Genomic DNA, 72,089 nt, shown 5'->3' with positions numbered 1-72,089 from the left:
CAAGCGGTTTCATTACCTGAACAATAGGTTAGAATGGCTGTTGAGGTGGAGAATCGGTGTTGCTGGTGGAGAGATTTAAGAAGAAAGTGATACTGCCGAGTGCAGACGAAGAGGCTAAGTCTAGGGTTTTCTATTTTGGAAACAAACTACCCCTCTTTTTACTTTGTCCTTATTTCTTTTGTTTTGTTTTGTTTTTTTTTTGTCTTTTTTTTTTGTTTTTTTTTTAATTTTTTGATGAAAATATGGGCACTAAGTAACGAAATGATAGGTGCAAAAAGAATAAATTAATAGTGCCTATTATCTACAACGGATGCAAGGGTGGGCAATAATTTTCTTGCAAAACTAATTTGAAGAACCAACTACGCATATAAGGCTGAACGTGGGCTTCGAAGTAGTTTTTTAGTGCAGTTGTGGGGCAGGACTAAAAAATTAGAATTTGGTCTTCTATTACTATCACATAAAGTCTGGGAACATATAACTATTTTAGTGAAATAGTCACAAATAGTTCCCCACACATATACACCTTCTTTAGAAAAAAAAAAACTATTTGTGACAGTTTCGAAAATGCACGTCACCAAAAACTTTTCAAAACAGTCACAAAAATCCTTTTCTACCATTTGTGACCATTTTGAACATAACAGTCACAAATAACATTTTAAAACAGTCACAAAAAGTCTTTTTTCTACTAGTGAGAAGAGGCGAGGAGTGTAAGAAGGAGTACCTGAATGCCTCCTTACTATGCTTATGAATAGTATCTTGTATACGCGATCTCAGTGTATTTAACAAGTTAGAAACACTGAATAACTTGAAGAAATGGAAGTTTGTACTAACTTGTGAAGATCGGGATGTTCAAAAGAGGGCGCTGGGTGCGCTCAAAAATTGCCTGTGAAGGGCGCAGGTCGCGCTCGTGCCTGAGGCGATGTCCAGTGAGTTGAGCACGGGGGGCACTCAGAATTTTCCTATGAAGGGTGCAGGTCACGCTCGTGCTTGAGGTAATGTCCAGTGAACTGAGTGCAGGGGGCGCTCAAAATTTGCCTGACACGGGCGTAGGTCGCGCTCTTGCCTTTGGCAATGTCCAATAAGTTTAACGTGCTCCAAAAAATTTGAAAATTTGATAGTAGTTTGTTAAGACGTCTATCAAGTAGCCTGTAAAATATCAAATCAATCGGAGCTATGAAAGTCCTTCTACTGCCCTTCAAAGTTTGTAAAATAGTTTTCGGACACAATACAAACAATCAAATGGTTAACCAATCAAAATAGAGCCAAAAATCTCCAAAAGTTTACTGGAGACTACTGACAGATCCTACTTGTTCCTATAAACCTTTTAGAGCAATTGGAGTTCTACAAACCCTCCTTATCGACTTGTGTTCTAGAAATTAAGTGTTTGAAAAACTGCAGAAACACACTAAAAACAATCCACTAGTTAGGTGGTCAAAACAAATCAAAAACTCGTCAAATGTTTATTGCAAACTCATGACTTATGATAGATACTCTTCTAAAAATTTTAAAATTTTTGGAACTGACTAAGTAACCATACTCGTCTGTTTTTCAAGAACTTACGGTTTGAAAACTGAAATCTAGCACTATAAAGATCGTATTAGTTCACTAGGTAAAACAACTAGGAAAAATCTAAAAAAATTACAGTAAATCAATAACACATTAAGGATTACGCCTGTAAATTTTCTGAATTTTTTGAAATTTACAAATACCTTTACTGCAGTATTTTCCTCTGTGAATCCGCAGCCCATATGCCTAAAATAGTGAACAGTACCGAAAATACAAGAAATAAGAATGAAAAATTAAAAGGGTGGGTGGGTTGAGAATGGGGGATTGCCCCTTGGATTCAAGCAATTGAATTCTCTTTCCTGAAAGAGTTTAAGATGGCAGCGGCGCCATTTGATATATGCAAATTTACGTGTACTAAATATCTATGCGTAAACACAAATAATCAATCACATAAATAAGTGCTTAGATCAATATTCCTACTCTCAATTCGTCATACAATATAGAGAGTCAGGATTCGTTCCACTCATAAACCATCAAGACATAAATAGAATTCAACTAATCAAATAAAAGGATTAATGATGAGAGTAATAATTTGAATAAGAAATTAACTATTATGATGACACTACGAATTTATACTAAATTAACTAACAATATAATGATGTGAATCAAAGATAGAGAATGTTAGAGAGAGAATTAAATCTGCTTTTCAATTCCTAGCAGTGTTAGAATATATTGTTAAGAAACCCTAATCTTTATATTCTCACTAAAAGGTTAAATATAAATCTTAGACTTTTATGATCCCTAATTCAATTATACCATCTCTAGTCATAATCAAATTAGCATGAGAGGAAGGTTTGTTTTCCATTCTCATGGCAAAACTCACAATCCTCTAGTTTAGATTTTTCTCTTCTTATCTCTAAGTCAAGAAAAATCCAAACTTTAAACCTTAATTAACAAATATATTTTAGTTGTTATGGGCCGGGGTTTTTGTTTTAGATTTTGGGCTTTAGTATTTAGTTATCTTTTGGGTTTTTGTCTTCGGTTTTGGTTAGTTGGGTCTGAACCATGGCTATAACCATGAACCATGAGTCTCTTTACTACAACTAGGATTGTTGATTGTTGACCAATGACTTTGGCTGTTGACCGTCGACTTTGATTGTTGACTGTTGATCGTTGACTTTGACTGTTGACTGTTGACTTTTTGATTGTTGACTTTTTAGACTTGTGGCATATTGAACTTAGTGGACAAATCCAATAATAGAATGTTGTTAAAACTTGTATAAACATGTTTGTCATTGTCTAATAAAGATTTGACATGGTTTTATGCAATTATATATATTGGCACTGATGGACTTTGACTTTGACTATGTGGCTGATAAGAACTACGAAGGCTTGATTCCAATCTTGAAAGATTTGGATAAGTAGGCAGCTTTGAGCAAAAGTGCCACCACTATATTATATATTTGTTTTTGTGATAAACGGTATGTGGAACTTGATTGTGCTCTTCCAGAGTGTTGCTTCTCAATTATGAGTGTATTTTAATTCATGAGGCATTTAATTAATGCATTACTCATAATTGAGAATTTTGATATATATGGTTTATATATTTGATATTGAGGCGAGTTGAATGACTATTGTGTTTTGAATCTTTAGTAATGATTCTATTGCTTGAGACAATATTTATTTTATAATGAAAGTATTATAATAAATGAGAACTCTTGAGTGTTAAAATCAAGTGTAAAAGTGTTTGTGAAAATTTACTGTGTCGTCCACATCTTTAGATCTCTCCACGTTTTTTTGATGAAAAGAAAAGAAATGAAATGTTTATGACTAATGCTGTCATGTGAAAAGCCGCCTTCGAGAGGAACTAAGGCATTTACCTTGCGGGTAGGCTGTATTCCTTGAGTGTACGGGAATATAGGTCTGGGTATTCCTTGAATGTGGCGGGAATGACCCAAAGTATTCATTGAATGTGCTATGAATGACTTGTTAGTATTATGATGGGTATTCCTTGAATGTGCTATGAATGACGTGAGATTTTATGCCCAAAGAGGCTATGATTATGTGTATGGAAAGCCTAGAGATGGCTGTGACTCACAAGTTACGAGTTTACAAGATGGAAATATGTTTCCTGGAGGCGATATCCCCAATTGGGACATATGTCTTGTAGTGGTACTTCGGTGTGAGTGAGGCACACGGGTATGTGTGATTTGGCAAATGTGTGAAGTGCAAATTGTGGAGTAGGAACTAAAGGTTGGGCAGTGTCTATTAATAAATGAGTCAACGAGATAATTAATAAGCAAAGTAAAATATTGATTTTACGTATGAGTGGGTTGTTGCATATGAATATTTATGTACTATGATGTACATGATTTCTTAAAAGAAATATATACGTGGTTTGTGTGAGTTGATACTCACGAGGGATGAATGTACTCCCTAGTTGTGATTCTCTTCGTTCTCATAAGTAGATGAGTGGTTTTAAAGTAAAATATTGGCTTTATGTATGAGCGAGTTGTTGGATATGATTGGTTGTGTATTATGATATGATAGATATGGTGGTGTGACATGAATGTTAATAGTGGCGATATATATTATGCCAGATTATGTATACCCATGATGGTTGCAGTACGTGAGATTGAAATAAATGTATACATTAAATGTTTATGTTTGGGAAACCTGACTTTGTTTTGTAGGAGGTAGGACTTATTAACATCTTATGCAGGGATGTTAACCTACCTTAACACGTAAGCGGTTATAGGTAAGATTTTAATTAAATTAATTTATTAGATATTGGGATTGAAATCTTACTTGGGAAGAAACTACATGCCGTTTTGAGAAAACATAACTAACTTGTCTTCCAAAGTGAAATGACTGAAATAGTATATTTCTTTATTCGAAACATATGAACGTATTGCTATTTTATATTTAGTCTTACTCATACAAGCAAATTCAATTTGCTGACCCATGTTTGCTTTGTTTTTCAACGTGGGTGTGTTCTTGGAAACATAGATGGTTGACTGTAGTGGATGACGACGTTTGATTTGGATTCACTTTTGGAGCCTTAATGGTTTAAGTTTTATGAAGTGGAAAGTTTTGATTTGAAATAGATGTAATAGAGCTGGTTAGTAAATTTTTATTAGTAAATGAAGGGTTGTTCTTTCGGTTTTAATTTGATCTCATTTTTCTATATCATGTTTGGTAATTGTAAGTATTATCCTCTGTTCTCAAGCATATAACACGTGTCCACAATCCAGGTCGTATCTTCATAGCTCGTACATCACCAGCTCGTACCACACCACCATGGCGTAACAACGACCCAGACTCAGGTCGTCCCAAATATCAGTTACATCCATATATGGAAGCAAAAGATCTAGTGCGATCCTGGAGCTCAGTCAACGCACCAATCAAGGAGACATTTACTTTGTAACATTAGGAGTAATGATGAATCATTAAGATAGCACAAAATATGGATTTACACTTGACAACGGCTTGGAGCAAATAAGCTAGGAAGGTCTGCTCAAACATCTATAAGTAGAGAGAGATTAACTACGTAAGCCTTTATTCAAGGTTTACCCAAGGAACTTGATACGTAGGCAACTCTTATTCCAAGAAAGAGTGCAGCCATTCCCTACCAACCACAACATCAGGTCATAGACCCCAACATATATAAACCTCTACATTGGCGCCGTCTGCCAGTTTGTTCCCTTAAGAAAACACACATACTATTTTCTCAAGCCCACGAAGTTGGTAAAAAAACCACCATGGATGCACAACTACAAGCTCTAGTAGATCAAGTCAAGTTCCTCCATGAGTCATTCAACACACTCCAGCAAGAGAACCAAACTTTGCGCAAGCGAACCACTTCCAACACCAACAACGTGACTCCAGACGCCATCGACAACAATGCAGTCATAGCCCTCACCACAACCACCAATTAACAATTGGAGGACTTCGCCCAGAGGTTGGAGAAGTCAAGCGAAAAGGCCAGCGCAGCCCAAATTGTACAAAAGATGCTCCAGTCGTACAAGGTGTCACCATTCACCACTGAAGTCAGGGACAAGCAGCCTCCCTCAAATTTTATCCAACCAAATTTTCCATTGTACGATGGTAGCTCATGTCTAGGCCAGCACATAATTCACTTCAGCCAGATTCTTGCGCTCTACAACGCTCCAGACTATGACTACTTAATGTACAAACCCTTACCAACAAGCTTGAAGAACAGAGCATTGATAAGCACCCAAAACTGTAATACTAAACCCCATAGAGACATAGCATTTTGGTTAATTATGTGTTTAATAATCATGAAATAATTATATTTTCAAACTTTTGCAGGTTTTCGCAGTTAATGTAAATATGATAATAAAACATGCATCAAAGTACGGGAATACTGTGCATACTTGAAGTCTTCCCACTCAACCCCAGTGAAGCCCAACAGAGCCTGACTAGAGCCAAAGTTTCCAAAGGGACAAAACTAGTGCAGAACGGGTCCACGAGTAAAGAAGCAATAAACTTCTGTAGCTCACATCTTTCAAACCTAGACGCCGATTTTGGCAAGTAAACTGCCAGAGCAACCAAGGCAACGAGCTCTCTGCAAAAATAGAAAGTTGTAAAAATGCCAAAATTCGAGCCGCCACTGGACACAGCATGTGGACCAACTCTGCGGGCCCCACAAGGCATGATGAATCACCAGGGAAAGGTGGCAAGTTAGGGGCACACCTTGGTGACACCTTGCTAAGAGAATCAAAACAAAACATTAAATGAAGGTTTTGTTTTGTATGAAAAGAAAGTTTTGGAAGTTTTTGACAAGAAAAGGACAAACAAATGAAAAAAAGTTTTGTTTGAAAGAAATGACAAAATCATAGTAAAGAGGGGGCTTCACGATAGGGGGATATATATATATTTGGTGATATGAGGGAAGTGGGGTTATACTTTAGGATATATTTCCTGCTTTCATTTTTGTTACGTGTTTTTGTATTTCCTTTTAGTAGCTTATTTCATTCCAAGCTTAGTAGCAAGTAATGTAAGTACTCACTTTAATAAAACTCAATTTTTCTTTAAGTTAAATTCCTTTTCTTTATTTACTTATTTACTGTATATAGAAAGTTCAATCAATCTATCAATGACCATGAGCTAAAATCCTCCCAAGGGGAGGGTTAATGATGCTCATGTAAGGATTAGGTTGACAATTTAATGTTCCAGAATTACTACTTAGGAATTAGGTTTAGATTATGCATCTGGCCCAAAATGATTGAGACTGGACAAGTTTGGAGTGTTGATGCTCCATAACAGTCTCGCGCGAGACTCCGTTTACACTTAGTCCAGTCTCGTGTGAGACTCTATGGTGACAGTTAGCTCTCTGGTTTGTCCAGCTGATGTAGAATCAAACTAGGAGCTGAAATGATATTCCAGAGATAAAATGTTAGTTCAACTCCTTATGCTAGTGAGATTAGCTCAGAGATGAGTGCATCTCATCTCACTACGGATCGTTACTCGATGCCATTCCGGGTTTGTCTATGAACTCAAGATATGATACTGTAACTTTGGAAATCGATTTTACATGAGTATGGCTAACCCTTTTTCCTGTATCTTTATCCCTGTTTATTTTACGTAGAAATCAATCGTTGTAATTTTATGATACTTGCATTCCAAGTTTTAATTAAGCAAATAAACTAAAATCCTACTCAGTAAAAGCTGTAAATCCGGTTGTGAACCTTGCCGAGCCCTAAGGTATGGACGATCCCTTACTCGAACTATCCTACCAACCCACGTGAGTAAAGATTTTTTTTTTTTTAACTTGACTAATCGAACGTTTACGAACTTTAGACTTCGGACTTAAAGGACAAAAAACCTGAAATTACATTTTATCAAATGGCGCCGCTGCATGCCTAAGGACTTCAGACATTAAACATAACAATTGGAATACATCTTTGGACAACCCCCCGTCTCCTACCCCCTAATCTTTTTGATTTTCATTTGTTTTGCGATACTAACGTGTTACGTACCTGCTTCTACCAACTTTTCTTTTTCTACTAACAGATATATCTGAACCAGATCTTGATTATCATCATTAGCACAGTCTAAGAATTTCGTAGGAAGTTGAAGTACTGCATTGATCTTACAGTCTCGGACGAGACTTTCCAGGGTAGCGCGCGAGACTGACCTGCAGTGTTAGCACTCAAGTTTTCAAGCCCAAGTCACTTTCCTTCTCAGTGCTATTTTGGACTCTCTGGAATTGTTTATCCAACTTCCAGTACCTTCACAAGATCAGGTGTTACTTCGATCATTTAATTCTAATAGGTGAAGTTGCGGGATGCCAGGTTTCACATTCTTAAACTCCTCAAACTTTATCGAGGAAATTATGTCGTTGATTGTTATAACCTGTTTTCCCTCGCATATTTGTATGTTGGCATGAGAACTCTTTGCATGTATAGAATTTTTCCTAAGTAAGTGTGGTTCGTAATTACATATTGATGTTAACACAGTTAATATGATTCGAATATATTTGGATGTCTGCGTTATTTCAAACCACCTTCTTAGATTATTTTTGTATGTGTATGTTACATCCATTCACGTACGTGGAATTACTTTGCATGAGTTCGTTCTCGACATTCCTCTAACTCGCATCTAGTTGCACCCATCAGTAGCTATATATTATTGCATGCATAGGACGCGCGTGTTTCTATTCACGTATAAGTAATATAGAGTTGCATGTATAGACCTCCTGTGTAAAACTAGCATGTGTTAATTGCATGCTTAGTAATCTATTTTGGCATCTCTCGTCTTTAATTGCATGTTTCGTAAACCCTTCTCCATAATACATTAATTACGTAAACTTAAAACAAAAAAACAAAAAAAAAAAATCCTAATAATAAAAATTTCAACATAATCATATTAATAATAATTGCATAATACACAATCATCATCCTATTCCATCAGTGTCTAGAAACCGTGAAAGATTGAGGTTACCTAATTAAGGAACGTGCTAGCACGAAAAACCTCCCTCAATTCTCTCATGTGACCTGGCTGCTAGACTATTCACATATTATCCTAGCTTACCTGCTCACGGCAGCAACAACTCAGGAAAACGTGGTTCACCTCTCTCTTTCTGTAATAACTAATCCTCATGTCATAATTCGTTCATTATGAGCCTATAATTAAAATTTGTGCTTGCATGAGACTACGGTCTGGTACTAATAAGGAATTAGAACTTACATATCGTTGTCGAAAATATGATAAACAACTGCATAAGTTATCCCCTAGACAGAGTTCTTCCTCCATAAATCAACCTCGTCAAGTATCTCAGTTGCCATTACCTCCCATAGTTATGGCCCAGGAAAATCCCACAGTAGAAAAGCCCCTTTCGGACTTCTATACTGCCTTACAGGAAGAACCTGCTTCCTACATTAAACTCGATGAGATTGCAGGTGATTATCGCATTTTGCCAAACGTTTTCGATTTGTTACCTGTTTACTATGCTTTATACCATGAAAAACCATACAATCACCTTTGTACGATCCAGCAAGTGGCCACCACTTTCCACCATCCGACCGTTACTAACAAACAAGTCTTGCTTAAGTTGCTTCCCTTTACCTTAGCTGATAAAGTTTCCGTTTGGCTCGCGGGCGAAGCGCCGCAATCCCTTGACACATGGGCCAAGCTCGTACAAGCATTCACAATAAAGTTCTATATGCAGAAGAAAACTACTGAGATGCTTCAAAAGATTCAATTCTTTCGCTAGCATCCCTATGAATCCTTTACGGAAGCATGGAGCAGATTTACTGATCTGCTTCTCAAATGTCCCCATTATCAACTCGACACCGCTGTCTTAGTCTGATCATTCTTTAATGGTCTCTCTGACCATCAAAATGAAATATTAGATATCATGAACGGCGGTTGTTTCATGGACAAAGGCTCTAGTGAAGCATACACTTTTCTTGAGAAATAGGCTTCACGAAACACCCATTAGGGTAACACTGATTCTTCCAGATCTTCTAAAGACACTCCTACCAAAGTTATGTCTATGTTCGAGGTCAAACCTGATCCGGAATTAAAAACTATTATCGAGTCCCTAACTAAAAAGGTCGATGCTCTTTCGGTTCAAGTAAATGATCAAAAATCAAACAAGTCATGGCTGCCAACGCTTCCCCATGTTTTATTTGCTTAAGTCTTGAGCATTCTGATTTTTATTGTCCTTTGGCATACGAGTGCCCTCCCCAACCATCTGAAGAGGCTTGTACTTTCAACATCCCTAATGCACTTTGGCGACAACATTCGAATTTGGCTTGGCGTCCTCCTGCCCAACAGCCAGCTCCTCCGGGTTTCAACAACCCTCCTGTACGACCACCCACGAACTACAATTCCTACTGTCAAGGAAATCCTCCACAATTCCAGCAAGGGCAAAGTCAGTTTCTCAACACTGCCAATATAGGGTACCAAAACAACTGAAGTCTTGTTCCCACTAATCAAAATTATGGCTACCAAAATCAACCCGTAAACAATAACAATGAACTTGTTCATGCTGCTCCACTGGGATAATCCACTGTCGATAAAACAGCTTAAACTTTTTTGACTTACATGAATCAACAATCTCAAATCCTAGCATCTATCCAACAGTCTCTTCAGCTATTAGAACAAGATAAAAGTCAAAAGGGCGTGTTTCCTGGCCAAGCAGTTCTAAACCCTAAGCCTACAAACACTACCTTTGAACTCAACAATGCACCAAGATATAGTAATCCCAGCCAGGGTGAGGTAAATGCCATCACCACTCTTCGTTCTGGCCGAACTGTCAACAATCACATAAGTATGCCAGACATTCAACCGATGGAAGCTGCGGCTGGCGTCCTTCCAACTCCTACCTCACAACCTATAGCGAACGAAGTTGTTCTTTCCAAATCTACAACCACGAACATGGAGAAAGATGCCACTGATCCATATGTGTGATTCTACCCAAAAGCTCCGTTCCCTGCCCATTTAGCAAAGAACAAACTTGACGAGCATTTCGATGAGATTTGAGAAACCTTTAAAAATTTGACCATAAACCTACCTTTTCCCGATGCACTTAAGCATTTACCCAAGCATGCCAAGTTCTTAAAGGACATGTGCACCAACAAACGACGAATGAATGTTCCTCAACAAGAGTTCCTCACTGAGCAATTTCCCTCTATTACTGCTACCAATGGTGTGGTTAAATACAAGGACCCAGGTCAACCAACTGTACCATGCACGTTGGGCAACAAGTATACTGCTACCGCACTTTTAGACCTAGGCACGAGTGTTAACTTATTTCCCTAGTACTTATTCAAGCAGTTAGGTCTTCATAAATTAAAACCTACCAGGATGACCTTACAACTCGCGGATCGCTCCATCAAGTACCCAAAGGGCATAGTAGAAAACGTCCTAGTCAAGGTCCAAGATTTTTACTACCCCATTGATTTTTTCATTATAGATACTGAAGTTGCCTGTGACTCCATTCCTATCATTTTAGGACGTCTATTTCTTGCAACTGCTAACGCTCTCATCAATTGTCGGGATGGTTCAATGACAATGTCTTTTCGGAACCTTTCTATAGAAATAAATGTGTTCAACTTAATGAAACAACTTCTCGATCTTGACATTGAGGGTGAGATTAGCATGGTTGATAATCTGGCACAGGAATATTTCACAAACTCTTTTCCCCAAGACGAGGTACACCAATTTATTTCTTTTGATAATCTTAAGTTTGATGATGACTCATACATTAAGGATGTTCACACATTATTAGAGTCAGTACCACTATTTGACCCTACTACTTCATTACCAACCGATTTTGAAGAACCTGACTCGCTCTTTTCCATTGAAGAGGCGGCCCCTCACGAATCCTTGATCCCCAATCCTCTAACTTCAGATTTAAAACCTCTACCCTCTAATTTGAAGTACGTGCATCTCGATCCCAATGGTAGTCATCCTATAATAATTTCTTCCCACTTGACTACCGATGAAGAAGCATGTTTAATTCATGTCATTCGTGAACACCGCTCTGCTATCGGATGGTCCTTAGATGATATCAAATGAATACACCCTAGTGTATGCACACATCGCATACATCTAGATGACTACACAAAGACATCGCGAGAACCGCAATGTCGCCTTAACCCTGATAAACATAAAAAGATGAAGTTTACCTACGAAAAGAACGTTGAAACTCAAAACGTAAGTAAACTAAAACTTATTACGAGCCTAAAGCTATCAAGTTTTCTACTCTCAATTCTATCGAAATAGAGTGGAGTAACAAGTTCGTTCCACTCCTAGTTCTCTAGCATGGAATGTTTTCTAGTCTAATGAGTCGGTCTTAAGTCTAATGAGAGGTTTACGAGAGGAATTCTATACTATGAGGTGGATTCGATTAACAAGTTACGAATAACGAAATGAGAGGCAGCTAAGGGTTTTAATCTAGGTAAAGAATTAAAGGGAATTGAATCCACCTTAACTCGACTTAATCCTACTAACAAAGACTCGTCGTGATCCAAATTGAATGCTTAGCATATCAAAATAGTAATTCTAATCCCTAATTATACATGGCATTTCTACCAATTCATAACTAGCATGTGGCTGATTAAACCCATTCTCATCTTTGAATTAATCGTTTCTAGAGTGGAATAATTATCACGACAATTTCTAAGTTTAACAAAGATCAAGCGTCATCAAGGCTTCTTCAACCCCTCTAATGGAGGTTTAGCCTTGATTCATACCACTATCATTTCCCATTAATTTAAAACTAAACATCATACCAAAAATTCTAACTTGGCTAATTTAAGTAACAATACTTCAATCTAATTTAACAATTCAGAAATGATACTCAACAAGAATTAAAATTAGATCTATAAATTGAAATGAAAAAATCGAAATTAACAAACTAGCTATTTTATTTATCAAACTAATTAAGAACAATAATTCTAAGAGTTTAATCTAAAACAAGAATTGAATTTAAACTAAACTTAATTTTATTTAATGAAAACTAGATTAGAAATATCTATTGTTTTAGGTCTAACTAGCTACCATTAACAAAGAGCTAAGCTTTTGTTTTTATATGTTCAGATCCAAAAATCGTGCATGGGCTTGGAGCCATGTTTTGGGCCAGAGAATCAAGCCCAAAACCCAATTCTTTCAGTCCAAAAAGGCCTCTTCAGCTGCAGTTGGATTCAACAGACTTTTCGTCCACTTCTGCTCCTCTAATTGGGTCAAGACTTAGACCATTGGAAATCGCTTTCCGAGCCGGTCGTTTTAACATAAGGTAGGCCCAATGCTGAGGTCTGAGTCCAAAGATACGGCCTTCGGAAGTTCTGCTGACTTTGAGTGCTGTTTCTGCCCGCGTCGACTTTTCAGCTTTTGACCGGGCTTTAGAATGGCTTTGTCTTCTTGAATCTTGGCCTTTAATCATAGAACTCCTTAGCAACCGACCTTTGCTCCTTTATCTTGCTAAAGTGGCACATTTCTGCACATAATGGACTTTGAAGCCTGAAATGCATAAAAACATGTAATCAGTATTAACTCTTAATTATTACTCACATAATTGGTCTAAAAGTATGACTGTTGCAGGGTTAAAACTACAGTTTTGGGCTCTTATCAAACCACCCCCAAAAAGCATTTTGCTTGTCCTCAAGCAAAGATGAGAAATTAGAATAAGTGACCAAAAATGGAGTTCTATCTACTCTTGTTTTGCTGAGTGCGATTGCATTGACCATATGCAATAAGGCCTTAAACCACTAGGAATTCCCTAGTGGACGAGTTATAGCCTCGTGAGAGTTTTCCAGGGAAGGTACTCACAAACTTCATCTATACTACAACGACTAAGAAATAAAACTATTGTTTCCTCATTCATGTCTCAACTATCTATACATCTCACTAGCAATTGAATAAGAATAACCAAGTTAAAAACCTAAGCTAATATATGCATAATAATCAATCATCTATGATACAAATATATATACTATGAGTAATACTATGAAATGCCTAGCAGGTTCGTTTTTGAAAACTCGGAATAGCGTCCTTAAGTAGGTCCTCACATAAATGTCAAGACGAAAACCACTCTAATTTTTCCGCTCAAGTTCCGCTACTCTAGTGTGCAGTGGGCACACTTTACCTTACAATCTCAATGACAACAAGGAAGTCGGAGTCGATCAAACACATCTGCCACTTACTATCACACTAACCTATTCCTAATTGAGCTAGAGGTCTTTATTAGGTGTTGCGGGGATTAGGAGATGGTTTAAGAAGGAAGGAAATGGATATTCAAAAGGACAAGTCTGAGATAATAGAGTCTTCATATTATGTAACTTAGAGAAAACCTTGTTATTTTCTTTTGCTTCTATACTTTGTTTCCATCCTTAGCCATATTTTTCTTTTTATTTTATTTGGCTTTTGACTCCCTTTTATTCTATTTTTGGAGTTTTTATTTATTTCTATTTTTTTTTTTTTTTTACTTTTCCTTGGATGGAAACTTCTTTTCTTTTTTCGGAAGCAACTAACTAATTTTTGTTTACACAGGTTTTTCTCTTCTTATTTTTTCACTCATTTTATTCTCAGGATTATTCTAGATTGGGTAAGTTGAATTTTTTATTTTGTTTTGTTTTTATAACAGGGTAAAGGAATTGTGGTTTATGGAAGGCTAAAGAAAGGCTCAGAGGGGCGACTAGCGGAAAATAATTCATAGGTTTGAATTTCTCGCTATATCAATCCAAAGAGAGCCTAAATTCTCGCTTAGGATATGGCATAGTGATCAAGCAAGTGGACGTGTGATTTCTCTATCCGGATTTTACTTCTCCCTTGTGTCATTTCTCAAATGTTTCGCTTCATATAAGGCTTTAGGCTATATTCTCACAGGATTTGTAGAATAAGTACTCTAGCCTAGATTTGAAGCTTCTTGCTAACAATCATAGATACTCATGTAATATATTTATAGATAGATGTAAAGATTATTACCTACATATTAACCTAAGTTTCTAACAATTATTACGATGCAAAAGCTACATTGAGACTTCTAGATTGTTAAGAGCATAGAGAAAGAAAACAATACCAATATTCCTAAGTGTATAGCATAAACTTATTTATTTATATTTTTGAAATTTTTAACTTGAAAACAAATGCATGTTATACATATCTATATCCTAACAGATGCCTTAATTACACGCGTGTTTCTATGCCCCCAAACAAGAAGCATGCTTTGTCCTCAAAGCATTTAAATAAATAGGGTAGAAAAATACCATGAAAAACGCGTGAAATTGGAACATCGCAAAACAAGGTTAGAACATACTAATATAGGAAATAAATATACTGACGCAACTCTATAAGAGTTCCACCCATTATGGGGTTAACAGAATTAAATTGCTTGGGACATAAGCAGACACTAACTGAAACTAAAACTTACTTTATCTCCCGCTTAAGCATCCTCCTCCTCATTAAAGAGATGAGGTTCCTTCGCATCCTGCCAGTCCATTATAACTTGCCAAGCTTGCTGCCATTTATCATCTACTATTGCTAACCTGTTAAGTGTTATTATGTTTGATGGGATGTACGGGGCGACTAAATGAGGATGCACCTGCCATCCCGGCCAAGTCATTATTCGCAATGAGCGAACCACCCAATTGGTGGGTCTCATGACTTCAACCCTTTTCCAATCTGTGAATTGTGCACAGAATACAGGTAAACAACTATGCATGATGTGGCTTACCAAAACAGGCATAAGAAGATACTTATGCCTCATGTTTTGGGCTCTTTTAAGACTAGCAACTAAAACTCGGGGAATGTCATATCGGCGACGTCCCTCAGCTAAAGCGAGGAAAATGTCACCAACAGTACTGTTTGCAGAAATGAACTGTCATTCCCCCAAAATATTCATCAGGATGAATAACATGGTGGTGCCTACATTTAGGGACAGGCTACCAAGGGCAATGCTATATCGCCCCTGGTCATTACTCGAAATACGCCTCCCCCATAATACTCATGGAAATATGTATAATCATAAAGGTATGCATTATCGGTCATATATGCCCATGTGTGAATAGGATTAGGTATTGGTAATCCTGAAACTAAAGCGACCACATTTTTATTGAATTCTAGTGTCGTGTCATCGACTACGACGGAGAATTTTTGTTCTCCATCCTGATTATAATAGAATCTAACGTGGTCATAGAAATCCAGCGAGTAGTCTTTGAATATGAATCGTCATCACTTACCAGTAGATGGCGCCATCCCAACTGCAGGATCCTGTGTCGGAACCAATGTCCATAGGTCTCGGATCCCAACACGTCTTCGAAAGACTGTTCAGGTATGACTATAGGAGATGTTATCTCAACTACTCTTTTGAGCGACTCAAAATCCCGAAGCGACCCTCTAAAATTGGAAATTTTCGTTTGTGCGAGGAGGGGTAGCGGGCGCGCTCCACTTGAAGCGAAGTCGCTCGGTGTTTTTGAGTTACAGTGTTTAGGCGAAGTCGCTCAACCGCCAGCACGCACGGGTCGCTCCGAAAGTAAAATTTACGGAAGTGTATAGGGGCAGGTATTTTCGTAAATCTTGAAGCGAAGTTTAAGAGGAAAAAGAAGGAAAAGCTTGGAGTGAAAGGTGAGGGATGATGGTGGGGTGTAGTGTTGTTTGTGAGTGTAGAATGAAGGGAATTTAAATAGGTTATGAGCTTCCAAAACGAATCGGCAAGTTGCCAAATTGTTTTAAGGCAATTTCCAGAAATACAAAAATTCCAAACCCGAAAACGGAAACAAACCATATTCTTGATTTTCTAACAACCCTGGTATCTTTTATACTGGATTTAGATAGTAACTTCTAAACTCTCCTAGGTTTCATGCTACCACCACACATATTCATAGATATGCGATGTCGCCAAATTCTCAACCTTTACTCCAAGACAACCTTACAGAAGATAATCATATAACGAACTATGCTCGCTATAAATATTACCACCCCCAAACAATTCGGGAAGGTGGGATTAATGATAAAAACACGTACAATTCGAAAATAACCATTTATATTAAAAATTTAAATCCAAACAACATAAAATAAACACATTAATATTTAAATTTAACAACTGAATTAAAATCCAACTAATAAAACAATAAAAACAATGAAATAACAGCGAACATAAACTGCTGGTGAACATCTAGCCATGTGATGAAGATGGACCCTGAGATGGAGATTGGTCCTGGGATGAAGAATGGCTTGAGCCATCTGTCCTTCGGCGACGACGCTCATGCCTCTCAGACTCGGCTAAAACAGAATCCTCCACGGGTGGCATGCGTCATAGCATCTCTATTTAAAACAAGCGCTGTGCTTCCATCTCAGTCCCGAAGATCGTGATAATCTTGGGCACGGTGATCTTTGGTGGATAGTCTCCAAGTTAGACAAGATATCGCCCCGACCCCTTTCAAGCATTTCAAGTCTCGTCCCGAAGGTTCGCTTTTGCTTATTTGAACTACAATCTGTCTATCTCGGATATCTTCACAAATACCATAAACTAACGCTAAGCCAGTTTGCAACACTTGCATGTGTTCTAAATTAGAACTACAACTATCTAATGTATCGTCATCCAAACATGTCATATCCTCCCTTTCATCCTCCGACTCAACCATATTTCCTTCAGACAACGGCCAAGTCTCTTGGATGCAATCCGTATAGATACTTGCATTAGAATGCAATTTGATCTTAATAGGAGCAGATTTTGTGATGGCTCTAAATGAGAGCATGATCTTAGTGATCAATACGGGAAGAGGCGCCATGCTCTTTCCCACTCCTCTAATCACATTAAAAATTAAATCGAGGATGCAAAAATTATACTTATTCGTTTGCAAAATCCGAGAGAACGTGCGGACATTGCAGACCGATATCGCCGACTTTGTCTTTCAGGGGCGTTCTACCAATCCATTGAGACCCAATTGATTGGTTCTTGGTTGACCGGCTTAACGAATGAGAACTCGTATTGTATTCACCCTCCACGACAGTATCTTTCATCAAAGCAGGAACTCCAGTATACTGGGATTCCTGAATGGTTGTTTCTAGGTTGCTTTCAAGCGTAATTCCTAATTTCGACCAACAAGCTGCGTTACTTCCCTCCTCATTCCTGCTACCTTAATGAAAATCCTATCCCCCTCCAATTCTCGCTTCTTATAAAACTGTTCTACCAAATCGTAGTGATAGAACTCCTCAGTCGAGTACCACAATCCATTCCAATTTCTCCTAATCATCTCCGCGTCGTAAAATGGCGCGAAGCGGTCGGCCGCAAACGCATGCTCCAGCACAATTCTTCGTCGTAGCGCCATTGAAGTTTTTGAAATAACCAATGGTTTTGTAGACGGTGGAGAAAGAGAGTTTGATGTAAAACAACTAAAAACAACGGTGGTGGCGATGGTGGGTACGGTGGCAGGTTGAAGCTTGAATTGGTGGCTGTTTCCGGAGTTTTAAAATTGTTGGGGTTGGTGGTAGTAATGGTTTGGAGAAGATTTCAGTTTGGTTTAACTGCTTGGCGTGGGTGTAGTTAGGTTTTCTTTCCTCTTTTTTTTTTTTTTTTTTTTTTAGGTTGAAAACTTGTTAATGGCGGTGGTGGGATTAGAACGCGATAATCGTTTGCGGGAAACAAAAGGGCGCTGCTAGTCTTGTATGAAGTTTGGGCCCAAGCCCAATTTGAATTCCGAACTTTTTTTATATTTCGCGCAATTTCAAATTCAATTTGCCGCTTCGTTACTGGTTCGATTTTGGCGAATGAGTTATGGAAATGATCAATAGAGAATTTCCAATCCAATGATCCATAAAACACTCAATTCCAACCATGGGTGACATATAAGAAGGTGGAAAAATGCCTCGAAGTGCGTGTGTGACGTAAGTTATGCGAACGAAAGAAATCTAAGTTTTAGATAACGTCAACCCAAATGAACTACAACTAATGGGCCTAAGCAACACAAATGGAAAGTTCGAGCAATCCGGACGGAAAGACCGACTGCCCACCCCCAAACAAATTTTTAAACACAAAATTTGTTTTAACGTGAGTCGTTTAAAGTCAGATTCCCAAGACTTGTTGGATTGCTATTTCTACGATTTAGATTTTTTTTTTATTTTATATATATATATATATATATATTTATTTATTTATTTTTATTACTTTATTATAAGAAAAACGAAAAACAATAAATACATAATTCACCACCCCATAGAGGAACATGACTCAAAAACCGAGAAAACATGCAAAAGTGGAAAACGTGAATTATGTTAACCATGGACTTAGGATCCGGTACTTACAGCCACACACTCCATAGGGAGGGCCTGGTTGCCTGAATGGTGCACTTACTCTACATATGGAAGTGAATGGTGCACTTACTCCATATGGAAGTGAAAGGAAGTACACCAAATGACAAAGGTCAATCCTCATAGACAGGGTCCTGTAAAAGGACTTCCTCTACATCAGGGGACATAAGTTCGTGAAAATGTTTTAACCATTGACCATTAACTTGAAAGGTATTGTTGTCCTTGGGATTTACCAAGGTGATTGCCCCGTAAGGGGTGACTTCAGTAACCAGAAAAGGACCAGACCAACGGGTTTTTAGTTTCCTTGGGAAAATATGTAGACAGGAGTTGTAAAGCAAAACCTTTTGACCAACCACAAACTCTTTGCGCAAGATTTGCTTATCATGAACACGTTTCATATTAGCTTTATAATCCTTCGCAAGATCGTAAGAATCGCTACGGATTTCTTCAAGCTCATTCAATTGCAACTTGCGTTTGACACCCGCCTCATCAATATTGAAGTTAAGGCTTTTTATAGCCCACAGAGCACGGTGCTCTAATTCAACGGGCAAATGACATGGTTTTCCAAATACAAGTCTAAAGGGAGACATACCTATAGGAGTTTTGAAAGCCGGCCCCTATCTTCGCCATAAGGCATCCGATAGGCAACGCTCGACCGGTCTTTTCTATCAAGGTTTACGGTTGTTTCTAAAATCTTTTGATTTCCTATTAGAAACTTCTACTTGTTCGCTAGTTTGTAGATGATAAGGAGTTGCTACTTTGTGTGTAACTCCATACTTTTCACTAGGGATGCAACAACTCATTTGCAAAAATGTGTTCCACCATCACTAATGATGGCTTTAGGAATGCCAAACCGAACAGAAAATATATTCTTTAATAAAAAATACAACCGCTGTCTTATGGTCATTGCTACGGCAAGCGGGGCCTCTATCCATTTAGACACGTAGTCCACGGCAACTAGAATATAAATGAAACCGTGGGAAGCGAGGGAAGGGACCCATGAAATCAATGCCCCAAACGCGTCAAAAATTTCTACTATCAAGATTGGATTTAATGGCTTCATATTATGCCGTGATTCACCCAAGTTGTTGGCAACGAATACACGTCTTGCAATGCACTTGGGCTTCCTTAAAAAGGGTAGGACAATAAAATCCACATTGAAGAACTTTAGCGGCTGTTTTCATTCCACTAAAATGGCCACCACACTCTTTGTCATGGCGAGAACGATAGAACTTCATTATATTCCCTTTGGGGGAATGCGGCGAATAATCGATCCCATAATACTTAAAAAGGTAGGGCTCATCCCGGTAGTATAACTTAACTCGCCAAGAACTTCTTACGTTCATTTCTTGACCAATTATAAGGCATAACATCCGCTAAATAATTTACAATGTCGCGATACCATGTCTTTGAAAAAATAGCATATCTGATGCTCATCGGGGAAAGGAGTCGGTATGGACTCGGAATCACTATTATCATCGTTTGTAAGCCTAGATAAGTGGTCGGCAACTACGTTTTCGACCCCTCTTTTGTCCTTTATTTCTAATATGAAGTTTTGTAGGAGAAGGATCCATTGGATTAATCTCTGCTTAGCATCCTTCTTTGCAAGAAGGTACTTAAGGGCTGCATGGTCCGTGTAAACTAAAGTTTTAGAACCAACCAAATAAGGGCTGAAACTTATCTAAAGCATAAAATGACAGCTAAAATTCTTTTTCAGTAGTTGAATAATTCCATTGAGCATCGTTTAAGGTTTTACTAGCATAATAAATAACAGTGGACTTATTATCTAGTTTCTGTCCCAAGACAGCACCAACTGCATAATCACTAGCATCACACATGAGTTCGAAAGGTTTAGACCAATCGGGAGGCTGTATAATTGGTGCAGAGGTTAGGGTGGCTTTTAAAGTTTCAAAAGCTTGCTTACAGTTAAAATTAAAATCAAAGATTGCATCCTTCAAAAGCAGATTAGTTAAAGGCCTAGCTATTTTCGAGAAATTTTTAATAAATCGCCTATAAAAGCCTGCATGGCCTAGAAAGGCTCTAATATCACAGATAGTCCGTGGTTTAGGTAGAGTCGCTATCTTATCTAGTTTGGCCTTATCTACTTCGATGCCATCGCTAGATACAATGTGACCTAGTACTATTCCCTTTTTCACCATGAAATGACACTTTTCCCGGTTTAAAAGCGAGGCTCTTTTCTTCACACCGTGTCAAAACCTTAGACAAAGTTAGACAAGCGATCTGTGAAGGAGTCTCCATAGATAGAAAAATCATCCATGAAAACTTTCTTAAAAGCTTCTACCATGTCATTAAATATATGAAGTATACACCATTTGGAAGGTACGGGAGCATTACAAAGGCCAAAAGGCATTCGTTTATAGGCATATGTTCCAAAGGGACATGTGAAGGTAGTCTTTTCTTGGTCATCAATATCAATAATAATCTGAAAATAGCACGAGTAGCCATCCGGAAAACAATAAAAAGCATGACCAGCTAGGCGTTCGAGCATCGATCTATAAAGGTAGCGGAAAGTGATCCTTTCGTGTCATAGCATTTAAAGCGTCATGTAATCAATCTGATTCTCCATTTCATAGGACCTTGTGTGACAACATAGTCACCCTTTTCGATTCACGTACCATGGTAACTCCGATTTCTTAGGAACTACATGAATGGGGGCTTACCCATTATTTATCGAGATTGGGTATATGATACCCGCGAAAGTAATCGTAAGATTTCCTCCCTAACCACCTCTTTCATGGCGGGGGTTCAGACTACCTGAGGTTAGCGAGAAGTCTTGGCGTTATCCTCCAAATGGATCGCGATGAGTGCAAACATTAGGGTCAATTCCTTAATGTCGGCTAGGGGACCAACCAATCGCGGACCGATGTTCCTAATCACCCGGATTAAAGCGTGTCTCTTCATCATCTTAGTTAAGCGAGAAGATATAATTATCGGATGACTACCATCCGGATCAAGTTGAATATATTTTAACTCTGGGGGAAGAGGTTTAAGCACTGGGGTGGAAGGAAAATCAATAGATGTTTCATCAGGGTCCCCATTTTGCATAATGAATACTTGCTTAGGTAGCAAGTCTTCATACTCAGTATATGGAGCAACCAAAGGGTCTACAATTGGTGTGGACTCAAGGATGGTGTTGACTTCCTCTAAGTAGGAGTCATTTACAAAATCTGAAGTTCCAAAAGAAAGGAATTTATACATATTGTTTTCGGGAAAAGTATTGTTAAAATAATCTTGAGCTAAGCTCTCAATCATGCTAACCTCCCCATCTATAGATGATTCTGGTAACTGTTTCATCATTTTAAAAACATTTACTTCAACAGAAAGATGGCCAAAAGATAAGGACATCTTACCATCACGACAATTTATAAAGCGTTTGCGGTTGCAAGAAGAAGGGGCCCTAAGATGATCGATGCAGTGCGTTAGCGACTTACGTATCGAGGATAACAAAATCAGCAGGATAGTAGCCCCTCAACCTTAACAAGCACGTTTTCCACTACACCCTTAGGATACTTAATTGACCTGTCCGCTAACTGCAACATTATTCTTGTAGGTTGCATTTCCTGTAGACCTATTTCTTTATACAAATAATACGGGAGTAAGTTAACACTCACCCCCAGGTCTAATAAAGCGGTCGTCGTGTGGGAATCTCCTAAGGTGCCTTTTACATGGGGGGCGATTGTGGTCCTTGTACTTAACAATTCCATTATTTTCGGATAAAGTTGGGAACCGCCGATTAGGTTAGAAAGGCGTCTTTAGGTATGTTGGTCTTCGCCTAGTAGTGCACAACTCTTTAAGAAACTTAGCGTGGTTAGGTAACTTTTAATAGCCGAGAAAAGGAAGATTTATTGTTAGATTTTTGAAAATGTTCCTAATCTCCTCAAAGTTTGTATCCCTGGTTAGCATGGCTAATTTTTGAGGGAACGGTGGTTTCGCTCTATATTTCGCGTATGGCTCGACTTGATGTGTAACCTTGGCTTTCTGTTTCTTAGTTTGTTGTTTAACTGGTACCTCTATAGTGGTAGGCTCTTCAGTTTCTATTTCGGTATCTAGTTCGATATCCGGTGTAGGGAGTACTGATGGGGTAACTATAGGCATAGTTACTTTGTTATCAACCACTCTTCCAGAACGGAGAGTGGTGATGGCATTTAGGTCACCTATGATTGTAGTTTCCGTACTAGTATTACCGTTTACCTCAAAGGCTGTGTTTGCTATTTTAAGGTTTGGTACTGCTTATCCTGGAAACAAGCCTTTTGGTTGGGCTTTCTCTTGGGCTAATTGTTGTATGCCCTGATTTATGGATTGTAAGATCTGTTGGTTTGATTGAATCATTGTTTGGAAAAGTTGTTTGGTAACATGTATAAAGGCGTCGATACGATCCGGTTGTGTAGGTGTAGTAGTCACAGGTGGTGCGACTGGAACTATCTCACGTTGATTATTTATGGGTGGGTTGTGATAGTTACTATTGTTAACCGGAACGATACCTCTATTGGTATTATAACTATTATAATTACCCTGACCTTGTGCTAGACCTTGTCGTGGTTGCGCTTGGTTGTTATAATTATTATAATTCCCCTGACCTTGTCCTTGTCTAGGTGGAGCTTGGTTATAGTTGTTTGCTTGCCTAACATTTTGGTTATTAAACCCTGGAGGTGTAACTTGTTGATTGTTTCGCCAACTAAAGTTGGGATGTTGTCTCCATGGGGCATTAGGAATAGGATAGCTATTAATGGAGCAAACATTATCTTGCTCTAATTGTTGTTGTTCATAAAGAGGACAATAGAGTCGAGGGCTTTCGGGACTCAAAAGCGAAATTACATGGGTTTGAGTTTACATTCATGACGGGATAGGCTTTTGTTGAACAGAAATAGCCTCAACCTTTTTAGTTAGAGATTGATTAAATTTTAAGTTCTAGATCGGGTTTCATCTCAAACATACGGCGTTAACTAATTATTGAAGAAGAACTAGCGGGGGATATCATCACTACCCCCAATTATTATTAAGCTTAGTTTGATCTTCTAAAATTTGTAAGCCTCAGAGGCTCCTTTACTTAGGAAACTACCCCATTCATTATGTCAAGGACTTCTTTATGGTGGTGTAGAAGTCCTTTGAAAAGGCACGAACTAACGTGTCTTTGAAAAAGGCAACGAACTTCTATAAGCAAATAGGTGAAACGATTCCAAGCCCGAGAAAATGATTCATGAGGATTTACGTAAAAAAAAATGAATCTTGGAAAGCATCTCATCCGTCTTTAGGGGTAGGTAAAATGTTCCATAAACAATTTGAACAAGTTTAGCCCACGAGTCCATGAGAGTTAGAGCTTTGGGCGATTAACCAAAAACGACGCCTTATCGGGCTAAAGTGAAGGGAAATACCCTCGGTTTAATTTGTTCCGTACCAACCGTAGGATGATGGAATGTTGTAAGGACTTGTTCAATCCTACGCATGTGTTGATAAGGTTTTCATGGTCTAACCCATGGAAAGCGGGTAACAAATTAAATATGTTTGGGGAATTCGAAAAATCCCCAATTGGGTCCGCTAGAATGATGCAAGATTTAGGGCTATCGCCAAGGCTTTGTAAAAGTCGGGAGAGAGGAGTCTCTCTTTTCTTCAACCATTATGTCGGGTGTGGTGGGTGGGATAATAGCTAGAGGTGTAGTGATTGGTATACTTTCGATAGACTTGTTTGTTGGCGTTAACGGTTAATTACGTTCGGTGTTTTTCTCCGACCAGACCTTAATATCATGCAAGTCTAAGTCTAAACACGACAACCCTCCAAACAATCTTGATATATCATTATAAACCTGTAACTGGAGATGCGAGGTATGGAAGAAAAGAATACCTGATTGCGTCCTTGCTTCGCTTATGAATAGCGTCTTGTTTATGCGTGTTCAGTGTATATAACAAGTTAGAACACTGAAAAACTTAAAAACTCGAAGTTCGAAACAAACCTGTGGAAATCCGGCAAAATTCAGCTTAGGGCGCGTCATCACTGGGCGTGGGTCGCGCTCGGTGTGCTTCAAATTCTGATGTTTTAGTATGGTCGCTCAAGGTTCAGCGTTTGGGCGAGGTTAGCTCGGTGTAGTTTTCAAGCGGAACTTTTCAATCGCTAAAACGGACAACCACAGTATGAATCAAACAAGGGTGGGTGGGTTTAATGGGACTTAAAAATGACTAATTATACTATGAAAACAATACTATGAGGTAACTAAGACGGCAACGGCGCCATTTGATAAACATAAAAAGATGAAGTTTACCTACGAAATGAACGTTGAAACTCAAAACGTAAGTAATCTAAAACTTATTAAGAGCCTAAAGCTATCAAGTTTTCTACTCTCAATTCTATCGAAATAGAGTGGAGTAACAAGTTCGTTCCACTCCTAGTTCTCTAGCATAGAATATTTTCTAGTCTAATGAGTCGGTTTTAAGTCTAATGAGAGGTCTACGAGAGGAATTATATACTACGAGGTGGATTCGATTAACAAGTTACGAATAACGAAATGAGAGGCAGCTAAGTGTTTTAATCTAGGTAAAGAATTAAAGGGAATTGAATGCACCTTAACTCGACTTAATCCTACTAACAAAGACTCTTCGTGATCCAAATTGAATGCTTAGCATATCAAATCACGACGATTTCTAAGTTTAACAAAGATCAAGTGTCATCAAGGCTTCTTCAACCCCTCTAATGGAGGTTTAGCCTTGATTCATACCACTATCATTTCCCATTAATTTAAAACTAAACATCATACCAAAAATTCTAACTTGGCTAATTTAACTAACAATACTTCAATCTAATTTAACAATTCAGAAATGATACTCAACAAGAATTAAAATTAGATCTATGAATTGAAATGACAAAATCGAAATTAACAAACTAGCTATTTTATTTATCAAACTAATTAAGAACAATGATTCTAAGAGTTTAATCTAAAACAAGAATTGAATTTAAACTAAACTTAATTTTATTTAATGAAAACTAGATCTAGAAATATCTATTGTTTTAGGTCTAACTAGCTACCATTAACAAAGAGCTAAGCTTTTGTTTTTATATGATCAGATCCAAAAATCGTGCATGGGCTTGGAGCCATGTTTTGGGCCAGAGAATCAGGCCCAAAACCCAATTCTTTCAGTCCAAAAAGGCCTCTTCAGCTGCAGTTGGATTCAACAGACTTTTCGTCCACTTCTGCTCCTCTGATTGGGTCAAGGCTTAGACCATTGGAAAGCTCTTTCCGAGCCGGTCGTTTTGACATAAGGTAGGCCCAATTCCGAGGTCAGAGTCCAAAGATACGGCCTTCGAAAGTTCTGCTGACTTTGAGTACTATTTCTGCCCGCGTCGACTTTTCAACTTTTGACCGGGCTTTAGAAAGGCTTTGTCTTCTTGAATCTTGGCCTTTAATCACAGAACTCCTTAGCAACCGACCTTTGCTCATTTATCTCGCTAAAGTGGCACATTTCTGCACATAATGGACTTTGAAGCCCTGAAATGCATAAAACACGAATCAAGATAACTCTTAATTATTACTCATATAATTGGTCTAAAAGTATGACTGTTGCAGAGTTAAAACTACAGTTTTGGGCTCTTATCAAACCCCACCATAAAAGAGGTGGTGAGTGCTTGGGTTAGTCCTGTCCACATTAGGGTTGGGGTTTGGGTTAGTCTTGTCCACGTTGTTCCAAAGAAGTCCGGCATTACAGTTGTACAAAATGAAAATGATGAATGCATCTCCACTTGCGTCCTGGTGAAATGGAGAATTTGCATTGACTATTGCAAACTCATTGCCGTAACATGTAAAGATCACTTCCCTCTTTCATTCATTGACCAGATGCTAAAACATTTAGCTGGTCATGCTTACTACTATTTTCTTGACGGCTATTCCAGCTACTTCTAAATTGTCATCGATCCAACTGATCAAGAGAAGACAACTTTCACATGTCCCTTTGGCACCATTGCATACAAACAAATGCCTTTTGGTCTTTGCAATGCCCCTGGTACTCTTCAACTCTGCATGCTTTACATTTTCAGTGATATAGTGGAACGTTATATGGAAGTCTTCATGGAAAACTTTTCCATTTATGGAAACTCCTTTGACGACTACCTATCCAACCTTTCTAAAGTGTTAACGCGTTGTGAAGAGAAAAATATGGTACTTAATTGGGATAAGTGTCATTTCATGGTTACCAAAGGAATTATTCTAGGTCATGTTGTTTCAAAAGACGGGATAAAGGTTGATAAAGCTAAAATTGTTAAAATTGCTTCTACCTATCCCCAAACAAATTCCACAATATCCATGCCTTTTTAGGCCGTTGGGTTTTTGGTGATTCATTCAGAATTTTCTAAAGTGCTCGACCTTTTAACCAATCTCCCCGCTTAAAGATGCGCTCGACTTCAATTTCAATTGCAAAGAAGCTTTTGAAACTTTAAAACTGCTATGATCATCGCCATATCATTCAACCCCCGATTGGTCTCAACCATTCGAATCGATGTGTGTGACGCTAGTGACTTTGCTATCAAGGCCATTACTAATAACGATGTGATGACAAATCCATTGTCATTTACTACGCTAGTAAAATTCTTAATGACGCTTAACGTAATTACACGACAACTGAGAAAGAGCTCTTAGCTGTTGTTTATGCTTTGGATAAGTTTCGCCCTTACCTGGTCGAATCTTCCACCATCGTATATAATGACCATGCCGCACTTCGGTACCTACTCACGAAAAAGGATGTGAAACAGAGATTGTTCTGTTGGATCCTTCTCTTGCAAGAATTCACCTTGGAAATCAAAGACAAGAAAGGAACCGAAAATGTGGTGGACGACCATATATCAAGGCTGGTTGGTGACATTGATAGTGATTCTAACTCCATCTGTGATTCCTTCCCAAACGAACATTTGTACTCCATTTTCTCCTCTCCATGGTATGCATATATCGTTAACTACCTAGTTACTGAGGAAGTTCCTTCCTCGGGTCACCGATCGATCGAAAAGTTCTTGTCCATCATGAAAATATTATTTCTGGGATGGATGACCCCTACCTCTTTAAGTATTGTTCCTACCAACTCATTTGTCACTGCATTCCCGAATGGGAACACACCAATGTGTTATCTTTTTGCCATGAACAATCTTCCAGTGGTCATTTTCGTGGGAAGAAAATGGCGGCCAAGGTTTTACAATGTGGTTTTTACTGGCCTACCCTTTTTCGCGATGCCCACGAACATTGCAAAGGTTGCATTCATTGTCAGCACCTAGGTCGCATTACCCAACGCAATATGATGCCCCTAAATCATATTTTAATTGTGAAGACTTTTTATATATGGGGCATTAATTTTATGGGACGCTTCCCTATTTCTCAAGGTTTTCTCTACATTCTAGTCGTTGTGGACTATGTGTCCAAATGGATTGTGGCACTCGCATGTCGCTCAAATGACCATAACACTGTCGTGAAATTTGTAAAAGAAAATATTTTCTCTCGTTTTGGTATCCCCAAAGCTATCATCAGTGATGGGGTACACATTTTTGTAATAAATTTTTTAGGTTTTTAATGCAGAAATATGGAGTTACTCACAAAGTTGCTACTCCATATCGCCCATAGACGAGTGGCCAAGTAGAAGTCTCCAATAGAGAGATAAAGTCCATTATGGAGAAAACTGTTAATCCCTCAAGGAAAGATTGGTCTCTCCGCTTATCGGATTCCTTGTGGGCATACAAAATGGCATTTAAGACACCTATAGGGATGTCCCCTTACCGTATCGGTTTTTGAAAACCTTTTTCATCTGCCGGTTGAACTTAAGCATCGTGCCCTATAGGCCATCAAAAGCCTCAATTACAATATCAAGGGGGAAGGCGAGAAGCAAAAACTGCAATTAAATGAGCTTGAGGAGATTCGGGGTGATGCATATGATCTCTCAAAATCCTACAAAGTTAATATGAAAAGAGTGCATGACAAGCACATTTTGCATAAAGATTTCAAAATTGGCCAAAAAGTTTTACTTTATAACTCCAGATTACACATTTTTCTTGGTAAATTGAAAGCACGATGGTCTGGTCCTTTCATTGTGTCAGCTGTGACCCATTATAAGGCAATCTTTTTGCTTAATCCACAAGATAACAACAAATTTCAAGTAAATGGACAACACCTCAAACATTACCATGAGTTACACTCCCCAACTATTGAACAAACTCTTCTTTAGGATCTAGTCTACATAAACTAGATGTTTCGTTTGGCGTACTCAATCTTGTTTTTTTTTCTATAGAGGGTACGCCATTTTGGTAGCCGGGCCATCTTTTATTTTAGGATCTCAAAATTACCTTGAAGTGTGTGGTTGCAAGAGCCGGAGCCGTAGTCCACAAAAACTCAACTTTAGAACTGAGTATAAATGTCTTCTAAAACGCGAGCAAATGTTCCTACTGGTAAACGATGGGTACCAAAATTTTCTCCTCCTTCCTTCTCTTCCCTTTTCTACTCTCTGCCTCATGAACTTCAGCTAATCATTTTGTGTAAGTATCACTTATCACGAATAGGTAATGGTCGTAGTACTTTTGCTTGTAAACGACGTGCGCAAAGGATGGGGTGGTGTATGCATTGTCAAACACCTTTCTATCCAGGTCTTCACTTCCTATCTAATACTATCCGGTATAAGGTATACATTTATCTGACACCAGTTGAGCAGGATAAACTTCGTTGCCGTGTCGTTTCTCCCACAGGTTGGGATTCGTCTTGAGGATCTAACATTAAAAGACTCGCAAACGTCTTGAAGATCTGATGTTAAAAGACTCGATTCATCTTGAGGATCTAACATTAAAAGACTCACCTTTTAGATATGTATATATTGTTATCTTTTAAAATTCCCCTTGCATTAAGCTATGCACAAAGAGATTCGTGTTCAACTTCGGATGTTGCCTACTTGGGGCACGTACAAGTAATGGATTACACCAAACCAACCCCTAGAATTGGTTACTTTGAGTTCCCTTTGGGGCGGTTTGAGGATAACCGTATGTAATAAGGGCAATACTATTAAACCGTAGCGTGCACGGTCCAGGATGGTACCGTCCTGCCCCTAAACCCATAATACATAAAGGTTAAGCCACAGTCTAGCTGGATTGGGTTCGCTCTAGAGCCAACATGACAGTTGCCTGAGAGTTTAGATAGAGAGTCTTCTAGACATCCAGTGTTGATCACATTACTCTCCCTTGTATAGAAATAAAACCATATATATATATATATATATATAGATATATATATATATATAACATTGTTCATAAATAAAACATCCCTCCTTCTTTTCGAAAATTCTTGTGGCCTTTGAGAATGACTCATATAATTGGATGGCATTTTTTGTGTCGATCATTTCAGTAGCTCATTTATCCAATTCGGAGTATGAACGAGTCATCTGTGCGCGCTTACTTTTTTAGGCTTAATTTGGGCTTTAGGTTGATTTGGGGTTGGAAAAAAATTGGGCCGACCAAATCTCGTGATTCTCAGCCCATTAATAGCCCGAGACATCTCTCCCACGCGTCATCATTCCATCTTTCTTCTCCCACAAAAACCGGATCTCGTCCCCTCCCATTTCACTCTCGCACGAGACAGTCCCAAGTTAAATCCAAGTCTCGCGCGCGACTACCACAGCTCAGAAACAAATTATGTTCCGCCAACAACTTCCAATTCTTCCCCTCATCTCAAATAAATACCCATCCTCCTCCTGTGATCACAAATGGCTGAAAACAGGCGAATTTCAGTGGAAAGAAATTTTGGATCCCTTTTTGAAAGTGGGATGTTTGCTCCATTTTTTGACACAGAAATACACTCTAGAGGATGGGAATATCTATTGTATGCTAATGGTGGGATGTATTCAATGGATTTGGTGTTGAAATTCTATAACAATGGCAGCTTTAATAGCAACAATTTTTAGGTCACCATCGACGACGTGCCATGCCAAGTTACACCAGCCTTGATCTCTGAGATCACGGGAATACCTCTGGTCGACCACATGCTAACTCAGCAGCAGTTCGTGTATCCACAGACTTACAACCTCATGCTCAACACGCTAATCGAGGGCGAATATAATATGGATGGGAAATGCGCGTATCAACATTCTGTGCGGCGGAACTAGCTTGTCGTGACTCAATAGCTGGGTCAGAATGTCATTGGCAGGTAACCTCTAAGCCATCTGACATTAACAAGACATTTCTGCACCTACTCTGGGTTCTCCAGGAGCGAAAGGGTAACTTCTGCATAGTGACATTTCTATTCGACATCACTACGCATTCCACACTCTGGTTAGCCCCTCTTGCCATTTTTGTCACGCAAGTTATGATTAATTTGGGTTTCCTGTCTGCCACCCCATTAGTCCCTATGCTGCCATATGATAATATGCATGTTTTCAAGAAGTGCATACAACACCAATGGTAGCTGAACACGATAACGTGGGTTCACCTCCCCCATACCCTCCACCTTTCTTTGATGAGGCTGCTATGAGCAAGATGAGTTATTCTATGGATGCCTTACGCACTATGAATAGTGGCATGTGAGACAAGTATACTCGCCATGTTTCGATGGAACATACCATGGGCGAATTCAGGGGGGATATGACCACTATATGCAAATATTTAGTATTGTACGATTTTATTATTATTATTATTATTTTATATATATATATATATATATATATATATATATAGTAATTCTCTAAAAAGTAGCTACTTAAGTTAACGTAAAATAAATAAGTACTTAAAACTTCACCTACAAAATGAATTCAAATCTAATTTTTTCTAATTATGAAACACTCATCATAATGATTATCTTACCAAAATTTCAGCTAATTTGAAAACCTCTAACTAGGGGTAGGCAATGGGCCGGGTTGGGCTAGCCCGGCCCTAAACATTTAAAGCCCTTCAAATATTAAGGCTGAGTCGAGCCGGGTCACAAGTCTAAATCTTAAGCCCTAACCCTACCCTAAGCCCTTTTTAAAGGCTTTAGGGTCGGGCCTATATATTTTCTTCTTTTTACAAATGTCATTTTTCAGACAAAAGTTGTTTTTTGGTTTCTGTGTTACAAATTTCTGCTCTATATTTCGCTTTAATGGTGTGGAAGGAAACCTTTAGTTCTAGACTTGGCTTGGATGTGAATAAAACTATAATTTATAAGAAGTAAGTGGGAAAAGAAATTGAGAATAATAAGTTCTAGACTTTGATTTGATGATCAAATAAGGAATAAAGTCTTATTTTTTATTAGGTTAGTGCTCATTGTTCTTCATGGCTGCTAGGTTGACAAATTTTTGTTATATAAGACAAGTTAGTGGAAGTACTCTTGGGTGTAAGTGATAAATTACAAAGAACAATGTTATTTTAATTGAAAATATTTAACAAAGAGTTGGATAATTATGGTATGTGTATTTATAATGAAAGTGTGAAACTATAACTAGGGCTTGGTTAGGGCTGGGCCTATGTTTCAGAATCTTAGCCCTAGCCCTAGCCTTAGCCCTGCCTTAGAAGGCATTAGGGCCGGGCCAGCCCTGCCCTAGAAGGCATTAGGACTGGGCCAACCCTGCCGTAAACTCTGTGAGGGCTTTAGTTGTGAGGGCTTTATAGGGCTTAGGGTCGGGTCGGTCAGGACCGGGTTAGGGTCGTTAGGGTCAAATTCTCACCCCTACCTCTAACATAGATAAAAATTGTTGGCATCTTTAAAAAGAAATCTAACTATCACTACAACAGAAAGGCTCAATTGCAACGCCATCCGTGTCGCTATTACAGTCTGAAAAAGCAACGCCCTGGCAAGCTGGGCAACGCTTAATGTGGGGCCACAAAGGGGAAAAAAAATTGGGTCACAAAACTAAATTGAGACGCTAACAACAATTACGCCGCAAAAAAGCTTGAAGGTTATTGCAACGCCTTGTGCCGTTGCTATTACTTTATTAGCGTTGCTAAAGTATTTTCCTAAACTAAAATAATTTTTAAAATATTTAAACTATTTGCAGCGATTGGCGTTGCAAAAGGTTCTTTTTAGCTACACCTGCTAGCGTTGCAAAAAGGTTACTTTTAGTTGCACCTTCTGGCGTCACAAAAGAAGCAAAACATTAGTTGCAGCGTCTTTGTCGCAAAAGGTTTAAACAATTAGCCGCACTAAATGTGTTGGTAATTGTTATTCTTTTACAACGAGCTTGGCATTGCAAATGGGATTATTTTGAATCATTTCAATTTATATAAACCTGCCCAATATAATTTATGATTAAACTAAAACAATCAGATGTATTCATTCATAATAAATTATTGCAAAATATATTTCATTAATTAAGATCATCCAAAAACATTATCTGCGCATCCGTACAATTAGTCTCTGCCAATACTGAAATACATAATCTTCAAAGCCATCAACTAAATAAGATTAGTTCTTCAAAAAATAAGATTTTGGTCAAATTCCAATAATCTGCCGATTCAAACATCCACCCAAGTTTTTCCTTATTAATATCGCCAACCAATCACCTCTGGTACAAACAACAAATTGGAAAAGAAAAGAGACATTAGTATACTTATCCAAATTAAAAGAAGATTAAAGCAAAAATGCAAAAATGCACGTAAGCAATGCATGTGAAATATTTTTACGTGGTCAAACTATTGTCCCATCAAGAACATAGAGATGCGTCACGCAAAGGAAGTCGGATTATTCCTAGAACAAACCAACTCAATAGGGAAGGGAAGGCTAAAAACAAAAGGTAAAGATCCTCTAGATTGATATTTAGTTCCAAGTCCCAGGATCTCTTGTTTCATCGTCACATTTCATGACTATTACTTGGTGGAAACAACATGCATTTAAAAGAATACAAACTCCAAGACTATAATAAGAAAATAAAATAACGACAGTGATCACCATGCCAAACAAAAAGAATAGGTAGGAAAAATGTAACTCCTCCAAATCCAACTCATATCTCGAGGACATTGAGACGTATCTCGAGGACTTACTCATATCCAAATCCAAGTAATATCCCGCTAATAAACTTGTGCATTGATTACTAACTAAGAAACTAGCTATTAAAGTTCCTATGGTTCCAAACAATAATTCTATAATGGTACAAAATACCCAAGCTTCATACTTCATACAATTTCAAGTCCTAGGCTGCTATAGGCCATCTGTTGGATTGCTGCAGGCTGCCCTAGGCCAATTCTAGGCTCTGACAGGTCACTGCAGTCTTTATTTTCAGCCACTCCAGGCCATATATATTTCTAGCCACTGTGGGCCATTCATTTTTGACTTCTTTGACATGCCGTTCACTAAGTATTCATATTACTTCCTTCAAAAACCAAAAATCAGCACCACACAATCCACACAATTATCCTCTATTTCTACATACACGTCAATCAAGCATATACAAGTACTCACAAACCACCACAACCCTTATCTCATATAAAGATTCCTGATTCACTTCAACTTAATGTCATAAAGGAACATGTCAGAAATTCTCTAATTGGGAAGTTCAAATATCCTAACTGATTTGATTGAAACTAAGCAAAAGAGTAAAAGAGTAAAAAGAACCAAGTATATATTGAGTTTACAATGACACAAAGAAGAACTAATTAAAGTCAAGAGAGTTTTTACCTACTCACCAATTGATGATAGATATTTCAAGAATGTTGCTGGAAATTTCTGCCCAATCAATACTGTAAAAACCTCATCAATAATTAACTATGACCAGGTCCTACATACTTCTGCAACTACCAAAATAGTGACAGACTGTTCTCAATGGATTTTAGGTAATGAATGTTTTGGAACACTTCTCCCCAATATTTTGCCTTCATTACCTAAACATTGGAAGAGTGATGTATAAGAATTAGAAACCAAGTTAGGCTAAACACATGAAGAAGAAAAATAAGTATTAATAAAAGGAATGACAAAGCTTTTTTTAGAACCTGATTTACTTCCAAGGCAAGAGTTTCTATATGGGGAGAGCTTTTTAACAAATTCTGAATAGAACTGCTGCAACAACTGAAACCTAAATGGACGCAACACAAGCTTGATTGACAACTTACAAGTACTCTTTTATGAATGCTCAATGTACGAAACAAAAAACTAATAGATAAGGCCTATCATATTTTAACTGAACGAGATATTTGTACAAAGTGTATCTTAGAAAGCCAATAATACCTCAGTAAGCTCTACAATCACCGGTAAATGTTGAAAGCCTATAAAAAAGATGATCAATGATAATGTAGCTAAACCCAAAATAAAGCCTCCTCAAAGATATTCACCGGCCTCATATCTCGCTAAAAAGAACAAAAAGAAACGATAGAAACTTGAAAAAAAAAAAAAATCTTTGTTCACCAAAAACATTATTTCCACACAAAAACTTATATGTTGTGAGTCTTAGTAAGTCTCCGCAAGACATTTTTCTAGACACGTTGGTGGCTCACAAAGACACCAAGCGATCAACTAACATTTAACCATTCAAATAATAAATACAACATGCATGAAATAAGTAGGCTATAAACTGGTTGTGTAAGTTCCTACCTTCACACTCTTCCTTATAGTCACGCGTTCCCAAAGAATTATAACCAAAGTCAACTCCTATAGACACGTAAGCTCATTATCATAATTCATAGAAAATTAATGACCTAATAAATTCTTCTAACTTGAGTCTATATAACTCGATAAGAACTTGTGTTTTATCACTAAAACACCAGGGGGCAAAACAACACCATTTGGGAGTAATTTTCACTCCTATGGCAGTAGCAAGAGCTACATTTTGATTGAAGGATTACTATTTTTATAGTAAGAATGAGGTCAGGTGTCTCTCCGCATACCAAAAAATAGAAAAAAAAAACATGAGGAAAGACCCATGAAGGAAAAGGAAAAAATAGTACCAATTAAGAACTATACAGCAACGATAAAAGAACTATTACAAGTGTTTGATTGTTGCTTACCTCGCGAGACAACAAGAAGTTTGTTATGTTGCAAGTGATGTTATCAGACAAAAGTCATCGAACATCGATCTATAATCGCTCGTGGATATTCCCCGAAAAATATTTCAATTCAACCTTCAATTTAACAAAGTGCGTATACATCAAGTGAATATATCAATCTCCTTCTAAATTAAGCACAAGTTTGTAAATGTCGAGCATTGTGAGTGATGATGAATAATACATAACAGTTCAAACATAAATTGACTAAAGTAAATAACTTCAAATTTTCCATGATTTACTAAAGGGGAAACAAAAAGAACATCAAAACAACACCATTTGGGAAAGAAGGAAAACCATCTACAATCAAACGATTACAAATGAGAAGAATACAAACCTGAAAAATTAAAGCTTCAAACTTTATTCCTCTAGTAATTAATTTCATCTTTTAACCTGATAAATTAATTAAGATCCAAAGATAATTAAGCCAACCTGAAAAAATTTGAAGCTCAACCCAAAAGTCGAAGCTTTGAAGGAAACCCAAAACCAAAATTACAAGCTTTTCAAGCTTTTCAAGCGAAAAATAGAAAAGAAAAAAAAAACACTTACTCACCGCAAAAAGAGAGAGAGAAATCAGGCGTGGTCAATTTTGTTGCTTTAGTGGTTGGAGAAAAGAAAGTGTTTAGGGTTTCCAAATTTTTAGTTTTTGGTTCGAGCGGCAAAAAATGAAAATACCCCGCCCATAAGATGCCCAAGAGAAGCACCCATTCTCGTCACAGTAAGGATATACCAAATACCTTGTTTTAGATTGGTACAACCTTAGTTACCAAAAAAAAAAAATTGGTACAACCTTGTAACAACGACGGAGGCGTGGTAACTGATAAGCCGTAACATTACCAACGAAAGTGGTGTCCCAATTGATAAAGTCCCAATAAAAAAATTGCATTTATTTTTTTCTAAAAAGTTAATTACACTAGTTGTCATGGCCAATGCGCTGCAATTGATAAATCCAAACTGATAACACGGTTAACTTTTAGCAGCCCCATGAGGCGTTGCAATGGATGACTTGTAGCAACAATTTATTAGCGCTGCAAAAAACCCCTTTTGTTGTAGTGCATCCAGAAATGTTAAGTTTTTGTAATCGTTTTTTGCCAATGTTAGAGGTTTCCAAATGAGCTGAAATTTTGTAGAAATGATCTTAATATTGAGTATATCATATCCACAAAAAAATATGTTTGAATTCATTTTGTAGGTGAAGTTTTACTTACGTACTTATTTTAAAGTTAACTTAAGTAGCTACTTTTTAGAGAATGACTATATATATATATATATATATATATATATATAATATTAATTTTAAAAAACCATCCATAATTCAATTACACATCAATAAAAATTGAATAACGAAACATATCTTTATTGAATGAATCAATATGACAGCTAATATTCTCCTTTTATTCGTTTATTTTAGATAGTTGAGATGATGAGATCTTAAAAAAATAAGGAAACTTATCTTCAAAAAGGTAATACTGGTCACGGGTTGATGACCTAACTCATTAGACCTGAGAACAAATTGGGTATATTAACGGGTTACTCGAGTTAGCATCTGTGACCTTAACCCAACCCATTTATTTGACAGGTTCGGCGGGTCAACCTTTAAATGACCCAAAAGCCTTTTTTCCCAACCCAAACCCGCTAATTTCGTATCGGATTCGTGTCGGGTTAGCGGGTCGTGTACAAAACTGCCACCCGTTGGGCCAGTGGACTAAATTAATAATTTCGCGAAATTTATAAGATAATAGATTTCAAAACAACCCCCCGTGGAGTTTAGTAGAGCCCATTTATTACATAAATTAATAAAAAAAAATACAAATGAAGTGAAATATTATGTCATCTTAAAATATAATATGAGTTCAGTGTTGCTTGTCTTGTCGTGAAATTTAAGTCAAGGCTGGATCTCAAACATAGCTATTTCCTAAACCATTAAAACATAAGAGAACAAGTTCTTAAAGTATAATGAAATATATATGAAGATAATATAAAATGATCTTTAACATCATAGAAAATATTTCTATAATAAACTTTGAAAATTCATAAATATTTAGATAAATTAATAACTATTAATTAATATAATTATTAATTTACCGATTAATTAAAACCCCACTTAATTAATAGATTTTGCTTGGTCTCAAGGGTATTAAATTATCAAATTCTCGAGGTACTAATGTATTTCCTAAGATATAGGATTTTGTTTTTCCTGAAAAGTTTTCGGTTCAATCATTTAGTTGTCCCATACACTACCAGGAAAGAGAAGAAAAAGACCAAAAAATACATCAAACTTTGCATTTGGTTTCAAAACAGACAACATACTTTTTTTTTATTCAAATAAACATTGTACTTTCAAAACATTTCAATTTAGTCATACCGTCAAATTAATATAATTGGATGGCGTGCTGACGTGGGTTGTTAAAAATTTCCCCAAATCTAATTTGCCCATCTGGCATTAAATTCAACATTGAGGTGGCATCCACATAATATTTCAACTCACTAATTTCTGAAATGTCAACTAAAAATCCGATATTGTAGTGAAATCGAAATTTAAGATGTTTGAAATTGAGATTCAAAATAAAAGGCGAGATAAAAATAAAACCCGGCACTTAACCAGAGAAACTAACCTTCCTTCTTTTTAAAGAACGTCAGTCCTAAACCTTAAATTGGTTGGTGGTGAGTAGCCGACAAATTTGGGAATTTCAAAGTGGATTGCGTTGGTTTAATTTGAGAGTAAGCTTTTTCTCTCCTTTTTCGTTTATGATGCATGAATTGTTTGAATAAAAAATGGTTTTGGTTGATTTGTTTGATTTCTAGGTTTGTTTGATTTATAAAGCAGATTCTTGTTTGTTTGTCTATTTGAATTGCTTATAAAGCTTGAATTGTTTATAAAGCATATATATTTTTTTTTATGAAAGCACTATCTCTGTTTAGGGGTTTATATTAAAATATTAACTGGATGCATGTGAAACAATGTTTAAAGTCTCCAAAAACATTGTTTATAGTCTCTCTAAAGTATATTTTGAAACTAATGACAGATGGGCAAATTAGATTTGGGGAAATGTTTAACGACCCACGTCAGCACGCCATCCAATTAATTTGACGGTTTGACTAAATTGAAATGTTTTGAAAGTACAACGTTTATTTGAATAAAATAAATAATATGTTGTCTGTTTTAAAACCAACTGCAAAGTTTGATGTATTTTTTGGTCTTTTTCTCAACAGGAAATTGTAGGTGAGCATCCATGTAACACAATTGCAGAGTTGTAGCCATATCCCATGCGCCTTGGTGCGCATGTTGTCCAGATCTAAATGTTTTTTTTTATGTGGCTTATTACTTTCTGAAATCTTTCTATGAGACCCCCTTTTATAAGTAATATTTGTTAGGATTAAAAAAATGAGAAAAAAGAAACATATGTAAGAGAATTTCACAAACGGGGTACAACCAGAGATACAGTGAGAGACCACCACCTAAAGCTCGTTTAAAAGACCTCTAAAACTAATACTCCCCCACCCAAAATACAAGCTCCCAACTGACTACCCAATCTATGTGAAATCGCTGATCATAAAATAGTTAATCTACATGATAGTCTTCATTCTCCCTTTCCATAATAGGCTGAGTAGTGTCCAAATCAATCTGCACAATATGCCCAATCCCACACTCCTTGTTGTTATTACCATGAATTTCACCAAACAGTTTTTCCAAACCTGACCTTCCCATGCCTGATGATATCTCCAATGCTCCTGCTAGTGGCACAACCATACACTTTACTTGATCCAATCGCGAGAGTCGTTAGTATTTTGACAAATTCTACTTGCAATATCACTAACATTACTGATGTGAATAGAATAATGCGGAAACAACGTTATCCACAACAAACAGATCAACCCTACACAAGGATTAATCTTTCTGACTAGACAAGACTTCAACACTCTCCAAGTACTATCCCAACGCTTCTCATTAACAATTTAACAAGCATATAAAGTAAAGATAATAATGTAAAAGAGAACCAACCACAAGACAAGGATATATCGTGGTTCGGCAATTTGCCTACGTCCACACTGGCGAGATCCAAGCTTTACTAGATGTCTAGAGTAACAGATTACAAGAGCTCTCAATTCACTCACAAAGAATGAACACTCAACTCACTAAGAATTTCTCTCTTACAATCTCTCTTTTTCTTTCTTTTTGGTTAAGTTAAGTTTTTAGAGAAAAAACTTATATTTATACTATCTCCAAAAAGCTTCCGAAAACAGTCGAAGTCTGCTGAAATATGGTGGGGCGCGGGCGCGCCTTTGTCCAGGCAAAAGTGAGGGCGGGGAGCGCTCAACCGCATGGAGGTTCGCCGAGGCAAGAGCGCGGGGTGCGCCCTTGGCCAGTTATATCAAAGCGCGTGTGCGCGCGCCTTACACGTGAAAGAGGAAAACACCTTTTTCTCTACATTCTCCACCTCAGTGAGGTTTTAACACATAAAACTGAGATGAACAAATCCATCAAGAAGAACCAGTCTTCAATACAACATCCTGAAACTCGCCGTCAACTGCCCCGAAGGGCTATGCCCACAAAGGGCTTTGCCCGCTAAAAGCCACCCACAAAGAGTGTCTTGTTCACGAAGAGTCACCCACAAAGAGTATCTTGCTCACTAAGAGCCACCCACAAAGAGTGTCTTGCTCACGAAGAGCGATCTTCACAGAGAGTCATGCTCACAAAGAGCAATCACGACCACGAAGGGCAATGCCTACGGAAGGCATCAATCAACAATGCATGAGCCTCCAACATTTGTGGAGTACCTTTAACCAATGTTAGAACTCAACTCCATAGAGAACCTTCTACAACCCAAAGCCCTTTTGCCCATAGGCAATGAAACAAATTCCCAAGTACAAAACTTGTCACGAGCCTCCACCATTTCATGCATATCCACAGACCAATCTTTGTAATGACCCTCTCTAACAACTTCTTCGAAGTCGTTTGATTGGTTCATCACCCTCGATATTCAGTGCATAGGCAACCGAGTCCGGTTTACCATAATGCTTCAGTGGCTTATCATGCCCATACTTCGTAACTTGTTTCACACTTCTCTTTGGCTTTGATCTATCCAAAGCTTGTTGCTCAGGTTGTTGTAGCTCTACTTCTTGTTGAATAGTTCTTTCACTAAGAACCTCACTCTCTTTAGCATCCTCAGACACTTCTATCTCAATGACTTGAGCTTCTATAGAGTCACCACTATTTCCAACCTTCTCCGGCCTTCTAAAATGTAGCACCGAAGTCTCATCAAAGGTAACCTCATTGCTGACCAGGAACTTGTGGTTCTCAAGACACCACAATCCGTATCCCTTTCCTCCCTTTGCATAGCCCAAGAATATAGCTTTCTTAGCTTTAGAATCAAGCTTACTATCCTTCATGTGGTAGTAAGCACTAGATCCAAACACGCGCAAAGTATCATAATTAGCTGGTTTCCCTATCCACACCTCATAAGGTGTCTTGCAGTCTATCGCTGGAACTGGTGATCTATTATACAAGTAACACGTCATGGCCACTACATCTGCCCAGAACTCTTTGCCAAGATTGGCATTGGAAAGCAAACATCGAGCTTTCTCAAGCAACGTGCGATTCATTCTTTCTGCTAACCCATTCTGCTGCAGCGTGCCCCTCACTGTCCAGTGTCTGGCAATTCCTTGTTGTGCACAAAACTCTTAGAAAGGCCCATAGGTATACTCAGTACCATTGTCAGACCGTAGAGTCTTCACATTCCTATCTGTGCGATTTTCAACTCTTGCCTTCCACTTTTTAAATGTCACGAAAACTTCATCCTTGGACTTCAAGATATATACCCACACATAGCGTGTATAATCATCGATGAAAGAGACATAATACCGGTTACCTCCCTTAGAAGCTACTCTAGAGGGTTCCCAAACATCCGTATGCACATAATCCAGGATGCCTCTCGTCTTGTGCTTGTGTGTACCGAACTTGACTCTGCACTGCTTGCCATAAACACAATGCTCGCAAAATTCCATACTTAGTTTATCCAAGTCTTTCAGTAGCCCTCGTTTGCACAACTCAAACAATCCCTTTTGGCTCATATGCCCAAGGCGCATATGCCACAATTTTGCGCACTCAGAATCATCACCACATGTACCCACTGCTACATCGCCTATCACTGTACTACCCAATAAAGTATACAAGTTTCCATGTCTTTGACCCTTCATAATGACTAAATAGCCACTAAGGATCTTTAGGACTCCACCATTTCCTACAAACTTGTGGCCTTTGGAATCCAAGGTACCAAGAGAAATAAGGTTCTTCTTTAACTCGGGAACATGTCTCACATCGGTTAAAGTCCTCACCACACCATCATGCATCTTGACTCGTATATTTCCAATCCCAATCTTCTTACAAGCTAACAACGTCATTGCCCATTAAAACGGAACCTCCACTCAAGTTCTCATTGGTAGCAAACCACTTCCTATTTGGACACATGTGGTAGGAACACCCGGAATCAAGAATCCACTTATCGGTCATGTGGTCGTCTTGTGTAGACACCGAAAGACTTACATCATCCTCATCGAAGCCAGAAGCAAGAATTGCTTCACTAACATCCTCATTCTCAAACTTACCACTCATTTTGTTACTCTTTTTTAGGTTAGGGCAGTCATATAGATAATGCCCCTTTTCCTTGCAATTGTAGCACCGTACATGTTTTAAAGGCTTCTTCGAACTACCCTTCCACTTGCTTGTGGAAGCTAGTCATCTCATTCGACATCACTCTCGCCGTCTTTTCTTTTACTTCTTTATCAAACTCCTCTACTTCAAATCTAGCATTTGACATCTTGAGAGCCCTTTTTCAAGTCACACACAATAACCGAAAAAAAAATATCTCACTCAGGAATTTTATCGAACACCTTGTCTTCACAAATTTTGAGCACTATAGTTCTTTACCAAAACTCAAAATCCTAGGTCTTATATCTCGCTCCGATATCAATTAATGTGAATAGAACAATGCGGAAACAACGTTATCCACAACAAACAGATCAACCCTACACAAGGATTAATGTTTCTCCCTAGACAAGACTTCAACACCCTCCAAGTATTATCCCGACGCTTCTCATTAACAATTTAACAAGCATATAAAGTAAAGATAATAATGCAAAAGAGAACCAACCACAAGACAAGGATATATCGTGGTTTGGCAATTTGTCTATGACCACACTGGCGAGATCCAAGCTTTACTAGATGTCCAGAGTAACATATTACAAGAGCTCTCAATTCACTCACAAAGAATGAACACTCAACTCACTAAGAATTTCTCTCTTTCTTTCTTTTTGGTTAAGTTAAGTTTTTACAGAAAAAACTTATATTTATACTGTTTCCAAAAAACTTCCAAAAACAAATAAAATCATGAAATCACGATTGGAAGCGGTATCCCTTGTCGAACAAAAATGAGGGCGGGGTACACTCAACCGCCTAGAGGTTTGCCAAGGCAAGAGCGTGGGGCGCACCCTTGGCTAGTTATATCAAAGCGCGTGCGCGCCTTACACGTGAAAGAGAAAGCACCTTTTTCTCTACATACCATCATTAAGATTTTCATTTCGCATCTTCTGCGAGTGATCATTCCCCACGATATTGTCATTTGAGCCAACATTTATTCCTCCTCAAGTTCCAATACTTGATAGTTCCTCACCACCACTTCGTGATGCATCTACGAAATTAGGACCACCACCTAGCTAAGTCTTACCCAGTCCTTCGATAACCACCTCACCACCATCCACGAAACCCGGTAACATCAGCATGTAATAATGCTCACTTGCCTCAAACTCACTTGCAACGCCTGTGTTTTGCTCACCTTCATTATTGCTAGGGCACCCATCTAATTGTGCACTAAAGTGGGTATCTTTTGGACTTATTTTTTTTTACCAAAAGCCTCCAGTGGGGAGGGTGGTTTGGCAGACCCCTACCAGTTTATTAATCATAAAAATTGGAAGTGGAGGGGCGATGACGACTTTATGTTACGAACCTTACCCCATTACAAATAACAGTGCGTTCGTAAATGCTATAAAATGAAAAACAAACATTACACAATCAACTCATACTCTCAGTTTACCGATACTTGACTTGTCGAGCATATAACACCCTCTAGCATCTCTGGGTAGACGATGAGGATTAGAAAAAAGCTCGTGACAATCCAAACTAATAGCAAGCTTATTAGCTAAAGCATCTGCCCCAACACAATTATTCTCTCTCTGAACACATGAATAAATGAAGCATTTATATAGTCTGCCATTTGAAGAACCTATAACCATATTCATCTTAGAAATCAAGGGGGGCCCTTCCCACCATAGAACCAACCCAAAATAATATGGGAATCCACCTCTATAATTAGCAGTCTAAAGTTCCTCTGCAAACAAATCTTCAAGCCTTCCGAAACAACAAAAAAATTAGTTCCTTCTTGGAGAACCTAAAAAAGGTTTTAAGGTTTGAGAAAACAGAAACGTATAAAGTGCAACTAATTTGGTGTGAGCTAAACAATGAGTTTGCCCATGTGGATTTTGGACAAATACATTATAAGTTTATATATATCAAGTTCTTGAATTGATTTTAGCCCAGCCAATAATAAAAACATGGTTCTGCCCTTGTTTGCATTGTAACTTGGAAGTTGTAACCGTCTTCTTCATAATTAAGGACAGTGTCAGTGTGTCATTGCATTTTTATGCAAGTTCTAGCTAGTTTGTTAACTCACTCGGATTTAAATCTCCATTTACACTCTTATGCTTTATGAGCTCCAATTTTTGTTGTGAGGCTAGCTCTACCAATTATTCATGGACGACCAAATAGTTGTAGGGTCATGTAATATAAAATTATAGATGTGGTTGAATGCTCGAGTTGTGGTATTCATAAAAGCATTCCCAATGCAGATGACTTTGAAGGGAAATAGGAACTTGTCACCCTTATGAGCCAAAAACAATGGGGCAATGTAAAGTGACTATGGAGGTAGCTCTTCACTAGGTAACAATGAGAGTAGCACTTGCTACTTTCATAGCTATTGAGTTGTGAATTTTGGATGAATTTTGTTGTTGGTTGGTGGGTTTGGTTGTGTATTTGCAGGGATTGATTGATGATTGGGGATGACTTGGTGGTGGAGAAAGGGCTGCCAAAGCTTGGTTGGAGGCGTTAATGGCGGTGGTTCAGCTGTTTTGGTTTAATTGGTTGTGGTGTTTTGTGGTGATGTGTTGTGATGTTGGTTAGTGGTGATTGAGTGGGTGAGGGCGGTTGAATATGGTGCTGTTGGAAGCTTGAAGGAAGCCATTAATGGCGGTCTGAAATTGTAGATCTAGTTTTGAGGATGGGTTATCGAGTTAGTGAATGGAGTTTTTGCTTTTGTTAATGAGATAGGGTTTGTAACAAGGATTAAAACCGCGGGGTTGTATTGGGTGGTCGTGTGGAGGATTGTGGTGGCCGGATTTTGGAGGAGAATTGGGGAAGAAGATGCACTGTAGCTGAGGTTGGGCCTTGGGCCGAATCCACTTGCTATTTGGGCCTAAACCTTGTTTGGTTGGGCTTAGCTTGTTTAGATCATGGCCCAAAATATTGCCGAGATATCCGATATCTCGCCAATATATCTCGGTAAATTGGTACACCGATATCGATATTTTCGACATATATTCACCGAATATTGAACCCCTTTTTTTCCGAGATATATCGGAATTTTTTATATGAAACTTTATATCACCGATATAATCGATATTTCCGATATAATCGATATATATCGGTTGACTTTTTGACCATTTTTAAATATAAATCCGATATTTCCAATATATTTCCGATATTTTTGATATTATATGTCCGATATTTTTGATATTTTAAATAGTTTGGACTGGTCACCAAAAAAACCGATATATCCGATATATCTCGGTTTTTGGGTACACCGATATATTAACCAATATCAAAATTTTGGGCCTCGGTTTAGATGGCTATTGGGCTGGGCCGAAATGTTTAAGTTCTTTGGGCCATTTTATATTTCTTTTGTTCCTTGGGCCGAGTTCAGTTTTTGGGGCCTTGGTAGTTTTGTTTGGGCCGAAATATTTTGTTTTGATTGGGCCGGTTTCAATTCAATTTTTCGGGCCGAACTTCGGTTGTGTTTTAGGCCGATTCGATCTAAAGTTTTGGGCGGTTTAATATTCTTGGGCAGTCCATAGGACTTAAAATAGATCTAATTGGGTCTTTAAATGTTTAGACTTTCGGGTTATAAGGTTTGGGCTTGGCCAGTTGGGTCCGAACCATTACCTTAGTCATGAGCCCATGAGCCATGCACATTGACCTTAGCCATAAACCATGGCTATGACCCTGAACCTGTCGAACGTGGAAACGACAGTTTGACTTTGACCTTGACCGTCGACTATTGACTTTGACCGTTGACTGTTGACTTAGACCGTTGACCATTGACTTTGACTGTTGACTGTTGACTTTGACCATGACATGTTGACTTTTCCAGTTTTTCACATATTTGATTATATGGACAAATGTAGTAATAAAATATTGTCAAAATTGTATAACTTGGTTGATCATTATCTAATTAAGATTTGACGTGAGTAGTGTGTAGTGCAATATAATATTGGCGTGAACTAGAGAATTTTGATAATAAGAATTTGATATATATGTTATTCAAAGTATTAAATTATATACAGATTTAGATTTATGGACTTGAGCATTGGGCTTTGATTGTGGACCGCTTAATCATTTTAATTGTCTTTGCATTTTGTTGTAAATTGTATGGACAAATCAAATGTTAAAAATCTGTGGAAGCTTGTATAAATTTGGTTGTCATTATCTAAGAAAGATTTGACATTGATGTTGTGTATTTTTACTGGCGACGATATTGAGATGTTAGGACATTATTATATTCTAATCTATTTATAATAAAATGTATCGCGATACGTTGAAGCAATTGTGACATTTTATGATATGTTGGGATGTATATATTAAATGCAATATTTTTGGAGAAATAAAGGTATAACCGCTCCATTATTATATATGTGAGATGCTACTATGAGGTAGTATAGTATTGGTGAATATTTTCCCACGGGAGTGTGGCGTAGTGCAATAATATATTGGCACGTGAAATAATGAAAATTGTTATGAGATATATTGAGATACTTGTAAATATTGTGGCCTAGTGCAATAATGTAATTGACCTGCACGTGATATAGTGGAATGTTTATGAGTCATAAAGATATGACACCTGAATAAATTACGTAACGAAAATCCTAGAACCTGACTACCACAACTCATGTGATTTGCCCTGTGTGGGTGTATGTGATATGATTGGCCCTTGTGTAGGGCGTATATATAAAATGTTGATTGACCCATGTGTTGGGCAATCGTAGCCGAATAGTGGCTTGATTATTTGGATTCGCTAAAATATTGGAACGAGACGCGATATTTTATGCGAATAATGGCGATTCTTACATAATGGCTTTCGTGTGAGGGTTACCTGGTGTGCGGCATCCCGCTCAGGGTAGTTACGCACGGAGTGGTACATTATGTAAGGGGAGGCATGTGGATGTGCATGTTTGGCGTTGGGTAGCGATTGTGGTAGCCAAGGAAACTAGGTAAGACATAGATACGACGTGATTTTAGGGACACACAAAGAAAGTCTTAATTAATATAATTATGGTAATATGTTGGTTAATGATATATCTTTAGATAGATGATTGTATATGCTTGGCTGGTTATAGTTTAGTTAGAAGTTAAGGCGCATCAGTGGAGGAACTACCTGCCTTAGTTATTGAACTTAAGGATGTTGTATTAGTTGTGGAAAGTTAAGGCGCCTCGGTGGAGGAACTAACTGCCTTATAGATTGTGTAAATATATGTATAAGTATATGTTGTGTTTTAGAGCTACTCACACCAGCATTTTTATAATGTTGACCCGATTTGCATGTTTGCTTATCGGGTGTGTTCATGCAAATCGGGTGTGTTCATTAAATGAACACAGTTGATAAGTCTTGACAGGTTTAGTGTGGAAGAAGATTGGTTGCTGCTCGTGGTTTGCGTTAGCGTCGCATTTCAAGATAGGCTTTGTTTTCCTTTGAGGTGATATAGTTTTTCAGTTGAGACAAAGTTATTTGTATTTTCATTTGTTAATTTTTGTAATGAAGATGACTTCTGTTTAAGTTAAAAATTTTATTGGTTTTTATTTATCCGCATATTTAAACTGTTTATGAGTTTTTGGGAGTTGAGAGTGCGTCACACCTCGGAGATCGAAGAGTCGGGAACAAATAATGTTTTTCCGAATTCTGTCGAAATTCGGGGTGTGACAGTAACACTCAAACGACTTGTCCATATCGTTTGAGTATACACTCAAACGACTTGGCCATGTAGTTTGAGTGTAACTCAAACTCAAACTAACACTTGAGTGTACACTCAAACGACTTGGCCAAGTCGTTTGAGTATACACACAAACGATGTGACTACGTCGTTTGAGTGTAAACAGAAACGACCCGGAGGGTTCGTTTTGGCGATACCGGTTGAATTGGTTGCTGGGCTTGGGCTTTGATGGCAAACTTGTAATATGGCAAATTTGTAAAATTTCTTTTTTTTTGAGGGATTGTCCAATCCAATTTGATGAGTGCCCGATGGAATCACCTGTAACCAGAGGTGTCATGCTTAAATATTACCATTAATTCATTTCTACAACAAAAAGATCAATGAAAATGAAAATAAACCATGATAACAGTCAATCGTGTCTGGAATTCACCTAAATGATACAAAGGAGTTGCAGAAAATTCACTGACCCAATACTCGAAATTAAATCATTTTTGTAATAACCAACTCCATAGAATCAAACTACCCTTGGCTAAAATTCGAAGCATTACATAAGAAAAACCCCACAAAGCCTTAAATAATGAAAACCCAGACAAACCAAAAACAAACCACAGGGAGCCCTTAATTACATAAGAAAAAACGGGAGTTAAGTTGCTTTTAAGTGAGGGACACGTGGTACCAGATTTCATATGGTTACTGGGTTCGGTTATTGCATAGCTGGACTCGTTACGATTTACGAATGAGCATTTTCCAGTGACATGGATTCTGGGTTATATTGCACCTTGGGGATTGGCAAGTTGGCAGGAAGCAAACTTAAAGAGTTAAAGTAACATTTCACACCAATAAGTGAAGGCAATAAAAGTTAATTAAGATTGAGACATGCATTCCCATAGATATGCCTTCACGACGAAGCATAAGCACTTTACTAGGCATTTTAGTCATCAGTTTCTTGAAAACTTAATAGCTATATATGCATCCTTCACTCTTTTCTCTCTTGGGTACCAATAGCATGCATACATACTGGTGAGGCTCCATTGAAAGGGCCAGAGAAAAGAAGTTGGGTCAAGTTCTAGCTAAAATAAGGAAGCTTTTCACTTCTCTTATCAACATATATATTATTGTCTATTGTAAAAGTGGAAAGAGTAGAATTACGTCAAGTGTGAGTGAGAGTTTATTTAGTACTCCAAATGTTGAACTGTTGAAGAGATTCAAGAGCGAGTTATCAGTACAGTCCCAGATTCACATATAATTTCAATTCCTAGAGAATATGAAGAGGAAAGTATTGATGCTTCTCTTAGTACTAATGTGACTGTTGAAGAGAAAAAACAAGTTACAACAGTGTCAGATGCTCATATAGGGAATATTTATGAAGAGAATGATATAAGCAAGGGAAGTGAACATCTTAAGGAGGAGTCTCAATCCGATGCAGGTACTAGTTGTGACGATATTGTGGAAGAGAAAGAACAAGATACAACAATCCGAAATACTAAAAGTGTTATTTTTCAAGAAGAAAATGTAAATAAAAGTAAGGGCAGGGAACACATTACACAAGAGGCTCACTCCAACTCGGCTACCAGTAAGTGGGTTGATATCGTGCCAATAAAGGTTGTGGTAGAAGAACCAAAGGTGAAAGATGTATGGATAAAACACTACTGCAGTTCTCATAAGATACTCTTAGTTGGTGAGGGTGACTTCTCTTTCTCTGCCTGTTTGGCCAGAGCTTTTGGTTATGCTAGTAACCACTGTAACATGGTTGCGACTTCTCTCGATTTGAAGAGTAATTTTTCCCCACTTCTACATGCCTAGCTACTTCATTAACAAGTAAATTTTACATTACATTTCAGTCTACTTCTGGCCTAGTACAGGACCACTAAGTCGTTCGATCTCATACTACATACATTTTTTTCGTGCAATTTCTTGTGCAGAACTCTGCATTCTATGTTGTGATTAATAATTTATATTTCAGGTTTTTTTATGGAAAACTACTCAAAAGCTATGTCTAACATAAATGACTTGAAGAACAAAGGGTGCACTGTAATACATGATTTTGATGCCACTGCAAAGTGGGATAGTTACTTGGTAAATGGCTTAAAATTTGATCGAATCATTTACAATTTTCCTCACGCTGGATTTTTCAAAGGTCAATCAGAGAAGTGTCAACTCAAGTAAGTTAGTAGAGCGTCCTGCCAACGACCCTTTTGTGCCGCACCCTTCCTTTATAAAAGCCGATTACTTAAATAAAATTCCCAAGAAACATTTCTATTTGATTGTTCACCCTCTTTTTTGTCTTCGCAGGCGTAACCGGCATTTGGTAAGGATGTTCACGCAAAATGCAACGAAGATTCTTCAAGATGAGGGAGAAATCCATATTACTCACAAATCAAATGACTTCTTTCTTAAATAGGATCTAGAAGATCTGGCTAAGCAAAATGGCCTTAAGCTGATAGAAGATGTGAAATTTAAATTGACTAACTACCCAGGCTACAAAACCAAGTACGGATTTGGAGGTGACAAAAATTTCAATTGCAACCCAAGCAAGACTTACAAATTTTGTCTCAAATGATGAAAAGTTAAATTCATGCATCCGCAGAAGCTAGCTCCAGAACAGTCGTGTGTTATATTGTTCCAAATTGAAATATTGGAAATCAGTTATACCAAGAGTTTGTATGAAAGTGTGTTTAAAAAGAGGGGAGAAAACGAATTAGCTAATGAAACTGTGAAAGTATGTTGTCGTTTTAGAGAGGGCATACAGTGAAACGCACAAAAATCAGGCCTCTGTTTCAACCCGTCCATGTAGTCGTGCAGTAATCTCTTCCCAGATCCCACTCTATGTGAAAATGTACACCCATGTCCTGCCAGGAAATTGTACGTGACTACGTGAGCTTCCATGTAAGTATGTAACACACTAGCAGAGTTGCAGCCACATCTTGCAGCCTGGCCCATAATGAAAACCTGGTTCTGGGCTTCTGGCTGCTCTTGTTTGCGTTGCAAATTTGGTAACTTGTAACAGTGTTCTTCCTAGACCGTAGTTAATGACATGCAGTTACACTCTTATGCTCCAATTTTGTTGTGCAGGTCGACCAATTAGAACTATTCATGGACAACCAAATAATTGTAGGGTTATGTAATATAAAATTACAAATGCGGCATGCCAAGTGAGTTGCTCGAGTTGTGGTATTCATAAAACGTAGTTTCGAGGGGACCTCAGATGCGATTTTTTTTTATCAGGGAAATTCAATCCTTAGTAGTTAGCATTGAGTTTAATTAGGAACTTTGAACATCAGCTATAACTAAACATTGAGATTCAATTTACATTTCCCCAAGTAAAAATAGTTGTGTAAGGCGTGCTTCTGTTCTCCAGTAGACAGAGAAGTATACATGTACCAAAGAATAACTAGCTTTTAAGCCCGACCTATGGTCGGGCCTGCTACATTGATAGATAATAATCCAAAAGCCCAAAGTCCATTTGAAAAAATAATACATGTATATTGATTATTAATGTTAATAAATAATATATGTATTGATTTGATTTTTGGATTATAACCTTTTATTTTTAAATAAATAATAAACAATTTCATGTATAATTGATTTTTGGTTTTAAAATTATTTTTGCTTTTTAAACCCAAATAATGTAGTTGGGCATGGTTATTTAAACCCATTATGTCTGGGCCTGTTAATTTGTAGGCTTTTATTTTTGTTTGATTTTAATGCATAAGCCCATTTGTTACCCTTCTAGACAAAAGAGTGCTGCATATGATAGAGAAGTTATTCCACATTAGCGACTCCAAATCAAAAGCTAATTTAATAAAGATAACAAAAAATCAGGACGCAAGCCGATCAAAATACAACCGTGACCTAATAGAGATGCAATCATATATGCAACTGAGTTAATCTGTGAACCCTTTTCAACTCCACAAACAAATCAAGATGAACAAAGATGAGTCCAAGAAAATTTGATTAATGAATTTCCTTATGGTAACGCTTCTCTCTCCAAGAATTTACTATCATTTCTCTTCGTGATCTACATTTGGCATCGAAAGTAAGTTTGAGAGCATTATAACATGTATTGTATGTCCCATAATGGGTCCCATTCTTCTACTCTTTCCGGGGAGTCGATGACTATTCATAGCTATTATCTTGACACCAAAGAAGAGTTCGACCCAATGCTTTATTTCTGTCTAGTTGATCCTGATTCAACTTTAGAAGTATAATATCCACTGGTTTCCTAAATCCTGATAAACAAAAGTTTGGATTTTCTGCTACAACACCAAGTGCTATCCAATGATAATGAAACCATAGCATCCATATCAAAACTAAGAAGCTATATTCACCAAAAATGCATCTCTGATGTGACTGGTCATACACTTCACTAAGCATCTAGCTCATATAATCAAAGGAAACAAAAATAACGTAACCTTTGGAGTTACCTATGATTTGAAATTGTTCTACAGAAGCAATAGCAAGGCGGGGATCATCGATTCCATAATTAATTGGCTCCACATTGTAGAAAATCAAATGCTCTTAAGCATTAAGATATTGGACAAAAAAATGCAATGACTGTGAACTCACATTGATTAAATCTAGAAATGCGAGTTTCATACAATGAGTACTGTTACAACCTTAATTCTCTTACGAGCACTATTCCCTAGCCCTTAAGCACTCTTCTCCTTCTCAGCCCTCTCGCTCTCTTATTTCTCTCCTAGGTCTCCCCTCTCTTAGGTTAATGGATCCGCCCCCCTTTTTCTCTCCTCCACTATTACTCTTTATACCTTTCTTTTCATCCATCATGGCCCTCCACCTGTCCCTCCATCTCGCGGTCCTCTTAGCTCCATGTGTAGGGTTTCCGTACCGCGACCACACGCTGTCACTCGATCCGGTGGATCGCGGACTTATGTGCTATGCTGACCCGGCCCATCTCACCATTGATATCCCGGTGCTACATCCTGCCACTCTGGATGCCCCTCTCGAGTCGCGATAGTATCTCGATCGGGAGTCGAGTTCTCCACATTAAACTTTCCAACCGTAGCCTTCCCGTCTTCCTTTCACTGCTGGATTCACGAGTTTCCACGCGAGTACAACTGGCGCCCCCTCGTTTCTTGTGCATCCACGCGTCCTTCACTGGCTGGTTCCTTTTGGTGTCCCCTTGATTTCAGCTCCCCTCAAATTACTTTTTTACCCCTTCCTCTTATAAAAAGCCCGCTCGATTTTTCCTCTCTCACCTAGCTTTTCTTTTGCCTTTCAGTTCCTCTCAACCTCTCCCTCTACCTTTCTTCTTGTTTTCCAGCACCGGTCGCTTTCACGGTCGTCTCCTCCGGTTTCTTCTGCGGAAATTCTTGCTCCGGCTGCTTTCCTTTTACCTCAGGTTGGTCTCCTCTTCTCTCTAGCTCCGTTTTAATTGCTATATTTGCATTTCTCCTTTGTCCTTGGTATTAGAATCTGTTCATCTCCCTTTCCTTCTCCGCCTTTGTTGTGGACAGGTGTCTTCCACTCCGACCACGATGTCGGCTCCGAGATCCGCCACTTCTTCCTCTTCCCAGTCCCGTAGCCGTGCTTCCCAGCCTCTCCCCGACCAGACCGAGGCCCCTTCAATCTCTGGGCAAGCTTTTGCCCTCCCGCCCCCCCACCACGCAGCCGTAGACCTAACCTTGAGGCTGTTAAAGCGGCTTACGGTATACCCGCTGACGTCATCTTAGAGCATGTGCCTGACCTAACTCATTTCCTGCATCTAGTTCCCTACAGGCCGGGGTGCCTCGTGGCCACGGTAGGACAAATTGTTGCCGGCCTGCATTTGCCCCTCACCCGTCTTGATGTTGAGGTGTGTAATCACTTTAACATCCCCCCTTGCCAAGGCATTGGCAATTTCTGGAGGGTCATGTATGCCGCGAACCACTACAACCGTTCCGAAGTACCTAAGATAACGGTTCGCGACATGACCTCTCACTTCTTCATCAAAAAGAGCACCAAGGATGTCAGCGTCGGCTATCACTCCTTTTGTGTCCGCCCTAGGAAGCGGCATTTTATTCTTCGTGTCACTTCCTCAGACAAATTGTGGCATCACTACCCTCTTTATATCTCAGGCAATTTCCTCTCCGCGGATCTTCCATCCGAACTGAATCTTAACCACTTGGCTTTTCTTCCCAGTGGTGAGTCTCTCTCTTTATCTACACCCATTGATGTATATCTTTTGGTTTCTCATCTGACTTGACGGCTCTCCTTTTCAGGTTGGCGCCCTGACTCAAAGTCGCGACCTTACGAACACATTTCCTCCACCACTTTCCAGAAGATTAGCGACTTGGGACCTGCTCAAGCCGTGATACTTGGGATTGACCCTACAAACGCTACTCCCCTACTGTCCGACCCTGAGTTGAAATCCATAGGAAAATACTGCTCCCCATTTTTCCGTCCTCCTCCCCCCAAAGAAAGAAAGCCACGTGACACCCCACCTCCTAAGGGAAAGCCATACCACTTAAACCCCCACTCCGCCCCAAGCTCGTTCGCCAAGACCACTTCTCCCTCCGCAGCCCCTACTCCCTACCGATCCCTGACCACTTGGGAAGATCAATACTCATCCTCTCATTCCCCTTCCACCACTTCTCAAGCTTCAGATATGGGTGTTAACAAACGCAAACTCTTCGACAGTGACTCGGATGAGGATGTCGTCCCCATTCTTTGCCCCTCGCCATTTGCTCATTCCTCTCCTCCCCCAGCCTCCAAACGTCCACGGCCCTCCGCTCCTGAAGAGGGTCCCCCAGCTAAGAAGACATCTCCACCTACCGCGCCTCCCCATGTGGAACAGCGGCCCGGGAAGGAGGTAGCACCCCGGACTGATAAGGGGGTCGCTGGACCCGTTCCTCCGTTTTGCCCCGCTTTCAAACTTCGCAACCGCATTCTAACTGTCAACGACTCTGCCTTGGAAAATCTGGCAGTGGCTTCCTCCCTGTTCTTTGGGTCTCATCTCCCCAAGGATATGGCGTACGCTGAGGGGGGTTCCTTTGAGTCTCACCGGACCTCGTTCTACACCGGCTGGGAGAAGGTAACCTTTTCTTTTCATTTAAGTATCTTTCTTCCCTCTCTCTGAGTATTCTAACTCCTATTCCCTTTTCCAGATGAGTCTGGACATCTCCTTCATGATCTGCGGCCTCTTTGGTGCCAGGGCACAGATCGATGAGCTAGACAAGGAAGTCGCCCATTTAGGAGAGAAGAATGCGGCCGCGGACCTGGACAAGCTCGGCCCGTGACGAAGCTTAAAGCTTAAAAGAGAGAGGCCACCTTGCTTACATGGACAAGGTTAATGACCGCCAGTAATCAAAGACGAGACCTCAAGAGAAGCACGCCGCCTCGGACTCTCTCTCGAAGCATCGGGGAGGAGGTATCGGCTCTCCTTAACCAACATGAGGCCGATATGGACGAGCTCCGGAACAGCTTTCGGGCCCAAGCCGAGAAGAGGGTGGCCAAGAAGGTCAAGGAGGAGTTTGACCGGCTCACCAAAGAAGGCCGTCTCCTTCCTGAAGCCCCTGTCGCTGCTCCACTATCCGAGGTCGCTGTGCCAATTCCGGACTCCACTTCTGAAGGGCAAGCGGCCGCTGCATTGGTAGCCGGGGCGATAGATGAGGCTGCGGATGAAATTATAGCAGAAGCCGCCGAGTCCGTGATTCGCGAAAATACTGCGGCTTAAAAATAGCTTGTTTACGCCCTGGCTAGGCTTCTTTTGATGCTACTTTGTCATACTCTTTATGCTACATTTTGTTGTATTTTCACCCCCTCCAGTTGGGATGTTCATATTATGTTTTGCTTGTTTGTCTGGATTGTTTCTGTTGATACTCTTACTTGTATGTGGATCCAGCAATAACCGGCCCCTATTAGTGTATTTACCCCCATTGGTTGGAAATATTTGATTTGCTTGCCCCACGCCCAGACCAGGCCTCCGCCACTCTCTCTACCCGGCGGCGGGCACTCGCGGCGGCCTGGAAGCCTCTTCTTCGCCCGTTTTCCCTATCTCACATAGGTCCGGGGCAACTCCTCTCACCTCGGCCCTGTGAGACCTCATCTTCGTGTGGCAACTCTTTTTGCCCCACTAAAGTTTGGACCTCTCGTCCTTGGAGGGCTCACCCCCTCCCTTCCCTTCACTCTGAGGGGCAATGAAAACTCATGCAATAATACTTAACTCAAAAGTGCTACGATTTTATATATGTACAAATAGCTCATGCCGTTTTCAGTTTCTCTCATTACATTTACTCGTGAAATTTTTTCAGCAACCTTACATTCCCGGCCTATCCACCGCAGGTTCTCTCCCGATTTGTAACCGTAGGTGCTGTTCCCCCCCACCTCGACCACCCACGTAAGGCCCTCCCATGTCGGGCCCAACTTCCCCTCGCTTGCTTTCTTGGTCTTTGCCGGGGTCACCCGCCAAGAACCTTGTCTCCCACCTTAAATCTCCTCACTCAGCCTTCTTGTTGTCTTTGCGCTTTGCGCGGCGGTGATATTCTTCCAGTTTGATGTGCGCTGTGTCTTTCCTTTCTTCTGCTAGGTTCATGTCTCTGGCCAGAATGTCCCAGTTTGACCCATCCTTAACAGCCGAGCTCCTAGTGGTTGCCGCCACCATTTCTGTCGATATCACGGCCTCTACTCCATACGCCAATGAAAAAGGGGTCTCCTTGGTCGAGGTTCGTGGGGTTGTCTGATAGGCCCAAAGCACCCGATTTAGTTTGTCGGCCCAGGACCCCTTCTTGCCCTCCAGTTTCCTCTTGAGATTGTTAAGTATGGTTTTGTTAGAGGACTCCGCCTGTCCATTTCCCTCGGCGTTGTATGGGGCCGAGAACCCCTGTTTGATGTGATACGCTTGCAGAAAACTCCTAACCCTTGATCCCGTGAACTGGGTTCCATTATCCGCAATGATAGAATAGGGCAACCCGAAACGGCATATGATGTTTTCCCACAAGAACTTGATCACTTGCACCTCTTTCACCTGTTGCAATGGTACGGCTTCGATCCACTTTGTAAAATAGTCCGTCGCGGCCAATAAGAATCTCCTTTTATCGCGGACCATGGGCAGCGGTCCCACTATGTCAAGGGCCCACATCGCGAATGGCCACGGGCTAGACACACTGTGCAGCGGCTCTGCTGGGGCCAATATCAACTGAGAAAACCTCTGACACTTCTCACATTTTTTGGCGAATTCCACGGCGTCTCTTTTCATGTGAGGCCAGAAGTAGCCTTGTGTTAGCAACCTGTGTACTGTTGTTCTGCCCGCCGAGTGGCTCCCATAATCCCCTTTGTGTAACTCACTGAGCACCTCTTGAGCCAGTTTCGGCCCCAAGCATCTTAACAACGGTCCATTGAAATTCCTCCGATATAATTCCCCTCCCACCAACGTGTATCTTCGTGATGTCTGTTCCAACCTTCGTCTTTCTCTGGAACAAATCCCCTCACCCCCTGTCAAAAACTGCTTGATTGGCATCACCCATCCTTCGTCACCCTCCGCGGTATTCATAACTCCCAATGCTTCCTCGATACTTGGCTTGTCCAACTTCCTCACTTCGAGGGTCCTTTCCTCGGACCCTGGCATGGCCGCGGCTACATAAGCCAGAGCATCTGCGTGGCGATTCTCCCCTCGGTTCAAATGTACAAAGCGGATTTGTGCGAACTTCGACGCCCAACTTCGCAGGGCTCCCAAATATCTTGCCATCCTGGGGCATCTAGCCGCGAACCCTCCATTTGCCTGGCACACTACCAAATTGGAGTCGGAGTATACAGTGAGTTCCTTCACCCCCAGGCCTTCTGCCATTCTCACGCCGGCAATTACCGCCTCATACTCCGCTTCGTTGTTGGATGCTGCGAAACCCAATTTCATTGTCGTACTCTAGCTTTGTTGTTATGCGGGCGTGACCAATACTACACCAATTCATTTGCTAAAGATCCGTTCGACCCATCAAAAACACTCTCCAACCGTTTCATTCATCCCATGGGTTTAAGCTATCCAGTTCCTCTTCCCTCTCTGGTTCCAAAACCATCTCCTCCCCCCATGTAGGATCCTCTGCGGGGAACTCTGCCAAGAACTCCCGCGCACGAGGCTTCTCCATTTGTCCTAACCTGATATTGGATGTCATACGAACTTAGCATCACGGCCCATTTCAACATTCTTCCCGACTTCTCTGCTCTCAAAGCCTGCTTTAGAGGCAAGTTCGTGACCACGATCACTGCGTGGGCTTCAGCTTCAGAGCCGAAAATATCAAGGCGAGGGCGTACTTCTCCACCCGGATCAGATCCGGTTTTGATCCAACAACGTCTTACTCTGAAAGTATACTGGCCTTTCTATCTTATCCACTACTCGAACGAGGACCGGGCTGATTGCATAATCTGTGACCCCCAGGTACAAATACAATTTTTCTCCCTCTTCGGGTCGCGACAACAGCGGCGTACCCTCTAAATACCTTTTAAGCCCCTGGAATGCCTGTTCACATTCTGCCGTCCATGTGAAATCTGTGGTGTTTCTCAATAGTCTGTACAGCGGCCTACATTTGTCGGATGATTTCGAGATGAACCTGTTGAGAGCCGCGACCCTTCCAGCCAACCGCTGCACCTCCTTCACTGTCTTTGGTGTGGCATCTCCACCAACGATCTTATCTGCTCAGGGTTGGCCTCTATTCCTCGTTGTGTCACAATATACCCCAGAAATTTCCCTGTGGTGACTCCAAATGTGCACTTCTCGGGATTGAGTTTCAAATTGTGTGTTCGCGCAGATCGAAATGTCTCCTCCAACCCTTCCAAGTGCTCCTGTTCTGACATACTCTTCTCCACCATATCATCGATGTATATCTCAATGCCTTTTTGGATCTTGCCCTCGAACATCTTCTCTCCCAAGCGCTGGAAGGTGGCTCCTGCATTTTTTAATCCAAATGGCATTCTAGTATACCAGTATGTGCCCCCTTCCACTAGGAAGGCAGTTTTTTCCTGATCAGGTCCATACATCGCCACCTGATTGTACCCCATAGACGCATCCATAAATGAGAAGAAGCTGAACCCCGCCGTCCTGTCTACCAACTCATCCACTCGCGGCATCGGATAACTGTCTTTCGGACACTCTAAATTTATGTCCGTGAAGTCCACACACATCCGGACCTTTCCATTTTTCTTCGGGACCGCAACCACGTTGGACAACCAGTCTGTGAACTCCACCTCTCTTATTATCCCCGCACCTTTTAGCCTCGCAACCTCTTCTCAGATTCCTTCTGCATATTTGGGTCTCATGCTTCTCATCTTCTGTCTCACTGGCTTCGCGTCCTCCCTCATGTGCAGGCGATGACAGGCAAACTCCGGATCTAACCCAGTGACATCCTCTATCCCCCACGCAAAGACGTCTCTGTTCTTCACCAAGCATTGGACCAACCTATCCTTCCATTCCTCTGTAAGACTCGACCCTATCGATGTGAATTTCTCCTCTTCGCCCTCTCCCAAGTTCACTATCTCTATCTCGTCTAAAGTCTTGGGATCCTCCGCGACCTCCTCTCCCTCCTCTACGGCCCCGCACTGTAATTGCTATGCCGGCCTCTTCCTAGAGCTCGTCGACTCCTCTTCTGGTCCGCGGGACATCCTTTTGATTGTATCTCGCGGATCGTTCTTGGATGCCACCTGATCTCCGCGGACCTCATATGTTCCCGTTGGGGTAGGGAATCGGATAACTTGATAGTAAGTCGACGGCACCGCCCTTATCTCATGTATCCATCTCCTCCCCAGGATCGCGTTGTATTGGGAATTGAAGTTGACCACCATGAACCTTGAGAACACTGTCACGGGCCCCGTTGTTACTGGCAGCAGAAGTTCCCCCATAGGCTCTGTCACACTTCCATTGAATCCATACAAATTTGTCCGCGGAGGTCTCAGTTGCCCCGGGTTGATCCCCATCTCCTCAAGAGCTCCTCTGAATAGCAAATCCACGGCGCTACCACAGTCTATCAGGACCCTTTTGACCACATAATTGCCCATCGCCACTGTAATAACCAACGCATCCTCGTGTGGCGTATCCACGCCTCGGAGGTCTGCCTTGGAGAACGTAATTTTCTCCTCCCCGCTCATTAAATCTGCTCTGTATCTCTGCCCTCTGTGGGACTCATTGACCTGCTGAATACTCGCTGTCCTCCTGACCTTATCCCGGTGGGCATTGTGACTCAACGCTTCTCCGCTGAAGATAACATTTATGGTTCCCAATATTCGTCCTGCGGCAGGCCCAGGCTCCCGGTCTGGAGTTTCCCCAACGAATTCCCTCAGCTTCCCCTTCTCTATTAATCTCTGGACTAACCATTTCAAGGCATAACAATCATTGGTTTTGTGATTGCTCACTTAGTGATACTCACAGTATGGCTTGTTGGGCATTTCGGCCGGAATGGTTCGCGGCCCTTCATATCCTTGCACATTTTTAATCAGCGGTAGTATCTCACTTAACGGTTTCGCCAACGGGACATGTTCCACCTCGCGGTATGGCTTCCGCTCCCTTTGCTCTCTCCGCGCTATCTCCCTTCCTCTTTCCGGCCTTGAGGACTGTCTGCGGTACCTCTCCTCGCCTCGGCCACTTCCCTTGGTCTTTCTGCGTTCACCCCCTTTCTCTACCGCCGATACTGCCTTGGCTCCTTTCTTCGACTCCTTCTGCATGGTGTCTTCATATCTTATATACTTCTCTACCTGCGGATACAACTCGTGCAATGTTGCTATCTCGTTCTTCGCCACGGACTGATGAACTGCCGTTCCGGGTCGCAGCCCCCTTTCTAATGCTATTACTGCTGTCCTCTCATCCAAATTCTCTACCTTTAGGGTCTCTGCCTTGAAGCGACATAGGTACTCTCTGACCGATTCCGCGGATCTCTGTCTAATGTTAAATAGGGCCGCGATGTCCACAACCCTCATCTTCTGATGTATAAAGTGGTCAACAAACGCCTGCTCTAACTCTTGAAAATTGGTTATGCTCTTCGAAGGCAACCGATAGTACCAGTCGGAAGCCCCACCCTTAAGACTGGCCGGGAACATCATTCACCGCAGACCATCATACCTCGCCTCTTGCTAAAGAGGCATCTGCTGTCTAAAATGATGGATGTGATCTGCCGGGTCACCCGTTCCATCATATCTCTCGAATCTTGGCTGATTAAAGCGCTTTGGTACCTCCGAAGTCCATATCGTGATTCGCAAGCGCCGCGGGTTCAACCCCACCACCACTTGACTGGCCGCGCCCGTTTGGACCTTTGTTTGTTGAAGATTCGCCACTCGGACACTGTTAATCATTTGTTGTACTTGTTCAACCGTTAACCCGGTCACCGGATTATCCACTAGGGTCGGTCCTTGTTCCTCTTCGTCCTCCGCCTTTTCATTCTCTGCTTCCTCCCCTACTTCCTCGGTCTCCTCCTCCACCTCTCCTTCTCTCGTCTCAGCTCCTCATTTTCCTCCCTCAGCTTTTCAATCTCTTCCCGCATAAGTCGCACTTCTTCTTCTGCTCTTCCCTCCTCTCGTCCTTCCCCTTCTTCTACCACCGCTTCCGGCATCTGTTCTGGGACCCTTATCTTTCGGGGCCTACCCGCCGCCTTCTTTGGTGCCATTTCTACTTCGTGTCCCCACAGACGGCGCCAAATGTTACAACCTTAATTCTCTTACGAGCACTATTCCCTAGCCCTTAAGCACTTTTCTCCTTCTCAGCCCTCTCGCTCTCTTATTTCTCTCCTAGGTCTCCCCTCTCTTAGGTTAATGGATCCGCCCCCCTTTTTCTCTCCTCCACTATTACTCTTTATACCTTTCTTTTCATCCATCATGGCCCTCCACCTGTCCCTCCATCTCGCGGTCCTCTTAGCTCCATGTGTAGGGTTTCCAGATCTGCGACCACCACCTTATTTGTCACCCGATCCGGTGGATCGCGGACTTATGTGCTATGCTGACCCGGCCCATCTCACCATTGATATCCCGGTGCTACATCCTGCCACTACAAGTACAGATGCTTTTCCAAATCCAAAGAGCACCAACCTTAGTATTGATAGTGCTAGCTAAATTTTGGATTTGGGTATGTTTAATCAATCTACAAACAACCAAGAAACACGGTAATGTATGTATAAGGCTATAAGCATTTGAAGTATCAAAAGTGTTCAAAGTTCAAACTTCAACTGCAAACCATTTAGCAAAGCAATCCAACAGAAATCTGGAGCTCTCCTTGCCAAATTTTCAAACATCTTTTATCTATACTAATAAAACGTACAATGAAAACATTGCTTCAACCGTGATTTAATCACAAACATGACCATCTTTATCAATTTGGCTGTGTTATAAGTACAGATTAGAGGAGCCCAACATTTTTTAGAACTTGGCGTCCAAGCGCCATGTGAGAAGTACACGGACTTGCTACATGAATTTGTTTTATTCACCAATTACGATTACAACCAATATTAATTACAACCACCGTATACTTTTAGGTAAATAAAGTGTTCCAAGCTTTGGATACGAATCAAAACCGCTTCCAATAGTTGAATGGCAGTACATCACCTGATTGGATATCCTAAATTCTACAAACTAAATCCAATCTACGTCCAGGCTAAGAGATAAATTACATATCTAAGAGGAAATATTTGGGTTGTCCTCCCAAATTCTCAAGGCCTTATGCAAAGCATGACCCTCATTCTTCAGTTTCAACTCTAATCATCAGTTGGTGCTAGCTTCATTGAACCTAGAGGATCATCAAAAGACCCATGCCCCAACTATTTTCTTAGAGGACGACGACAGTGTTAACAAGCTTGTTACCTGTAAGCTACTTGAAAAGTTGGGTTGCCATGTCTCACTTTTGAATTTGGCCTTCACCGCCGCTAGGCTAGTAAGAAACGGATTCTGAAAGCCAAGGTTTTGGCCTATGTTCCCTTTCTAAGCTCGAGAGTGTTCAGTCCCCTATAAAAGCTCACTGTAGAAGCAACACACATTCTGTTAGAAGCCTATGAATAAAGAACGGTCATGAAACAATGAACAATAAATAGATATAAGCAAACATTTCTGATAAGGTGATGCCTTTGTTGGTATTAATGATATTTTAACATGATGGGGATTTGAGATGTACCTGCCAAAGATGTCTAGCCTCAACCACAAAGTTTGCTGGAATTCTAATGTCATCCCAGTAAGCACTAACAATAGAACTTCGGCAATTAGGAGAGTGGCCCATCTCAAAACTATAAAATGAAACTCAATCTAGAGCTACATCGGTATATAAAGTAGAAAAGAAAAAGGCAATGGATCATTTATAAATAAATTGTGGGTTGTTCCTTCTGTACCTCACGATCAGTTTCCATTCCAACCTTATTTGCTTTGACACCAAGTGAATCTGAGAACTCAACCGACATCAATGATAACAAAAAGTGGTTATGTCCGGGTTATATGGCCGATAACAAATGGCAAGAAAAACTTGCCAAAGCTTCAAGAATAGAGAATGTTGTTTTTTCAAATCTAAAGTTTCTCAATATCAAATTCCAAAAATATAGTGCTAAATTTTAAAAAGTACATGATTTTCACAAACAATTCAAATTGAGCCCAATAAACCTGACTTTGTCCAAGTAAGGCTAATAAAAAAAATAGCAATAATTCAATAAAGTAATCACAATAAATCCAGATACTAAAAATGCAAAAGAACTAAATGAATGCACACACTACCATTTTATTACCTCACTTCAACGACATTTTGCAAATTATGTTGCTCTTTCAAGTCAACCATGATACAAAGAATTAGCAGGTGGCAATTTGCCTTCAAAGTTCCTCAACAATGGCCGATGGGGATTACATTTTGAAAGAACAACTAATGAGAAATAATTATCTTGAATAGATATACTACTTTCAAAGGATTCCAGAGGTGGTTCACCATTGAGGAAAGAGAAACCATGAAAAGTTGCTAGAAGAGGTTGAAAGACTAGCTAAAAGCAGACACGCCTTGTGATTCTGGTCATACTTGAGAAGGTCAGTGTAAGAATTATTCTGAAAGCCAAGGTTTTAGTGTAAACCCATGAACTCATGTTCATGTGCACTTTTACATCTACTTCAGCGGTTAAGACATCCACATCTAACATAGAAACAAAGAAAACTATTTAATAAAGCATTCCTAATGCTAAAACTTATTCTTTTAACCATTTATTAAAGTTGAATAATTCATTAGTCTAAGGAATTCCAAGAAACTATTGCCAAGGAAATATTAAGAATGGTCTTTTAACTCGTTTAACCATATAGCCTAAATAGAAATAATCCGTTTAACCCAGAGATGGTCTTTTAATGCTATTTCTCAGTTACATTACTGCTTTAATGGTCGAATTACATTATTGCTTTAATGGTCGAAGATATCATATATTAACAATAATCATTTATGTTGGTCTTTTGAATTCTAATCTATGGGTGGCGAAATGAGACATATAATCATTGCAAACATAATAAGGTTGACAAACTGTTTTTACTATTAGAATATGGGAAAATAATAGAACAATCACATAAAAATACAAAGTACAGTTAGTTGAGGAAAAATCAATGTCAAACAACTTTTCTTATGCTTGTATTGACAAAATTTTATAGATAATTAATTAATTTCCATAAAGCCAAAATGAGGAAGAATGTGTTGTAAAGAATCCAAAATAGTTTTGAAGCAAGTATTAATAGGAAATTGAATACTAACACACAAACTCATGTACCGAAATTGAAATAGTCAATAATGGAAAGGAATAGTATGAAAGGGGACAATATATACCTGGAGAGCCAAAAGGGATTCATTCTGCATGAGGAGCCATACAAACACACAATCCAATAGAAAGCCTAAGTTTTCAAATTATGAAAAATCAAAAGTAGAAAGCATATATTGCATCTCCTAGTTATGGCATGGGAATTCATGATACAACTTTCACTAAATATGAAACAATAACTGGATTACCTAAGATAAAGTAAGCTTCCTTCAAGGTTGATTTGCATTTGTGCATTAGGCACTTACATGTTCTTCCTTCGTAGTAGTTTCTCATGACACAAATAAAGCAGCCCTACAAATCCAAGTATTCTATCAGTTTGTTCATTTTGTTGCAATCAATTTGATCCTTTATTTCACTTTATGAAAAAGAGCATCAAGTAGAGGTGAACATACCAGTTAAAGCATCTTTGTGGTAACAAAGACTTCTATTCGGGTGAACATACCAATTAGAGCATCTTTGTGGTAGCAAGGACTTCTATTTGGGTGAACATACCAATTGGAGCATCTTTGTGGATCACACTGAATCAACATAAATTTGTTAGAGTTACATGAGTCTAGCATTATCATTACACATAAAATGAAATGACTTGAAGCCTATTAACATCATATGAACACACTTACTATAACACCCCGTTAATTTTCTTTATTTTTCCCTATTATTAGGATTTAAAAAGTAATAATAATATTAAAAAGAAAAGAAAAGGATAAAGATAAAATAAGATAAGATAAAAATGTGGGAGAGTAAGAAGGGTTTGGTTACAACCGAACTCTCCATCTTTGTTAGTTTTTGGGGGTTTTTGAAATAGAAGAGAAAAACAGATAGACGGGCTCTAAAAGAGAGAGAGAGAGAGAGAGAGAGAGAGAGAGAGATTTCGGTTGTGAGAGAGATAAAAGCCGGAGGAAGAAGACAACCTTCATATACGCGCAACGGTGTGACTTTTGGTTTCGTTGGTTTTCGCTTTTCCGATAGATTCGCAAGTGAGTAGTCTAAACCTTTTTTTTTTTTTTTTATAATTGGTTTATTATTGGGGTTTAAATTAGTTGTGTATTAAACAAAAGAATATTAATTTGATCGACATAGATGGCACTGTGTTATTGGGCTGCTGGCGCTACAGTTTAGTTTTGATATCTATAGGTTTTGAGGAGTATGGTCGTTGGTAAATATACACGTACAAAGATTTATACATTTATACATTGAAGTTTTAATTAGCAGTAGTAGCTTTAAGGGCTAATGCTTGATTGTTTTACATGTGATTTTTCTCTCTGTTCCATGAATCTGTTGAATGTTTAAATTTGACTTGACCTACCAGATGGTAGTATGGACACACAGAGTGTAAGGGTTCTGTTTGTTCCTCGTTTTATATTTTTTTTGTTCAGGAGAAAATGATATTTATTACTATAGTTAATATATGTTGGAATACTTTGAAATTATTTTGGTGACAGTACATATACACTATCTTGTCAAAGTAGTAACTTTGATGATACTATATTTCCCCCGAAAACAGAAAAGCCATGTAGAGTGTGTAATTGGAAGTTCCCAATTTACTTGTAATAGAGGATGTGGACTAAATCTAGTTCAGAAAAGCGTGTCTGCCTGCCTACCTTGCTGTTTGAAAAAAAACAAAACATATGCCAAACCAGCCTTGTCGATCTTGACTATGAGACCGCCAGTTAAGTATGAACATGTTGTGGCTTACTATGAGGACCATGTGACTGAACCAACTGTCAATCGCTTAGCTGATGAGCTCAAAGACATTGCCTATGAGGCAGAAGGTGTATTGGATGAATGGAACACTAGGATTTTCACTTCAAGAAGCCAAGGAGCTGACAACGCTCTTCCCATTTGCAGCAAGAAGGTCGGCTTCTACTTGTTCTCTTGTTTCAAATCTGTTATTGTACGCCATGATATTGTTAATAGCGTTGTTAGTAACGAGGTGGCTGGTTGGTGCTAGCCAATAGTTTTAGGTGGCTAGTCGGTAATTGGTTTGGTACTTACTAACTGCTTGGCTGGTCGGCGCTAGCATGCATTCAGTAATTAGTACGGGCCTGGATGGTCGACGCTAACAGGCGTTTGATTTATGTTGGGGGCCTGGCTAGTCGGTGCTAGCAGGTGACCACTTTATTGATGAATTGCATAGTTATTATGTCGGGCTGCTCGGCGCTAGAAATTCTAGAGTGAGAGTTAGTATTTTTGTTCAGAAATTCTATTCGTCCTAAAATAGTTTTCTGCATAGGTTTTGATCACAAATTGCATAAAGCTAGGGGGAGAGTTAAAGTTTTTGTAAAACATGAAAAAGTAAGTTCTGGAAGTCTGCTTTCCAACCCAATTGACCTCGTTGCATTCTGAGGTTTGTGGATATGGTTATGGTGTTCGGAAGTTGGCACATCAGAATTTTCTGATTTCAGAAATCCGGTCTGTGCCTGGTTTGGAATCGAGTTTTCACATAGTTAGGATCAGATTCAAACTCTCGCCAAAACATGAAAAAATAAGTTTTATGTGTCTGCTTTCCAACTCAATTGGCCTCGTCGCATTCCAAGGTCTGTGGTGATAGATAGAAGGTCTGGAAGTTTGGTTGACAGAAAACAGTGCGTCAGAAATCAGTTTCTGCATACTGTGTTCAAGTCCAGTTTTAAAATAGTTAGGGTGAGAGTTAGAATTTTTATAAAACATAATAAAATAAGATTTGGAAATCTTCTTTCTATTCCAATTGGCCTCATCGCATTCCGAGGCCGGTGGAATTAATTATGGTGTTTGGAAGTTTGACTGGCAGGAAACAGTGCGTCAGAAATCAGTTTATGTGCATTGTGTTTGAGCCTAGTTTTGGCACATTTAGAATGAGATTGAGTGCTTTTGTAAAACATGAGAAAGTAAGTTCTTTGTGTCATATTTTCAACACAAAAAGCCTTGTCTCGTTTGGACACCTGTGGAAAGAGTTGAGCCATTCGGAAGATAGTCCGTCAGAAATCTAATTTGCTGAAGATTAGGATTTTTACCGTTTTCGACCTAAGTTTTCTTCTAGATGGGCTGAGGTTGGGACTTCGGGTTCTACATGAAAAAGTATACCTACATGCCTTAGTTTCTAAATAATTAAGTTACATGTCATTTGGATGAATGTAGGAAAAACTATAGCATTGACTATGTGGCTGATAAGAACTACGAAGGCTTGATTCCAATCCAGAAAGATTTGGATACTTAGGCAGCTTTGAACAAAAGTGCAGCCACTATATATATATATATATATATATATTAGTTTTGTGTGATAATTATGTGATTGTGTTAGAAATTACTGTTGTTTTGAGACTACATAAATATATATGTGTGAGATAGAAGTTGTATATGAATATAGACTTTAGTATATGTGGATCTGTTTTGGACATTAGTGTGTGTGGACTTGAATTTGGGTTAATGAATTATTTGTTTACGATATTGTGTATATGAGTGTGGTTATGTAAATTGTATTTGCTTGATTATAAGTCTGTTTACATTCAATAATATTTAAGGACGCGCGAAAATGACTCTCTGCATGTGTGGTCTGTTTTGACATGAGTAATGCTAGTATAATTATAAGTGATAATAATATTTTCATGTGTCGCCCACATCTTTAGAACTCTCCACGCCTCAGGATTTGGTAATGAGATATTATGATTTGTGATGTCATGTGATAGATGGGTATTCATTGAATGTGCCATGAATGACCCAATAGTTTGGACTGCCCTAGAGAGGAACTAAGGTATTCGCCTTGCGGGTTGGTCGTATTCCTTGAATGTGGCGGGAATGACTCAGGGCATTTATTGAATGTGCCATGAATGGCCCGTTAGTGTTATGATGGGTATTCCTTGAATGTGGCGGGAATGACCCAAGGTATTCATTGAATGTTCCATGAATGACCTGATATTTTGTTATGCCCAAAAGAGGCTTTGTGATTATGTGTATGCAAAGCCCAGAGATGGTTGTGACTCACAAGTTACGAGTTTACAAGATGAAAGTATGTTTCCTGGAGGCGATATCCCGCTTGGGACATATGTCTTGTAGTGGTACTCGGTGTGAGTGAGGCGCACGGATATGTGTGATTTGGCAAATGTGTGTAGTGCAAATCGTGGAGTAGGAACTAAAGGTTGGGCTGTGTCTTTGAATAAAGGAGTCAACAAGATAATTAATAAGCAAAGTAAAAATATTGATTTTACGTGTGATGGAGTTATTGCATATGATGTCTATGATTTCTTATGAGAAATGTTTACGTGTTTTGTATGAGTTGATACTCACAAGGGATGAATGTACTCCTTGGTTGTTACTTTTCCTCGTTCTCATAAGTAGACGAGTGATACTAAAGTAAAAATATATGAATTGTGTGATGTTATGGATATGAAGTGTGACGGTGAATAATACTAATAAATGATTGTGAGTTCTATGTGACTGTGAATTGACTATAACTTGATATGTTATTATGAAACTATTAATGACTTGTGATAGTCTGAGATCTATGATTATGCACGCAGAAACTTTATGACGTAATGATGTCATATGAATGACTACCCTTGATATAGGTATTATGATAAGTGGTATTCCCCGAATATGCGGGACGAACCAGGTCATATCAATTAGACTTAAATGTCTTAAATGAGGTTTGGTTATGAATGGAATTTTGACTGGTTGAGATAAATCATTTTATTGTGATGTCTAACTCTATTTTGCAGGAGGGTAGGATCTATTAATCTTTTCTGCAGGGACGTAAATATCCTACCCTAAGACGACGTGGTTGGCTTAAAGGTAAGGTATACCAAACTCATTTTTAATTAGGTTATCATATGTGCAGTTAATAAATGGAATGTAAGTGGTATTGTATTGTGAGTTATTTTGGAAAGTGAAAATGACGAGTACTGTTATATGAGATTCTGGGAATTTGTATGTTGGGGGTGAAATCTTACTTGGGAAGAAACTACACGCCGTTTTTGGAAAACGGAACTATATTGTCTTCCAAGTTGAAATTGTTTGTAATGTTATATTTATTCATTTGAAAGATTATTATATATAGTTTATTGTTAGTCTACTCATACCAGCAAATTCAATTTGCTGACCCATGTTTGCTTTGTTTTGCAACGTGGGTGTGTTCTTGGGAACATAGATGGTGGAATGCAGTGGATAAGGAGACGTGATTTGGAGTTGCTCTTGGAGTCTTCTGGTTTAAGATTTTTTGAAGAGTTGGTTAGTTTCTTTATAGTTTAATAATGTGATTTAAGGATTTTTCCTTTTCGGTTCTTTTGATTTCAGTTTTTGTATATATCATGTTTGATAACAGGGTTTTGGGTTTTGTTTCACCCCGGGTTTCCAGATAATTAAATATAATTGTTTTAAATATTGTCTGGAAATTTGGGGTGTGACACTTACCTTGTATGACTTTTGATATTTTCATATATAGTGTTATAATCTCTTGTGAGTTAGGTACTTGTCCATTAAGTCTAAGAACTGCAAAACCTTCTCAGTTATAATCTTCTTGTTAGTCTTCTCTTGATCTTCACCACTGCAACTACGCTTACTTGCAAGCGTATTCAACAATTTTAGCATCTCTTGAATTGGGGGAACCATTAGACTTCTATAAGCATCATTATCAGATTAATAAAATGGTGCAAATGCTTGAATTGGGGTTCTAACCATTAGACTTCTATAAGCATCATTATCAGATTAGTAAAATGGTGCACATGATTAACCGATATATTTTCCTTTGGTGGAAGAACTAACATCTTTATTATCTATCAACCCCTCGGGATACATAAGTAAACCCTCGACAAAGAAAAGTCAAAGAAAATATTATCTATCAGATTAAAATACTATCAAAGTAAAGTCAAAGCAAAGTCAAAGGTAAATGTATCAGTTAATCATGTAATGTAATAAAAATAAGTCAAAGAAAAGCTCATCCAACGCCATGCTAGCGAGTATAATCTTTTAATTGGGAAAACATTTCAAACTATTTTGAATCATCTAATAGCCGTAATCAATTCAAATTAAATTAATGACTGATAATTAGCAGTTATAGTTAAATTAATGAATCGATAGCATGCCTTCAAAGCTACAGCTTACTCACTATTTTGAGTATTTACCCTACCCTATCCTAGCAGCTAGATGGCAGCTCTTCTTCTTCCTTGTCAGTCTAACGTAACTCAAGCTAAGATCAAAATGAATGATACTTTTAGAAGTTGGTCTGCAAATTAGGGAGCAGGCCGGTTTAGAACTCAGTTTACTGTTTCCCCTAGTGTCTTCTAGTCTGAGTAGTTTCCCTTCCTTATCCTAGTAGTTAAATGGTATTAGCTATTCTTTTAGAAGTTGGTGTGCAAATTAGAGAGCTGGTTCAGAACTTAGTTGGCTGCTTCCCCTAGTGTTTTCTAGTCTGAGTAGTTACCCTTCCCTATCCTAGCAGCTAGATGGCAGCTCTTCTTCCTTCTTGTCAGTCTAATGTAACAATTGGTAGTTTGGTAGTTGAGTAAGGGTAGTGCAGCTCGGTCCCCCTTTAAAAATAGGTTTCAATCCAGCAGAAGATAACCAAGTGGCTATCCTAGCTTATTAGTCTAAAAGTAAGTCCCTACTTTGCTGCCCAGTGAGGCGAGCTTTCTTTAAGAAGCTTCTCCTTCAGGTGTACAATATAAGTAAGTAGGATTCTCTTGTAGCTTTCGTTCCAGCTCGTCAATGAAAATTAATATGAAAGTGGATTGATTGAGTGTTCTATTAGAAAATACCATTTGGTAGACCCAATATTTATCAGTACTCGCGATCTTGGGAGCAGAAGAGAGCCAAGTGGCTATCCTAGCTTATTAGTCTGAAAGTAAGCCCCTACTTTGCTGCCCAGTGAGGCGATCATTCTTTAAGAAGCTTCTTCTTCAGGTGTACAATATAAGTAAGATTCTCTTGTAACTTTCTTCCCAGCCTGTCAATGAAAATCAATATGAAAGTGGATTGATTAAGTGCTCTATTAGAAAAGGCCATTTGGTAGACCCAATATCTATCAGTACTTGCAATATTGGGAGTACCCAGGGAAATCATAAGGCTTCTACATTGAGAAAAAAACCTGCTCTATGTGTCTAGCTCTGTCTAGAGGTGCTACTCTTTAGTATGTCTTGTGATCCCTAATCCTAAGATGGAATAACTAACGTGGACGAAAGAGTTATACATTATTACTTTTTGTAGTTGGTTTCCATTATGTTTATAGACATCTCTTACTGTTTTCAAAGTTTTGAAATTCAATATTGAAAGATACGCACAATATAAGTATGAGTTAGTTTAAGGAGAAAACTTCAATTATGAAATTGCATTTC

The 72,089-nt window shown here is 39.2% G+C and overlaps 3 protein-coding genes across 3 annotated transcripts; 1 reads left to right on the top strand and 2 right to left on the bottom strand.

Annotated features, from left to right (window-relative positions):
* The first annotated feature begins 48,816 nt into the window (after nt 1-48,816).
* Nucleotides 48,817-51,120, top strand: LOC147476913 (uncharacterized). The gene is made up of 4 exons (XM_086585862.1): nt 48,817-48,850; nt 49,263-49,835; nt 50,025-50,223; nt 50,354-51,120. Exons 1-4 carry the CDS (start codon nt 48,817-48,819, stop codon nt 50,460-50,462), a joined length of 915 nt encoding a protein of 304 aa, XP_086441988.1. The 3' UTR covers nt 50,463-51,120.
* A 5,375-nt stretch (nt 51,121-56,495) lies between these two features.
* LOC147476912 (uncharacterized) lies at nt 56,496-57,908 on the bottom strand. Its single transcript, XM_086585861.1, has 2 exons — nt 57,015-57,908; nt 56,496-56,879 (listed from the first exon to the last, which is right to left on the bottom strand). Exons 1-2 carry the CDS (start codon nt 57,906-57,908, stop codon nt 56,496-56,498), a joined length of 1,278 nt encoding a protein of 425 aa, XP_086441987.1.
* A 1,685-nt stretch (nt 57,909-59,593) lies between these two features.
* Nucleotides 59,594-61,075, bottom strand: LOC147476911 (uncharacterized). Its single transcript, XM_086585860.1, has 2 exons — nt 60,409-61,075; nt 59,594-60,348 (listed from the first exon to the last, which is right to left on the bottom strand). Exons 1-2 carry the CDS (start codon nt 61,073-61,075, stop codon nt 59,594-59,596), a joined length of 1,422 nt encoding a protein of 473 aa, XP_086441986.1.
* Between the last annotated feature and the right edge of the window lie 11,014 nt (nt 61,076-72,089).

Source organism: Coptis chinensis, chromosome 9 (genome assembly GCF_015680905.1).
Source record: "Coptis chinensis isolate HL-2020 chromosome 9, ASM1568090v1, whole genome shotgun sequence".
Classification (NCBI taxonomy): Eukaryota; Viridiplantae; Streptophyta; class Magnoliopsida; order Ranunculales; family Ranunculaceae; genus Coptis; species Coptis chinensis.
This window is presented reverse-complemented; position numbering and strand designations above follow the sequence as displayed.

Excerpts from the sequence above, each read along its gene's own strand:
- LOC147476913 (XM_086585862.1), top strand. The coding sequence starts at position 48,817 with ATGGATTCTGGGTTATATTGCACCTTGGGGATTG. Across the intron at positions 48,851-49,262 it reads ATATTGCACCTTGGGGATTG|AGATTCAAGAGCGAGTTATC; the intron begins GCAAGTTGGCAG and ends GAACTGTTGAAG. Across the intron at positions 50,224-50,353 it reads TCAGAGAAGTGTCAACTCAA|GCGTAACCGGCATTTGGTAA; the intron begins GTAAGTTAGTAG and ends TTGTCTTCGCAG.
- LOC147476912 (XM_086585861.1), bottom strand. The coding sequence starts at position 57,908 with ATGAAATTGGGTTTCGCAGCATCCAACAACGAAGCGGAGTATGAGGCG. Across the intron at positions 56,880-57,014 it reads CATTGCAACAGGTGAAAGAG|GGGTTCTCGGCCCCATACAA; the intron begins GTGCAAGTGATC and ends CACATCAAACAG.
- LOC147476911 (XM_086585860.1), bottom strand. The coding sequence starts at position 61,075 with ATGTTCCCGGCCAGTCTTAAGGGTGGGGCTTCCGACTGGTACTATCGG. Across the intron at positions 60,349-60,408 it reads AATGCCCAACAAGCCATACT|TCCAGAGATTAATAGAGAAG; the intron begins GTGAGTATCACT and ends TGAAATGGTTAG.